Source organism: Falco cherrug, chromosome 7 (genome assembly GCF_023634085.1).
Source record: "Falco cherrug isolate bFalChe1 chromosome 7, bFalChe1.pri, whole genome shotgun sequence".
NCBI lineage: Eukaryota > Metazoa > Chordata > Aves > Falconiformes > Falconidae > Falco > Falco cherrug.
This window is the reverse complement of record NC_073703.1, coordinates 11,932,754-11,995,026: the sequence shown is the minus strand read 5'-3', so window position 1 is coordinate 11,995,026 and position 62,273 is coordinate 11,932,754. Positions and strand designations below refer to the sequence as shown.

General features: G+C 46.9%; 2 protein-coding genes across 2 annotated transcripts; one reads left to right on the top strand and one right to left on the bottom strand.

The window, feature by feature from the left end:
* Positions 1-1,651: 1,651 nt before the first annotated feature.
* RLBP1 (retinaldehyde binding protein 1) lies at positions 1,652-10,461 on the top strand. Its single transcript, XM_055715518.1, has 8 exons — positions 1,652-1,951; positions 2,810-2,853; positions 3,129-3,257; positions 3,546-3,747; positions 4,849-5,027; positions 5,728-5,886; positions 6,515-6,625; positions 6,734-10,461. The coding sequence occupies exons 2-8, from the start codon at positions 2,842-2,844 to the stop codon at positions 6,890-6,892; spliced, it is 951 nt and encodes a 316-aa protein (XP_055571493.1). The 5' UTR covers positions 1,652-1,951; positions 2,810-2,841; the 3' UTR covers positions 6,893-10,461.
* A 122-nt stretch (positions 10,462-10,583) lies between these two features.
* ABHD2 (abhydrolase domain containing 2, acylglycerol lipase) lies at positions 10,584-51,820 on the bottom strand. Its single transcript, XM_055715517.1, has 11 exons — positions 51,721-51,820; positions 41,553-41,639; positions 40,535-40,735; positions 30,635-30,810; positions 28,912-29,079; positions 25,964-26,147; positions 22,217-22,309; positions 20,404-20,514; positions 19,106-19,175; positions 18,115-18,199; positions 10,584-17,056 (listed from the first exon to the last, which is right to left on the bottom strand). The coding sequence occupies exons 3-11, from the start codon at positions 40,726-40,728 to the stop codon at positions 16,860-16,862; spliced, it is 1,278 nt and encodes a 425-aa protein (XP_055571492.1). The 5' UTR covers positions 40,729-40,735; positions 41,553-41,639; positions 51,721-51,820; the 3' UTR covers positions 10,584-16,859.
* Between the last annotated feature and the right edge of the window lie 10,453 nt (positions 51,821-62,273).

The following is a 62,273-nucleotide window of genomic DNA, read 5'->3' as shown; positions in this document are numbered from 1 at the left end:
AAAGTGCCCATTCAGGGCCACCCTACAGCAGCAGCACCCGGCCCCCGCGCGTGCCACCCACGTGGGGTGCAGATACCTTCGAGTAAACCCCTTACGTCCGGGGGCAGGAGGGGTGGCCCGGGGTGCACCAGGCGGTTTAGCCCGCCGTAAGCACCCGGATTTAGCCGGAGGAGCCGGTGCCAGCGCGGCCTGGGGGCTTTCGCAAGCCCCGTGCTCCCAGGGAGCTGGAGCTGATGCTGCGGGGCTGGGGGGAGCGGGTTCGCCCAGGGCCAGGGGCCGGGGAGGGGGGGATCACCTGACCTGGCCACGAGATCCCTGAGGGCTCTGGCCACAGCTCCTGGGGGTGGGTCCCCCTTTGGGGTGGGTTCCCCCTTGAGGTGGGTCCCCCTTGGGACTGCCACCCCTCCCAGGGCTAATTTTCCCAGGAAAAACCACCCACTTGGTGATGCCATGGGTTGTGCATGAGTCTGCAAAACTTTCATCTGCAATAGGCACGACGCCCAGGTGGTCTGGGGAGCACAGGTCCCTTCTGCCATCCCCATACGGGGCTCTTGGGGCTGTTTGGGAACCCCCATGCTGACGGTGTCCCCCCGTCACACACTGTCTTGCTCACTGGGCTGCAGGCAAAGGTCCAATGAGCTCTAGTAAGAAGCTGAGCCTGGCACCAGGGCTGGTGTGGGAAGAGGAGGAGGAGGTGGCACGGGGTCTCCCATGAAAACCAGCATGCAGTGCCCCTGGACATGATGGCATCACTTGGGGTCTTGGCACAGGACCGAGCTTTCCCTCCTGGCTCCTCCCTGCCCTTCATCTGGAATCTCGTGCCTCCCTCCTCCTCCCTCCCTCACAGCGGGGTCTCAGCTCCATTTGCAGGGCAGCCCTGTGGAAACCAAATCCGTAAATCCCGATGGCATTACAAAACATGCCTTGTGTAAGCCCCTTCAGTCCTGCGCTGGTACTTAGCCCAGCCCCACCACCTCCCCAAAATCCCTGTTGTGGTATGAGCCTGCCTGAGCTCTTCTCCTGGGCTTGGGGAAAGAGCCGTGCACAGCCTTATCCTCACCGCGTTCTCACCTGGCTCCCACTACTCTGGGCTCAAAAAAGGTTAAGGCTGCAGGGGCTCCCCTGCCCCATGTGGCCTCAGCATGCTGGAATGTTCCAAAAACCCCATTTTTCCATCCCAGTGCACCCACACGCAGGCTTAGTGCAGTCCTTGCTGCAACCCGGGGCTCCCCTCCCTCACGGGTCCAGGGCATCGCCCCAGGGGTGGACTGGTGCCCAGTTCCAAAAGCTCCCAAGCAGGCAATCATCACTTGGGGGCACTGTAAAATAAATAATCTGCCCGTGGTTTTTTTATTTTAAAAGCTGAAAGGGGCCCCATAGGGATGCTGGTTCGGGTGGCCTCATTGGGGAAGCGTTGGAGAAATCAGCTGTGGGAGCATCCTCTGCTGTGGACCCATCCCTGCAACCATGCGGCCAAGTCAAAGTAGGACCTTGCCAGGCTTTTGGGGGCAGAAGCTGGGGAAGAGACCTGGCCCGCTCACCCTGGGGGAGCAGGCCAGGATGGCAGGCTGCCCACCCCCTGCCTCTGCCCCTGCCCCGTGCTAATGAGCAAGTTACACAACTAGAAGCTTTTATACTTCATTAATCGGGTCCGGCATCCCAGCCTGCCCCTCCACGCACGCTCCGGCTGGCTGGCGGAGCCCTGACTCCCTCCTTCCCTCTCCTCAGCTGCCTTTTGTAATGTTTTAATGGGGTTTCTTGCCTGGGTTTTGCTGACTTAATTACAAAGCTGCAGTGAGTTGATGCCTTGTGACGGTCTAATCCCAACCCGGTGACTCTACAAAGCTTTTGCACGGTGATCGTGCTGCTCCACTCCGGCCTCGCCGTTCGTGCATCCATCTCAGCCCCAGGCACTGACCCTCTGTGGACGGTTCAGCTTTTCCTCTCCCTGGTGAGTATCCAGGACTTTTTCCACCTGAAATAACTGTGTTGGAGACCATCATCCAGTCTTCCCTTAACCTGGCACCTCCGGGACTGGGACTGGTTTTAGTGCCTGGAAAAGGGGGATGCCCATCCCTTCCCCTGGAGCTGTTGGGGAAGAGGATGCCCCTGGGAAGTGGCTGAGCTGGAGCCAAGCATCCCTCGCACAGCCTGGGCTTGGAGCCAGTGCTACAGCTGGGTAGGGTCAGGTGCTGGAGGTAGGATGAAGGCAGCCCTCTTCCTCCTTCCCATGCATAGGAACAAGGTGTTTCACCCAAACCGCGTTGGAAGGATGCCGAGAAGCTCACGGTGCAGCCCTGCAGCCATCAATGGGCTCTGGGCTGGAGCAGCAGGGCTTGATGGTTCCGGAAAAACTTTGGGAATAACAGGGCAGTGGAAATTAAAGGCAATAAAAGCACAAGCTGGCTGGCTGCCTGGCCGAGGCTGGGTGCTTAGCCTCTGCCTGTATGAAGGTGGTCTGAGACAAAACAGCACTGGATGAGCTCATGGGGTCAGGGGTCCCCAGGAGATGCTCCCAACCTCCAGCGGAAAGGCAGAGCCAGCAAAAAAGGACGAAGGGGTCAGACGATCAATACGTAGATTTTTAAGCTGCTTTTGTGAACACCCCTAGTGTTTCTCAAGGCTGCTCAGCCTCCGGCAGGTAGGCAGAGATGCAGGCATTGCATGATGGCACTGAGGAGGGTTGGGGGTGTCCTCTGGGCACCCACCTCCACCCCTGCCTGAGCAAGAGGGGCAGGTGATGGGGCATAGGAGTCCTGCAGAAGCCACCAGGATCCCACTGCTGCTGATCCCTCTTTCCCTCTCCCAGTGTCCTGCAGCCAACGGAGGACAGAGGACAACATGTCTGCGGTTGTGAGTACTGCCCCCATGCCACCCTTCCCCTGCGCTCTGAGCATCCTGTCCCTGCAGTGTCGGGATGGGGTGCACCCCGCACACTCCTTGCCTCTCCGGCTGCTCTCAGCCTGTTGCGGGGAGCCTGGGCAGCACACAGCCCACCCCCATCCCATTGCACCCCCTTGGGTGCATGCGTGGAGGCTCTGCCCTTCCCCACAGTCCCCTATCCCAGGAGACCTGCAGGGGGTGGGGGGGCTGCCTGGGGAGATCCCACATCCTCTCCTCACCCCCAGACGGGCACCTTCCGCATCGTTTCGGAGGAGGAGCAGGCCCTGCGCACCAAGCTGGAGCGCCTCACCACCAAGGACCACGGCCCCGTCTTCGGGAAGTGTGAGAAGATCCCCCCGCACACCCTGCAGAAGGTGAGGGCGGCCATGGGGAGTGGTGGGGCAGGCACAGCCCAGGGATTCTGCTCCTTCCCAGGGGCCAGAGGAGACCATCACTGAGCTCCTGTGTTGGAGGCATGTACTTTACCGCAAAGGGTCTCCAAGCAGGGGACGTGGGTGACACTCCCCTCCCTGTGCTGGGATGCTGCAAGGAGCATCACTGCACTCCCCCAGCACCCAGGGTGCCTAAATGAACCCCGGGGGGTTTTGGGGTGTGTGTGCGGCATCACTGAGCTGGGTCCCCTCTCTGCTTGCCCCCCCCAGGCGAAGGATGAGCTGAACGAGACAGAGGAGCAGAGGGAGGTGGCGGTGAAGGCGCTGCGGGAGCTGGTGCAGGAGCGGGCGGGCGGCGAGGAGGTGTGCAAGGCGGTGGCTGAGAAGGTGCAGGGGAAGGACGACTCTTTCTTCCTCCGCTTCATTCGTGCCCGCAAGTTTGACGTCCACAGGGCATATGACCTGCTGAAAGGTGGGGAGGGGTCCCAGGCTGTGACGCTGGGTGAGGACAGGGGTACACATCCACCAGCAGCTCCCAGTCCTGTGCTGGGGCCTCCTCATCCCCTAATCCGCGTGGTGCTGGCACAGCAGGACCCTGGCATGGGAAGGGGATGAGGAGAGAAGATAAATAGAAACAGGCAGGGCTGGGGGGCTTGGGATGTAGGGGAAAGAGTTGGGATGGGGAAGGAAATGAATGAGGGTGATGCCAGGCATCCTGCAACACCAGGACAATCCCATTCCTTGCTAATTTACTGGGAAAAATGGGAAAAAAGTGCATTTAATGGTGGCAGGCTGTTTCATTTGTACAGCAAACCCAGCTGGTTTGGGCTGCACTCCCTCAAGAGCCCCATGTCCTATACATGCCCCTTTGTAATCCTGTAAAGAGCCAGCCCTGCACCCACCCTGATGCTTCTGTGCATGATGCCTGGTGGGCTCAGCGCTCCTGGGACCCCTTGAGGGCTGGGGGCTAGGTTGGGGGGTTTGTGGCACCCCCTCCCCACACGGAGAGTGATCCTTAGGGGTGGAGGGGGAGTGGGAGGGCAGCCTGGGGGGCGGCCGCTGGTGAGGACCTGCCTGGCTCCTGCTCCACTCTTCTTTGTGTCAGCTTCGGGCATAATGAGTTGTAATTATCAGTGCTGGCTCCCAGGCGAGCTGTTTTGTTTGCCTGCATTTTCCCAGGACAAGGTTCCTTATTTCATGCCTGCAGGGTGCCAAGGCAGGGGAGCTAGAGGATGTCACCCAAACAGGGAGGAAGAGGAGAAGGGAAATGAGGGGGAAAATTACTTTATCTGCTTGTTGGGGTTTTGGAAAGGCGGCAGGCACGGGAAGCCCCCAGCATGGGGTGGGTAACACAACATGCTGGGGCTGGGGCTGGAGCTGATCTGGTGCCGAGCTCCTTTCTCCCTGCTTTGCTGGAGGAGACCTGACCCATGTTGAGCTCAGGCACAGCTGGTCCGTAGCTCTTGGGCTCAGGACCCTCTCACCGTTGCCAGTCCATCCTGGCTCTGGTGGCTCGCGCAGCTTCCCGAGGCCAGGCAAGCAGCCATTGCCCTCGATTTCTGCCTCCCTCCAGGCTACGTGAACTTCCGCCAGCAGTACCCCGAGCTCTTCGACAACCTGACCCCCGAGGCTGTGCGCAGCACCATCGAAGCTGGCTACCCTGGCATCCTGGCCAGCAGGGACAAGTACGGCCGGGTGGTGATGCTCTTCAACATCGAGAACTGGGATTATGAAGAGATCACCTTTGATGAGGTCAGCCCAGCTCAGCTGTTGCTCCCGGAGCAGAGCGGTCCTGCTCCTGGGCTTGTCCTGCTCAGCACGTCTGAGCGCAGCATCCCTTAACACATCAACATATGTCCACACACAGCCTCCAGCCATCCAGGCTGAAGCAAAACTGCAGCCCTTTGAGTTTATCTTTCGAGGGAGTGTGGGAGAGTGTGGTCCATCCCAAAGGGTCCCCCCCTTCCTTCCCCCTGATGTGGTGCAAAGTGCAGGCCGAATCTGGGGTGTGCAATCCCCCTGCCCAGGTAAGACAGGGTGAAAAAAGGCACCACGCCATTAAAGGAAGGCACTTCAGAAAGGAGGGATGTGCAGGGCAGAGGAGGAAACTGAGGCACAGGGCACAGAAAGGGCTTCTTGGCAATGAAGTTTCCAGGCATGTAACTCACAGCTTCTCCTAGCCCCATTTTCTGCTCAGCTCTGAATTTGGTCGCAACATAACACTGATCCAGATCTGAGATGTACCTGACTTGAAAGGGGAATGTGGTGGTTGTTGAGCATCCCCAGAAATGCCCTCCCTGCTCTGAAGTCCTGGGGTTGCCTGTGACAAGCAGGCTGAAGTCAAGCAGACCCTGCCCTGTCTAATGGTCCATGGGACTCTTCCTGGGACCCTCCTGGGGTCTACGGAAAGTAAGACCTAATACCAAACCCTGCTGTCTCTCCTCTCCATCAGATCCTTCGTGCCTATTGCATTATCTTGGAGAAGCTGCTGGAAAATGAAGAGACCCAGATCAATGGGTTCTGCATCATTGAGAACTTCAAGGGCTTCACCATGCAGCAGGCATCAGGGATCAAACCCTCCGAGCTCAAGAAGATGGTGGACATGCTGCAGGTGAGGTAGCAGAGAGGGCCCTGGGGGAGCCGAGAGCCCAGGGAAGGAAGGCAGCAGGACTAGCAGGGTTTGGGATTGCCACCACACTGATACAGTGAGAAAGCATTGTGGAGAGGCTGTTCCCCATCACATGCTCCTTGCCTTGCTTGTGAATCGGCTTCATCCTGCAAAATGGATCCTATTTTCCCCGCCCCATCTCCCTGCCCTCTCAAAAGCTGGACCAGAAGCAGTAGCACCACTCCTCGCAGCATCCTATGGCATGGCATGGCGGCCTTTCCTCACTAACATCTCAGCCCAGCTTGGTCCATGCTGGACAGACACCCACAGGCACTCCAGGATTTCTGCTCTTGGACCAGAGGCCAAAGGCTCTCGGCTCCCCTCAGGGAAGGACAGCAGAGATGTGGTCCTTCTCATGGAGTGGGAGCAATGAGCCATCTGGGAGGCTCTGCAGCTTCCCTGGTGCTAGGACATCCAATTCTCTGGGTCAGGACAGAAAGGGGCAATCAAAGAAATAAGGGGAGATTGGGTGAGGAGAGCTGAGGCAGCGCTGGGGTGTTCATTGCTGCTTGCCCAGCTCCACACGGACAGCAACATCTGTAATCATCTATGTCTGGCTTTGGGATCCTAGGACTCCTTCCCAGCACGTTTCAAGGCTGTCCACTTCATCCACCAGCCTTGGTACTTCACCACCACCTACAACGTGGTCAAACCGTTCCTGAAGAGCAAACTGCTGGAGAGGGTGAGTTTGGGAAAGGGACCCGGAGGCAAAGGCACTTCCCTGGGTGAAAGAGCAGCTGGGAAGAGTCGCCTCAGGCCACTGCTGAGGGTTGCTCCCATGTCCCTCCAGGTCTTTGTGCATGGGGAGGAGCTGGAGTCTTTCTACCAGGAGATTGATGCTGACATCTTGCCAGCAGACTTTGGTGGCAACCTGCCCAAGTATGATGGCAAAGCAACAGCAGAGAAACTCTTTGGGCCCCGCATCGAGGCTGAAGACACGGCTCTCTAAACCAGGGTCTGATCCCCCTCTCCCCTGTACAATAGGATCAGAGGTGGCCTTCTAACCCCAGCCACCTCCTTACTGTAGCACTGGTTTAATGACTGCTTGTGATGAGGCATTCTGGCCGTATTGCTCCATGCCTGTCCCTCCTCTCCCCAAATGAGGCAGCGGGCTGCCCAGCAGCTCTGCCCCTCCCAGGCAGAGCATCCTTCCCTTGGGAGCCAGCAGAGGAAGGAGGCCACCAGCCCTCTCCCACAGCATGCCCTGGCACTGCGGGGGGGAGGACAGGAGAGTGTCTGCTCTGGGAAGGGAGGGCTACAGCAAGGGAGAAATAAAGCATTTAACAGCAGAGCTCCAGGGTCCCTTGTGGCATGTGGCAAGGAACAGGGATGCAGCTTTTTGGTCACAGGCACTGGTTGCACTGCTGGTTCTAAGGAGTGTCAGTGCTTGGTGGGAGATCCCTGTCCCCCCGTTACAGACTGCCCTTTGGCACAGGGGCCAAGGAACCAGCTGTCTCCATCCTCCCTGCATCCCAGAAGGAGCGCCACCCCTGCCCAAGCAGAGACCCTATCCTCAGCCAACTGCTCTAACCAGGAAAAATAGCCCAAAAAGATGCAAACAAGAACCCGACCAGGGGCCCGGGGGGAGCTGGCTCTGCCTAATTCCTGCTCAGCCAGGCAGGCAGGGAGGAGGAACGGAGGCTGTAGCAACCCCTAAGACCAGGAAAAAGATTTTAACCACAGGACAGTGAAAGACAAGCAAAATATACTCTCCTAAATCCTTCACAAGTGTCAGCAGTGCAGCTGTTTCCCCCAGCACTGCACTGGGAGAGGGAGCTCAGTCAGGGAAGTCCCACCAAAAGCCACTGTGGAGGGCAGAGAAGGGTCCTTGCCCAGCAAACCGTGCCCGATGATAATGCTAATTAGCCCTTGCTGATGTGGAGTCAGCAAGACCTGGGTGGGGAGGAGGAGGCAGAAGTAGCTGTGTCCCAGGCGAGGCACTCCGTTCTGGCCCATGAACCAGGCATCTCCAAAGAGCTGATCGGATACCCATTTCCAGACCATCTTCTCCTCCCTTGGCCAGCAGTAAGGCTTGGAGAAGAGCAAGTTGCTGGTCTCTGCCCAAAGTTACCTTCTTCTCTGTCAAGCTGGTCCTGCAGCGTGCCCTGCCCCCCCCCCCCCCCCCCCCCCCTTCCCTCTCAGCTCCACACGGGTGCCCTTCATCAGCCAGAAGACCAGACTCCCACCCGAAGCCGGCCGAGGTGGAGGGCACTGACAAGAGCCACATTCATCAGGGCGCTGGCTCAGGCTCAAACCAAACAGGACATCGGCTCCAAAGCTGCGGGAAGGATGGGGCCTGTCTGGGCAGAGGCGACTGGGGTTAGATCTGTTTTCTCCAGCCTCAGCCGCACAGCTAGCCCACGTATGGCCAGTCCCAGCCCACGCCTGCGCCAGCCTTGCGTGACAGCCCAGAGGGAGAGCGAAAGGCACCTCTCTGCTGCGTTTGGCTCCTTACTGTGCAGTACTCTCCAAGGGCCTGGGAAGCATCTGGAGCTGTCCCAGGGAAACCACATACAACAGCCCTACAACCAGTGCACACAACAGCACAGCTTGCTTGGGAGACAGAGCAATTGCAGCTCTCTTGTAAACAAAAAAAAAAACAAACAAAAAAAAGACAAACACCCCCCACCCCCCATACAGACACGGGAGCCCCACACTGCTGCCCTCTGGGATTTGGACTGGGACAGTCACAGCTCTCAGGATGTCCCTGTGGCTGATCAGCACTGCTGGGACAAATTGTCAGCCAGTAGCTTGTTTTGATGGGGAGGCATAGAACAGCACAGCAAATGGAGCAAGGAGCATGGTCCATGCTGGCCTGTTTCCCCCCCCGGAGTGACTCTGACCAAGCCAGGAAGGAGTTCTGAAGTAGATAAAACAGCAAATTGCAATGGCCAATAAACTAGAAATGGAGCCCAAAACACTGCCTCCCACAGTGCAATTCTTATTACAGGGGAAAAGCAGCAACAGTCCTGGTCCAGCCCAGTCACCCTGATGGCTCACCAGTCCCAGTTACCGTCTGCATGCCTCACTTGGTCTGTAGTTAAACCCCCCACACACACACTAGTGAGCTCTTAGCATCAGTCAGGTAGTGCTCTTCTGTGCCCTAGGCTCAAAGATGTCAGTGTCCTGGCCAGAGATGCTGTTATGTGGTTTTTTCTGCCAGCAGCTGAAAGATTAAGAAACCCACTCACTCTTAAATAGGGAAGAATAACACATGATGATTCTGCAGAAACACAGCCAAAAGCTTTGCGCACCCTCCAGGGAAGCTCTTGTCCCAGAGGAGAGTTCTGTCATGCTGCAGGAAGGGCCACAGTTAAACCCTGTCTGTATCCTGCTTCAGCTTAGTCCTGGCACAGCTGCAGGTCTGCCTCTGGAGGATTCCTCCAGCTAGCAACCTCATAATCCCAGGAGAACCCAGCAGCTGACACAGGACTGTCACAACCTGCTCTCTCATCCAATAGCAAAAATAGCCCTTCTTCAGTATCTTCAGGGCAGGCATTAAGCTTTTTAAGCTGATACCAACTCCACTCTCCAACAGAGCAGTACTGAATACCTTTTGGCCAGAAACAAAGCAACTACAAAAGGCTCAAGCATCACTCATGCTGCAAGGGAAAAAGGGGAGAAGATAAAGTCAGCCCCCAGCTAGCTCCCAAAGTTGGGCCTCAGGGAAGGCCTCTGCCAACTGCCAAGAAAGCCATGCGCTCCTCCACTCAAGAACCTGCTAGACACCCCATGCTTAGCCACCAAGCCCAGCCCCATCAGATTCAAGAGCCAGGGCAACTATTGGATGCTCCTACATATCGCAGGAATTGCTAAGACTGCCTTCTCTCTAGAGCCTTTCTGTAGCAGCTCTGTCCTTGTTCTGCTCTCTGAAACACAACAGAGGCAAAGGAAGGCTCCAGCTGAAGATGACAGCGGTGGCAGGGGCTGGCACACCACCCATGTGTTGCTGCATAAGGCCCCTGTGCAGTCTTCCCATTTATCTACTTGACACTTGCTTCAGCTTTCAGTGGGCAGCAGAGCCAGGTCTTTGAGAGGTGGGCACAGAAGCTGCAACAAGCGAAAGGTGAAGATACTCCCAACTGTCACTCTTCCCATCCTCCCCACCTCGGCAGTGCAGAAGGAGTACAAACTTGAGCCTTCTCCCTCGAAGGAGAGGTTCATTCACATTTCCTAGAACAATCCGAGTTCTTGCATTTACCGCTAGAACAGCAAACTAGTGCATCAAAGTGTAAAGGCAACACCAGAAACAGGAGTTACTTGCAAAAGTTGTCTTGTCAACAAGCTAACTGCTGCCTTGGTGTAATACTGCAGAGATGTAGGGATAGCCTTCCCCTAAGGCAGTCCTGCTTTAGGCAGCACTAGTGAACAGAAACTAAAATCTTTCGCATGTGTAAAGGCTGGGTCTAAATGATTCCTTGTGTTCCCCTTAGCTAATCCGAATCTTGCAACCGAGGGAACATGTTCAGATACCCAGTTGCATTTTAATCAATATTACCTTGTTGGCCCAATATATTCCCATATCAAATTATCCTCTCCCTGCTGCAGAGGAACTGAATAAGAAGGCATGGCTGCTGTGCCTGTCAAGTGACAGCTGGCCTTCACCACCCAACAACATTGCACACACTACACATTATCACTGACTTCAATAAGTCCTTTATTTTTAAATAAAGAAATCTCACTGAATCAAAGATAACAAAATTACATTTTGTTTTGCAATGACCTCCATTTTACACCACACAAACAAAAATTAAAGAAAAAATCAGACATTGTTTTATATATATAATTTCAAAGGTAAACATCAGCAGATATAGAAAAATTGCATTGCTAGTTGCAAATCATCTTCCCTGCAGCTCTCAGCTCCAGAGAATCTGACTCAGAACATGGCAGCGGGGAGAGTGTCTCAGTATACAAGCTTTTTGCAGGGCAGCATTTAGAGATGGTTGCAAAGTATAATTTTGCCAATTTGAAAACATTTTCATAGTTAACTACTCACCAAGATCACTAGAAGTCACTCAGCCTGTTCTAGCACAGCTGCATGGGCAAAACAAGGGCACAGGTCTGTTCTTCCTAGGCTCCCTGCACACCACCTCAGCTTGGGATTGTCAGAGAAAGAGGTTACGTTTTCTCAAGAAGAATATTTAGTGATCTGTCACTAGACATTACGATCAAGCTGTCAAGTAACACAATGAGAAATCATACTTCTTTGGAAAGCTGCTGACTTGGGCAGTAGACTTTGGTTATATTAACTACAACTGGGTTTTGTTTGGCTTTTTTTTAAAAAAAGACTTCCCAGTTAGCAGGAGCCATGAGGGTCAACATCCCAACAGAACTATAGTATAGATCCTAGAAGGAAGTTCTGTACCTAATCAAAGCTCTTGCATGACCAGAGAGACAATGCAAGCTTGTCATTCAGACAGAAGCAAAAAGGCTTTGTGTAGAGCCACTCTGCAGGATCAGGCTCCTTACTGCATTTCAACTACCTGGGTTAGGCAAGGCCATTGGGTGGGAAAGAAAGAAAAGCCTTTACCCACAAATGATGGGTTGGAGCTTTTAGTGTGTTATCAGATAGATGTGAAAAAGGCTGTTCAATACTAGCAGAGCCAACCTGATAAATGCTGCCCTGGACTGCAGTGTTTGTGTTCATTGATTAACCAGCAAAACCAAGAATACAGATATTCAGAATGCAACGGTTCAGGATAACCCTAGAAACCCTTCTACCACAGTGTGGAAAGCTGGCAACTGCTTTAACTCATTGATGGCACTTACACCTAAGCTACCCCAGCAGCTGAAAAGGTCCAGGTGATAAAAGGGGTACAATTACAAGGCACCCTCCCCTTGGGCTGGTGTTGCTCTGAGGCATTCTAAGCTTGGAGAAAACTCAGGAAGTCCTCATGCCAAGAAGGGCTGTTTGCTTTTCAGCTAGAAGCCATGAAGGAGACACTGCTTTGAGTCACTGTGGCTCCACGACCTACTCAACCAACAGACCTACCTAAAGAGTAAGGACATATGGAGCATGACAAGCCAGAAACAAGATGCTCTTCACAAAAGTGACTTATACATGCAGCACAAGGCTAGGGTCTTTTCTGATCTCCTGGAAGAAGACTGAAGAATTTCAATGAGTTCCAGACTGGCATAGTATTTCTAGAAAAACCTGGAAGCAATCCAGGTCACTAAACTGTTTGGCAATTAAATCCTGAAGTTGCTACTCTCTGCACTGTCTTTTAAGATGTAGGCAGTTAGGCAATCCACCTCCAGCTATGCTGCTGGAGCATTAACAGACACAAGAGCCTTGGGATTCTAAGTTAACAAGTCACATATTAAGCAAAGCAAACCCTCCTTCTATGACTCAATCCCTGCTAGAGGAGCAGAGAGCTGAAAGTGATCTCCACTGCTTATGTACATTGTTATTTTAAGCCTCAAAATAGACTGTAGCTAGTTGTAGGCTGCCCACAGAGGTCCTTTAAGTCAGCACACGCTTCTACAGTATGCATTGCCAGAACTGTCTCACTACCTAGCGTCTGAAAATTAATTTACTAAAAAGCAAAGCCTCAAAAGCTCTGGCAGAGCTGTTAACTGAAATCTCTAGATATGCTGATGTCAAGGGAGGAGAAGGGCAAGGCACCACGTGTCAAAGGGCTGTGGTCTAGGAAATTGTGACAGACCCAGAACAGATGACACACAGATAACTTGGCTAAGTTCAGTACTGGAGCTAACAGTTCCCAACATTCTTTGATTAATGCCCTGTCTTTGTAACCTATCTTTTCATATACAGCAACTGCAGAAAAACACTCAGGAAAGACTGCAGGGAAGTTCAAACTTCAGTCTTCATAGTGCAACTACAACACTGCCAGACCCATCTGAAAGCACCTCCAATTTAGAAGCTAACCAAGGGACATTACAAATGCTGGCAGATCTGATGTAGCAGAACCCACAAGTTCCTTTTATTCAGTAAGAGCAATTCCCAGCTGCCCACCTTCAATCTTCAGGTCTCTCCAGACACTAGCAAAGGTGATGGTTGGACCAGCCTAACCAAAGAGTAATAGCTTTGTAACTTGCTATCCGATTGAGAGTCCTTGGGGTTTATGTTCAAGTGCAGTGACAGGAAAGAGGGGTGTATACCACATGAGACTACCTGTGGAAGAGCTCTGCTAATGCTTTTTCTAAGCCCAGTTTGAAACTAAACAGAGCATGACAGATTCATCATGCTGTAATCTTGACCTCCACTATCAGACTATACTGTAATGATCTACAAGTGTACACTTCAGCCTCACGTGTCTTGACAAAAGATGAAAAAAGACAGCTTGACCTCTGAGACTTAAAAATTCAGAATCCACTTAAGGTTGAGTTCGCTGGGCAGATGAAAGCCACTTGCCCATGTCACAAGACTAGTATTTTTTGAGAGAAGAGTATTTCTGATTGGACAAAGTCCCACACATCTTGGGGTTGCCCATCACTCTTAGCAGCAAGATTTAATATAGAATTCTCTTATTTGAAGGTCTTTAGAGCACTGCAGCTTAACTTTCTCCTCTCCCTCATCCTTAAGATCTCTTTAAGTTACTGCTGTGAGTCTGACACCACTAGTCTTGCTTTGAAAGCAGCATCACATTGGGTGAGATGGAATGTTTTTCCTCCTAACTGCTTCCATCTACAAGAAGCTTGGTTAAGATGAACCTCAGGCTCCAGAAACCTTGCACAAATAAGCTATAAACAAAAGCTTCTCTTCCCCAAACAGGCTAGAATTGGTTTGTCAAGCCACAAGTGGTCTGAACAGCTGTAGATGCAAGTGCAGAAACAGTTCAAATGAGCAAGAAACCCCTATTACTTCTGTAGTTAAGAGTTTCAGAAAGTCCACAGCATCAGCACTTCCGAAGTATGAAGGCTTGGGTTGTGGGGCAGGAAGGAGATTCTTTAAAGTCTTTTCAAGGGAGGGGAAAAAAAAAATATCTCTATTTGATCAGACAAAGCTACAGCTCCTGCTGCTTTGAGAACTGCCTAGTTGCTCACCTCATTTTAGAAGACTTGCTTAAAAACCAGTCATTGACTGGCCACCTGCTGTGGTGAAATTTGTTTGAAACAAGGGTACATTGGACAAGGTGGCAGCTTCCTCATATCTCAGAAATGGAAAAAAACATTTGAAAGTCTGGTCCGCCAAGAATAGTTTTCTTCATTCCATTTTGTAAAGAAGATTTTTTTCCCAAGGAAAAGCTTCCCAGGACAAAGCTGTGCATTCAGGAGCAACTGGCATGATGCGGTCAAAAAGCAGAGCTAAAACACTTGCTTAGCCTCAGCACTAACCTCCCCAGGCAGCACCCAGCCAGTTCTCACCCTCCTGACTCATGTTCTGGGCCAGTCAACCACTGAACTGCTCTGCCAGCCTGGAGTCCTGGGGAAGATGACAGAGCTTCAGCCACCTGGGGAGCTGGCCAGAGTGCCTCTGCTTTTGATAAGGCTCTCCAGTTGAGGAAGGCAGACACTTTACTCTCAAAAGGAGGTCAGACGCACGCTGACCTTTCATTCATAGGTAACCACATGTTGGGTCATATGGCTGGCTCTTCACCTCAACAGCAGTATTGGTACCAAGGACAACCTCTGCTCCCCTAGAGCCATCTGAAGTTGATGCTCACCTCAGCATAGTAAAGGTCGATTGAGGAATGACACACGAAGCACACGAAGGGCAGTTTTGTTTCCTCAAGGCAGACAGCCATGACCTGTGTAAGCTACAGCTGTAGTATACTGTGAAATCTGAAACACTTCGAAAGTTGTAACCCATTGGAGATAAAAACCATATACCTCTACATGTCTAAATTTATCCTGTATCTATTTGATGCTTACAAGTGTTGTTTACACTCCACTTCTGTTAAAGTGAGAAGGTATTTAAGTCATATCCAATGATTATTACATGAACATCTACTTAAGCAAAAATCTGAAGTGTCTTTTATGACAGATTTTAGTGATATACAGATGCAGTATGAATAAGACCATAACAACATAGAGACAAGATATCCATCAGCCAAGAATATCCTTGCTAACTGATGCCCTAAAATAGTTCTAAAGGAACAGCCACAACCATGGCCAAGTCTTGCTATAGCTTTACTTGGTCACATCTTTTCTTCGAAGAAAAAAGGAAACCTGTATTTACTAATAAGGAGAATGTGTAGATACCCACAGTTTGTTGTAACAGGCCAAGGTGTCTGGCCTAAGGCAAATGAAAGGAGTTTCCTGATACGATAATGCACCTTTGCTACAATAGTTAATTATTGCTTTATTAAAACAAAAACCCACCTCTCCAACCTACTGAAGGTTTCGGGACAGGACAGTCCAGAAGGCTTGTTCCCCTGTATTACCAGACTGAAGTCTTGCTGCTTGTTTCACCCTTAAGCTATAAACTGAAGTGCCTGGAACACAGACCAAGGCTGAAGCAGTAAAGTGCTAATAGAGTGGGAAGTGTGACAGGAAAAGAACTTCACTGACACTGATAAAGAAGTCCTAAGGATGAATTAGTGAGACAACACCACTGACAGAACAAACTAAAAGATTTTGACCTCAAAGTTTCAGTCTCCAGATTGCCATGGGACTGCTTTCCTTCCAGGGGGTAGACTATGGTCTTTAATAACCATCTCTGCACAGACCATAACAGCCACTTGAGGGAAAAGCACAAGTGAGTAGGCATCTTTCCTGCAAACAGCTTTCAGACTTCACTTTGCACATTAAAACTAGAAGAGGATGTCTGGGTGTGGAAAAGCAATTCAGGTGAGGAAGAGCCCAGTGTCTTACTGGAGCCAGTAATCCTACGACATTTACATCGATATGGGAGTAGTTAGCCATGCAAAGATATCACTGTAGTTGCACAGGGCTAGAGACATCCAGTTCCCCACCAAATATAAGGCAACTCATGTGTCTGAAAACCATTTGATGCTTTGAAAGCTAAGGGGAAGAATTCTTGTATTATTTACCCTAATATTAGGGGAATAAATCTAAATACCCTACCCCACCACCAAAACCAAATTAACCCTTAACAGAGTACCTAATTCTTTACAAAATATTCTTTAAAGCAGATCAATGTCACAAAGATCCTGCAGATTCCGAATCCCTGGTTTCCATTTGGAAGCCACAGCCAGCTTTAAAAAGCCCTGGGTCAAACAAAAAAAAAAATCTAGTACTAAGAAGATGACTACATTTAAAAAGAGGCAAAGATCATGAGAAGGTGACTGATCTGGTCTTGGTGCAAGAACATGTTCAGACAGAAACTTTAACTGTTATTACCAGCCTGCAGCTTTTCTCTACTTGGACTCCCAGCATAAAGACACCTCAATCCACAGACAGCTGAAGCATGGAAAAGTATTTTAAAACTGATTCAATTATGTAAGTGCATTCCTAGGAACTAAAAGGCTTCCCTTGAGATGGTGCAAGGCTGGAACTCCATTTGTAGTCAAGCATCTGTTTTTCCAGCCCACATTTCAGTGGCCTGGACTGAACTGCTCACTGGCTTGTGGCTTGGTACAGGATTTTTCCAGCACCAGGTCAGCTGAAAACAGTCAACTGTTACCCTGTCATCTACACCTAAACAAACACTGCAAATCAAGTTTTTGACCCACAGGTGAAGAGATTGTGACATTTGAAACTTCTGCTATATTAAAGCAAGCAGTCTTTAGCTCAGTAATCCTGTAGCAAGTCACAGTCAGCAACCTAACTCTTCAAGCAGAGCAGTAAATTACAAACCCAAGTGACTATATATGCAAAGATGCTCTGACCAGATACTAATCTCTGCTTTAACTCCACTTTGGAAGAAAACATTGTGATCAGACCCCAGCCATAGGATACCAAAGAGAATGGAAACCTGAAGCAGCAGGTGAGGGAACAATGTGTTCCCAAAGGGGGAGATACACTAAAGTGATCCAGAGTCTTTGGGTCAATTACTCCTGGCCAGATACAGCCTGCTCTGTGTCCGAGCACTGAGACTTTGTCTTTTCCCACTGGCAGATGGCATTGGCATACTGTACCACAAGCTTATCCATCCAGGTAAGAGGTTCTGGGAATAGTACAGACCCTTCAAAAAATCCCAGATGGCCTCCATGAAGGGGCAGCACATGCATGACATTCTCCTTTTTCTCTGTAAAACAAAAGGAGGCAGAAAGTTCCAGAAGGTTAACATCTTCAAGCTGAGAATGAAACCATCTTAAGTTGTGATAATTAAACTCAACCTCTGGCATAGCATCTGAACCAAAGGAGCAGTCATGTGTAGGAAGCAGAAGTGCACTGACAAAAGGTCACAGCTACTTTGAAGTCCAAAGCACAAACCTGTTGCTTCACAGATCAGGACAGTCCATGAGAACCAGCCCCAGCCAGTACGAGAAGGCTGCTGAAAGAAATGCTGCTGGCTGAGCCCTTACAGCAATATCTGTATCGCCACAAGAACACTCATTCGTGAAGGAGTGAACATCTTTAACACACATACACTGGAATTAGAACTGTTAAGCATCATGTTGAGTTGTCCTAAGCTCTGACAGTAGATCAGCCACCTTGTTCCACATATAGTGAGAACGCCCCCATGCTTGCTTCTGTCTGTAAGCAGCTGTAGACAAATAGTCTGCTCACAGCTTTGAACTAGGAAAAGAACGAACCCTGCTTTCCCGCCCTATGCACCTGCTATCTGTGTGATGAAGCAGCAGCCAGCTCTCTCTTCTGAGCTTCTAGAGGTCATCTGCCCTTTTTCTTAGCTCAAGATAGACAGCTCGCAGGACTTCTTTCAAGGGAGAGATCCTAGTTCAGTGCCAAATGACACAGCTATGCATGTGCTCCCTGCCTTCATCAGCAAAGGGGGCCACTCAGGTGTACTTGATGAAGACCATCAATATAACAACCCACTTTTCTACTAAATCCCAATGAGGAATGAAGACACAAGGAAGCATTTTTTCATCCAAGAACGTAATCTGCTGGCTATCAACGCAAGCCAAAACAGCAAAACGTGCCTGAAAGGACTCAAGTTCTCCCTGCTCAAGGTTAGCCTTGCTAGTTCTAGTAACTGATGATTTAAAGAGGCCTAGTACACATCCCACAGGTTTACAGGTGTAAGGAAGCAAGTCAACCTGCTCTGAAATCAGATCATGATGTGATAAGGAAGCTGCAGGTATACAAGCATACACAGCTGAGGAGACTGCTTCAACATACCTGAAAGAGCTCTTGGAATTGATAGAAGACTCTCATGCACAAGAGGATCATCAGCAGCATTAACCAACAGAAGAGGAACATAGATCTGCATCAAGAAACATGGCAGAAAAGGAAAAAAAAATCACTAGTAAGAGGCATTTGAATTTCAGTCTACAAATGGTAAAAGCATCTTAGCTTCACTCAATTATGGTATCTTTTTTCAGAGTTTCTCCAGGTACATGGCAGCATGAAAAGCATCAGAAAAGCAGAGTCAGAAATTAAGACTGGTGGTTTTCCTACCAATGGGCTACTCTGCAGTACTTTATTTTTTTGTGTTACACACACTGCCCCCCCCCCCCCCCCCCAACTCAATTGTATGAAAGGGCCAGAGGTGCATGACAGCAAATACAGACTGAGTCACAGATCTTACCCATTCTCAGAATTCAGATAGCTACACCCTTTTTTGCTCTGCATTGCTTTGCACATCAGGCAGTTAGTGCCAGCTCTGTTATGGACACCTTGGGTAAAGTCCAGGAAACTCCCTTGGAACGTCTCCATCCTCTGGCTCGGTACATCAAGAAGGAATTAGTCTTCCAGTTCCATTTCTGCAAAACTTTGGTCTGCTAAGCATCTTGCCTGCCAGATAACATCCTAAGTCTCTTTCACAGTATCTAGCAAACCTTTCTTCCTTAAAACTGCAGGCTCTACGTCACCATACCTTTCTCACCTTATCTTCATACACTCAAGCGCAGTTCAGCTGAATGCACGGCTTTATCTAGATCACTTGCATGTTACTACTTGTCAGTTGTAAGCTCTTTATAGTCTAGAGCATTTAGCCCCAGTATTAGAGGTAGCAGGAATTGAAATCCCACTCCAATATACTGCGCTCAATTATATCTGAAAATCCCAGCTAAGACAGCTATGTCAAGGTATCAACAAAAGAAACCACAGAGTGTTTTCCCTCCAGTAGGAAAATGAAGGTAGAAGAGCAATCGCTATCGCAATAGCTTACCCTGTGCAAGTAATGCAGGCAGCTTTCTTCTTCATAGTATTCCTTCAAGGAACTGTAGCCATGGAACTTCCTGAAATAGAGAAGACCCTCATTGCAATAGTCTGCTTCTAGTACCCATGAGGACACATACGCAGCGACAGGAATGATGCCTCAATTTTCACTGGCAATTTTTTTTCTACCCAGTGTCTCTGCAAACTCACCTTCGGCAGCACATGCCTTTATGCTTTCTGCGCTTAAACCCATGACAGCATGGGCAAGTTAAATATGCAAGCTGAAGTCTACAGCAGCCTTCAGGGCATTTTCTTAAGTATTCCACTCCAGTTAATTGTACATATGAAACAGTTATAGTGTTGTTCATCTTTACCTGAAAGCCTTTTCAAATACAAGACCACCACAGTTTACGAATGTCAAACATACTAGTAACAGGGTCTGCCTACAAGCCACCTAGAATTCACTGTCATTTCAGTGCCTTGCTAAAGCATTTGTACTCCATCCCAAACTAAGAATTCAGTAAACCCATACTCAAGTGCCTTGTTTGTAAAAAAAAAAACCAAAAAACATAAGAGATGACATAGCTGTTGGCCCAAATTAGGAAAGCCTCAGGGATGAGGGACAAGTAGGAAGGTTTCTCTTCCATGGCTTTTAAAAAAAAAAACAAAGCAGCTAGCAATACTCCCAGTCTGCCAGAAGCGTTACAGGTATATAACTGACAGTTTACAGGTTCATCTTGGGAAGGTGTCAATGCCTGATACAGAACATGCCATGGTATGAACACTGCCACTGAAAAAAGTGCTATGTGTTTTCAAGGGCACAGGCAGTAATAGGCTTAGTAAAGCAGAAAGCTTAATTTAGGTGTTAGCACGACAAGTAAAAAAGGTTATGTTGTCAGCCAACCCTAATGTTTATTGAGAACAGTGTTTTTTGGGGAGAAGGTTTTTTTGAAAATTCAAGCAGGGCTAAGGACATCCATGAGCAGTTCTGAGCTGTTTTCCACATTCCTCACTTTTTTTGCTAGAGCTTGCAGGCAGAGTTGGCCTCTTCCCACATTATTGAGGGCTGCAGGTTCAGATGTTACTGATAAAATCACCCAGGAGGCATTTACGTACAGAAGCTGTGACTGTCAATAGCAAGTTTTTTTCCTGGTACATTTTGTTCAATGTGAAGGCAAGGAAGAATTTGAGGTTGTCAGCACTGTATTTCAGATTCCTACAGGCACAGCAAGGGGCACGCAAGAGCAACACTTGAAAGAGAAGGTACTTTCAGACTTCTGCAAAGGATCAGAGAATTGCCCTTCATACCTCATAACGTTGTCATCAATCTGCATAAGGGATGTTGCTGTATAGAGTTTGCTCAGATCAGCATCTGACAGGCTTTGTGGCTTCTTCACGTTATCTCCAAAAAGAACTTGCCTGAAAGAGTAACATCAAGAAAAACATCCAAATAACAGGGGCAGCAAAGCCATGACCTATTCAAGGATAACCGAGTTCACCAGGTCTGTCAAGATAAGACCAGAAGTGGCCTACAATATACACGAGGCTTTCTTGGGAACAAGCACAGTTTATTAATCCACTTCCCTCTGCAGCAAGGCATAACAGAAACCCTAGCAGCCCCTTTACAGAAAAAAAGATGTTTTCCTGTTGTACTAGAAACTGCATGAGGGGCCTCTGAAGAATCTTCCCAGAACAGACAGCAGTAAAATTATTTAGAACAGAGGCTGCATGTTAGAGGGAGGGTCCTTTGGCTTCAGACCAAACTTGTGGGTGGCTTGGGTGAGAGTACTAGCAGTCCTGGGCATAGCATCTCCTTTACCATCTGGTCCTAAAGTCTCCCCAGCACAGATACGAGGTTGGCTCACACAGCAGAAGTTACTTGGGGCATTACCTTAGCAGAAAGCTATTTACCACGGACACTTGTCATAATTAGTTATTGCCCTCAGGAGAAGATGTGTTTCTTTACCAGAACAAACTGCTCCCCTAACAAACATAACAAAAGCCACAAGTTGGAAAGGGGTCTTTATTCCCTTTCAGAGGCAGCTGCAGGAGAGAGTAGGAGGGAGGCTAGATTTGATTTGGGGGAGTTACCTTAGAGCACAAGTGATTATGGAAAAAAGTTTACTTAACAGACTTGCCTTCGAGCCAGCACTGGCTTTTTCTGGGTTATGAATTTAAGTACCTTTTAATGGGGGCCTACCTAACTTCACATTAAATTTTGTCAAGTTGTCTAAATATTTGTCAATCTGGAATGAATTATGTGGATCACCCTACATGTCAGCTGCCCTAATTCCTTCTACAAGTGTTTCGTACTGCACAGGAATGTAAACAATGAACCAGAAGTTTGCAAGTGACATATGCTCTTAATCGGAACAGGTCGTAGATACTCCCCTCCTTTTCCCTTGAGTCAGACAGCTTCAAATATACACAGATGAGGTACTTACATGTTTACTGCCCTAGAAAAAAGCACCCTGAAAACTTTGATGAAGGAAGCAACACTGAGTATGTCACCCGTTTAACACACACATTCCTTTATTTTGCAAGAACTATGGACCACAACAGCAGCACAGGGATCCTACAAGTACACTTGCACTCCAGGAACAGCAACATTAAGTATTTTGCTGGCTACAGGCTCTTTCTAGAGGAACAGCTAGAAGCCAGAGCTACAGCTTGACTATTTGCTTATTTGATAAGCAGCAGCCCCGTACAGCAGATCTTGAAGATTAGTCCTACCTCAGATAGACGGCAGAACAAGAGGCTTCTTGAGTATGGAATTCTTTGGCTAGAAGTGAAACAGATGCAGAATACTCCACTTTGAAGTCTAATTGCAATGTTTTCCTGTGAACATCTAGTTTATTTGTTAAGCAAGTTTTCTCAAAAGGCAAAAAGAAAACAAAGCCTGCTTTCTTCTAACAAGATCACCAAAGCTTATTTGTATATCTTACAGTACACGAATGAGATTGACATGTGCTCCCCTTCTCTGTTGGTTCACCTAAAGACCACCAAGCAAGGAACTGGCGCATCATCTTTCAGGAGTGCTATTTTAAAGGACCATGATGACATATCCAATATAGCAATTGACTGAATCAGTACTATCAGTGTAAGTGATGTACTGCAGTACCTGTGAGAAAGGATGATCTTCTTCATGTTGTCTGCCATGAGGAAGTTATAAAATCTTCTACATTGATCCCACTGCATAAAGGTTTCCTGTGCCCTAGAAAAACCACAGTGCAGAACAATCAAAGCTGTTAATGGAGATCTTGAAAGATCAGATTTAATACAGTGTAACACCTTATGGCAGCCTAGAGGCTACGAAAACAAATCTCCAGGCCCTCCTTGCCACAGCTTAACCTTTTCCAGGAAATTACTTCCCCTTTGATGAAGTTTGTTAGTATCAGAAAACAGATCTGCAGTCTCATTTTGCACAATGCAATTAGCAGTTTTGATCAGAGCATTTAAGAGCTATCAATCAAGATCTGCAACACTGACAAGAGTTTTAGTATCCCTTTGTGTAAGTTGAGTGCAATTTACCTAAATGGGACTACCAAGGAAAGGAATAAAACCTGTTGCTGAACAAACTGTTGTCTATTGTGTATATAGCTCTGCAGAGGAGATAATTTGTGCAGATGTTTCCAATATGTACAGATACCATTACTGTTTCAGCTTCATTGGCAGGAGCTATAGGAATAAATACTAGCTGCAGCTGCAAGTGGCATCTGAGTTGAAGTCTTTACCTATTCTCAAAGCAGAACAGCACTTTAGAGCTTATCTGTTGTTAAAACAGAATTAAAGTCATCCAGACTTCCGTGAGCTCTGCCAGATACCAGCGCTCCTTTGCTATGCAAGGGTCATGGGCAGGTTATAGCTTTACTCTTTGCAGGGTTTGCTGTTACTGAGGAAACAAACTATCATTTACTGAGCAACTTAAGAATGCTGGGAGCAGTTTCAGCTACTGAAGTACTCCTACCGTTTAAACATTAACATACCGTAAGAACTGCAGCAGATTTAGATTTAGCATGACCTCCCAGGCCACAACCTGCAAGTCCCCTATCAGAGCAGATGCAAGCTATGTTTTCTCATAGTAAGCAATGCTGGAGTACAGAATTAAAAACAAAAAAGCATGAAAGTCTTTCCGTATCTTCTTGCCTAGCTGGCTACTACACCTACCATGTTTATGTCAGGGCAGGGGAATGAAGACAGGAAAATGTGTATTTCTTTCCTCACAAAATATTTTCTAAGCAAACCTACTAAGTTACTACAAGACATGTGAAGTTAAAACTACTATATTTCCCTGCAGTTTCTGTGGTGTACAGTAGTACTCCTAAAATGAAGGGGTGCAACACTAGAAGAGGCTGCTTCCATTGAGGACTGCAGAGGTTTCAAAGCTGAGGCCTCTCCACAAAGCCTGTAGCTATGGTGTAGATGCATTCCACAAGATCAAGCAGCAGAATCAAGCCTGTGCAGGCAGAGATTAAGGAATACAGAAACATGTCCCCATCTAGCCTCAGGGAACACATTCCCCAGACTCCGTGTTAATTCATTAAATTAAGAGTCTCATTTTCTTCTGGCAGATCCTAGTATTACTGCTACTTTATTATGCCCATCTATGGGATTCATGCTTAATGCTCTGGAAACGCTTTCATATTTCAGCTCCCTGCTTCACCTTGCTCACCACCACTTTTTTCCCCCCACATCTCCTAAAGTTATTTGGGGTATAAAGGCTGTACAAGCTAATATAAAAATAAAATGGAATTGTAAACTAACTGGTCATGCCTACCAAGGTAATCCACTTTCATGTAGCCCAGAGGGATGAGGCCAGTTATTTTACCCTACCAGACCAAGCCCAGGAAGGCTAAGGCTTAACCATTCTACCTGGAGGGGCTTTGTACCCCATCCCTCCTCCTTTTAAAATGAGGGCACAATGCTCTCCTTACCTTCTCTTTTGCTTAGAAGATATTTACTGATGTTGCTTTCCCCTAGCTCTTCAGCTAATTAGCATTTAAAGCAGAAGTAGATATTAGGTAGGGAGACAAGCTCTGAAAAGCCTTCCTGCTGATTGCCCAGTAAGGCATAGCAGATGTTTTGTGACTGAAGAGACCGAAGATTTGCTAGTAGATGTTTACCCAGCAGGTGGAGTCAAGAGCTCAGTAATCTACATAACCCACGGAAGACTTGAATTAACTCAGACAAGCAGCTGTTATTTTTCCGCACGGATATTCAACTGTGGTATTGTTAAACAGGTTGTCTGTTCCCTGCTGTTCTGCATCATGACATACTACTACAGAAATCAGCTTAGAGAACAGCATTACTTGCACCATCACTTTGGAGACCAGAAAAACAATATTGCGTAACTGCAGATGAACCAAGTGCACCACAGCCAGATGTGATCCTTGCAAACCTTGTCTGACAGCTGCAATTGAGGAGCTGGCTTCAAAAGGATGCTCTGTGCTCCATGCCAGAACCTTAATACAACTAAGAACATTTTACTTGAAACAAAACAGGAAAAAACCTGCTCCTGAAAGCATCTGTTCAGATTTTAAGGGTGTGAACTCATGGGGACCTAGCAGTAGATTACTGCTAAAAGTGTGTGTAGTCACATCTGATCTCAGAAGGGGTTAGGTATGACAATATTATTGACATGCACATCAAACTTTTAGTCACATCCTAATGCTTCCAGAAAAGCTTTTCTTCCACCTGTAAGAGTTAACTCATTAAATGTGTCTTTAGACTGCTAAATATCAAACTGGTCCCTATACAGGCAGAGCATCAGCAGCATCAAGAGAGTTCCTCCTACCCTGACCACACTGGGAAGCCAAATTCCATCGCAAACCCCTCACAGGGCTGTCAATTTCACCATTTTTATCTGCCCAAAGGATCTTAACCCAAATTACTCTCGTCTCAACAGCTTCTTTCGCCTTGCAGATAGTCTCAGGGCTCAAAAGTGCCGTTATGTTACCGTAAAGTCATGGACAGCTACTGAGATGTAGCTATGTACCAACAGTAAAAACTGAAAGCAGTAGCTTAGCCAGTTACACTGTCTTAAACTTCATTACCTATGTACTCATGGAAAGTTACTGCACATTAGTTAAGCCACCAGTACTGTACCTAGATCCTCCATCAGTGAAGTGGAAGTGTTAGCACTAGGTGGAGCCGTTACAGCTCTTGACAGCCTTGGCTTTTAGGTGGGGAACCACAGGTTAACATTTTAGACTTCAGGGCTGTAAGCCTCCTCACCCTCCAAATTGTGTAACATAGTTGCAAGTCCCTCTCCATCTTCTCATCAGCCCACAACACTGTTTCAGTGACATGCACCAAGAGGGGAGCATGGACTGACAGCGTATGAGCTGTGTCTCTTTCTGGTCTCCCCAGGTAAGAGCTGCCAGATGAAACTGCACACTGAAGGCAGACAAGCTATTAGCAACCAAGGGATACTTCTCAGACTGAAGAGACAGCATAAACTATTGCTTGCAAACCTGGCATCATCTCAGCCATCTGTCATGCTGCCCAGCCTGCCTGGTTAATTAGACCAGCACGGTATGAGGAATGCCTCCTCTTAGGATGCTGTAGCAACAACACAGGCCAGCTCACATGCACAGACCAGAAGCTGCCAACATGCACCTGGCCAGGTACAGAAAACTTATTTGTATTACTGACAGAAAGCTTATTTGTACTTCCAAATCAACATAGCTTTGGCTGCTCCTTCAGGAAGGTGGCATCCCACACTGCAGTCTGACTGAGCAGTCAGACCAGTTCAATGCAAGAAAAACATTGCACCCTTCACCTTGCCCTTCCACGCACGTACCCTGCCAAAGATCTGCCCCCTCCTGCACTCCCAGAAGAGACCAGCACAGAGAAGTTTTAGACCTACCTCAGTGCACTGTACCCCTGGCACACGCTGACGCAGCACAGGACTCGCTCCTGGTTGGCCTGGCTCTCTCCCAGGTATTTGCACACTATGTTTCCACCCAGGCTGAAGCCCACAACAACGAGCTGGGTCTGAGGGTAGGTCTTCTTGATGTAATTAACCATGGCACCAAATTCCCAGGTGCAACCTAAAATAAAGGCAAGAGTCAAAAGTCATCTTCTAACATACCTAGATTACCACTTCACACTTCAGTTGCGTGCCTAAAGTCCAGCTTCTTACCCTTTCTGGCTTTCCAATAACCTTACGGTTTTAAGAGCTGATTCACACGTATTCGTGTATCTGTTTTACAAGTCCTGTGGACCTTAGCTCATGCTTAGTTCTGACAGAGTGCCAAAGTAAGATGAAATTAACTTGCTTAAAAAGCATGGCAACAGCTACTCTGACAATCTGAACTCCTCCTTTCTAAAGCAGCTTAAGAAAAGTCCAACAACTCTGGGCTTGACATTACTATCTAAGAACAGCACACATCACTACATTCCTGAGGCAGTCTGCCACTTCTAAACTCCAGTGGGGTGTCTGGAAAGCAGCTTGCTCCTTCGCTTTTAGCAAGACTGTTATGGATCCTTAAGTCCATGCTGATGTAGGGAAGGGATGGAAATGCAGAGCTGGCTTGTCAGGACAGAGCTCTCGGTGGACTGTTGCAGAGCCTGACTAAGCAGGTGCTCTCTGGAATCAGAGGGAAGCATTTAAGCAGAGGCAGCTAGCCCTTTTTAACCACCAGAGAGGTAAAGGTACTGCAGCTTCCTAGAAGACATATAGGTATCCCCTCTTCAAGAGAGAAGTGCCTCTATACAGATCTGTTCTGCTCTCAGCTAACCCCAACTTGCACCCACAGGCTGCAGGCACCAAGGGGTCCAGTTTCTGGCAGTACTGGAGTCCTCAGAACATTTGACAGACTTGAAGGCCTCCACACACGCAGTATCTGAGTACCTACAGCTATTTCTCCTGCCTCTGACTTTGGGAAAAGGAAACATCAAGAGAAGCAGCTGCAAAACTGATGGCATTAGTACACTGCTATTGACTGTCTATGCACTTTGTTAACCCTCCCATTGAATTTAAGACTGCAAACCACACAGGAGGCATCCCATGAACAAAAGAAATAAATCTCCAGCTATTCCTGCCTAAAGTCAGAAACTCAGCTCTATCCTGTGGAACTTGTCCAGGGAGATAAGCCCTAAGAGTTAGGTTGGCACAGGGTAGAACCCCAGCACTGCTCCAGTGTGCCCCCCCCCCCCCAACTGTATCATCCTTGCTAGACAGACTGTGGTTTTAGCAACCCTGGTGCTCAGTCTGCTCCAGAGGTAGCTATTTACTTCAGTGAAACAGCAAGCTTCTGGCTGAGCATTTCAGCACAGTTGGGCACTAACTTGTGAGCATTCTTAATGAGCAACTCTCCTCAAGATAGCCAGTACTGCATTGCTCTAGTTCCCTCTAGAAAAACCCAGCAGTCAGAATATTTTAGTGTTTGACCCTAATGATTTGAGGTCAGCTGGTACTTATTTCAGAAATCTGAAACTAGAGTAGCTACAGGTCAAGCCTGATTTAAAGGCAGGAGGATTTGGCAAATCCCACATTTAGGCTACTTGCTCCTCAACAAATATGTCAGGAATCCAGCAAAAGCTGAAAGGACACTGGGATATTTGGGTTGGAGGCAGAGTAAAGTCTGCTCATGGTTTGCTGGCACTCCACTTAATAAGCAACTCTGCCAAGTGATTTACTGTCTTACTCAAAGTGCTAGGCATTCCTTGCCCTTTCCAAGGCTATAAAAGACTCAGAAAGGTATGTCTCAAGAGATGCACTACAGGCTAACTCCCTAAGGTCTAAAGTAAAACTCCATGGAAGAAAGCCTTCAACTTTTATAAAAAACCCAAATCCTTTAAGGAGGACAAGCTTAATTCCCAAGACACAGAGGCCTAAATCCATTAACAGCCTAGGGCCTTAATACAAACTGAGGTACTTGGTATTGCTGAAATGTTTTCCACCAAGGAGTGGATTTAATAACTATAAAACAAGCAACATAACATTACAACCCATTTGCCTGCCAGACTCAGAATCTCAAAGCACAATGTTTTGGCAATTCAGCTGTTCAAGATAAACATTCAAACTGTTAATCCAAACTTTTAGCAGTATCTTAGTCATCTTTTTAAAAGAAACCTAATACCAGTCTGCTAAACCCACAATCGACTCCCAACATGATGTACCTATAGACATTTGCAGTGATGAGGGACATGAAGGCTCAAGAAGCAGATCAGGTCACAGGCAAGGCAGCCACATTCTACAAATATCATGTTACTCACTAGCAGGGCAGTTCAGAATAGCTGGAGTCACCCTTAACAGTTCCAAATCCTTTATTCCTTTTAATTTCTAGGTTAAGACAGACTTCCTTATACTCAAGGTGGAAGCTCAAAGTCACAACAGTTAAGCACTAGCACTTCAGAGGCCAATCTTTACCTGTCCCTCCTAGGACAGAAACGTACTTTCTGCATAGGCCGGTAAAAACTCCTCTCTCATTACATTTTACAAAGCCTCAGAAGTAGTGTTTATCCTTCAGAGCCAGGTTTGTTTCACACTCCACTAAACTGACATTTCAGCATCTCTAAAAATCATCTGAGCAGGCCTTTAGTAGCCACCAGAGATTTTTTCCCCAGTAGTTCTTTCCGGAAAACTGCCTCCTTTATTAGGATACACATGTAAGAACAGAGAAGTGAATCCCAGTATTAGGCTCCCCTCTTCCTCACATGTAAGTTCAGTTTAGTTCCCAAGAAATAGTACAAACTTGTTATCCACATTCAGATACAGCAGTTGTGTTATGCTGAAGGAGACTGATCAAGCCCTAGAAATTCCACAAGACAAGCTTGAAAATAAGTCCCCAGCTGCCATAAAGTACCTACCGTATGTGAACATTCGTGGAGAAGTGAGCTCAATATTTGGTAAAGCTCCCAAGTGATTCAGGACAGCACATCTGTACCCATTTTTTTGCGCATAGTCAACAAAAGTGCGGATATACTGCTTTTCACTGTGGTTAGCAATCCCGGGGCAGATTACCATTGTGACATCCTCTGTGCACAGAAAGAGAGGAAAGTTAAGTAAATGTCACTTTATGCAAATTAAGAGATTCAGAAGGTTTCCATTTCAGATCCGTGGGAAACCATCTACCAGAAGCAAGCTAAAAATCCTACTACTCTGCCAAAAATCCAGTATGGGACAGAAGACTAGTGGCTCTGGTGCTACAGATGTAAAAAAGTAATTCATGTTACAGGAGACTAACAGTTTTCTAACTTCAGGGAAAGCTGCCCAAACAGTTCTGCAGGCACTGCCTAGAGACCAAGAGTAAATTCTTCCCTTTGAAGGATGTTTTTGACATTACACATGTTCTGCCTTCTGACAGCCTGTTGTGACTGCTAAATGTATGTAAGCTCTGGAGCCCCCTGCTTGTTCATGCACCAAGTGTACTGGCTGCGCTATTTTTCCCTCATTTCCCATCCAGAGCTGGGTGTAATAGATTTTTGAAATGAAGCTTTGCTAAACACAGATATTCTCATCAGCTGACATTAGTGAACAGTGTCAGCAGATCAAATGTCATTAGATTAGCCACAAAGCAGATGACTGCTAGTTTAACAAGATATTTCATCAACTAAGGAAGTAATTGTTGTATTCAAGTAACCACAGTAAATTAAATTTAGGATTAGCATATGTGCTTCAAATTAGCTATCAGACTCCTACATGCAAAGCTCCAACATTAGCAGCTCTATCTACTGAGTTTTCCCTCATTAGGAAAGCACTGCTCAGATTCTCTTCAGCAATAAAGATAACAGTAACTGTTCTCATGCAGCATTATACCATGAGGACCTCACTGACAGTTCGGAAAAAACCTCTGCTTTTTCTGAGGGCCTAAGTACTAGTCATGGGCTTACCCCTGCAGTAGCTGATTTTATTGTAAGTTGTAATTGTGAAGTTAAGCCACAGTAACTCATTTTTAAGCATTGCTGATACTAGCAGTAACAGTGAGTTTGAAAGCTGACATTCACTCTGAATACATAAGGAATCACCATGGTATTCTACTTTTTCCACAGAATTCTCTTCATGTCTGGACTCCTTCATACACTGTGCACAGAGTCTGTTTTCATGCAGACCTTCAAACATCTATTGTTAGTAAAGTCTACCAAGAATCTGTTTCTAAAGGGGAGAGAAAGCTGAGTTTCTTTTCCATACGCACCAGGCCATGAAGAACATCATACAGTTAGCTTCTGGTCTATGATCTCACAGTCTTAACAGGCAAAGGACACTCCAAACAAGGCTTACCAACACGTTCTCTTTGCCAGCCTCTCACCTGAGGCACAAGTTAAGGAACAGAAGAAACATTCCATAACTCCCCGCCCCGTGCCACAAACAGTTACTTAATCCAATAGGGTCTCTCCTGCTGTCAGAGATAAGCATACAGCAAGATGGCCTCATAACTTCCACACATTGGTTAGTATTGCTTAACAGCCCCCTTCCATCATCAGATTTAACATCTAACCTTGCTGACAAATCAGGTAGCAGTGTCCTCACCCATCCCCCAGAGCAGAGAATCAAGGTTAGCAGCTAGCTGCAGCCAGCAGCTGTTTGACTGACCTCCAATGCAGTGTTCAGACTGTGGCTCAAAGAGATCAAAGGTGGCTGTTGCTCCATCTGGCATTGTGAGGTACTTGCGAAGTCCATACGGATGTGGCGATCTCACTCTCCCCATTTTTCCATAAAGGGCAGTCTGAATATGTCCACTCTTTCCCCAGATCAGGGGTGGAATGTACCTGGAAGAGGCAGTAATTTAATTGCTTACCCCTGCTGAGTTAACAAGCCTTTGCAAACAGATAAGCACTCCCACAACAAATCTTCCCTTCACTACCAACTATAGTAACAAATAAATTGTTTTTGCTTTGACTGAACTGGCAACGTTGACCTTTGCAGCCTTACCCAAGAGGAGAGACTGAAGTTCTCAAAGCTGAGAAATCAGCACTGATAACAGCAGCAGAAGTCAGAAACCAGACATTCTTCTATACTGAAGTGTTACATGCACATATGTTTAACACCAAATACACAGCAGCCTTGTGCCTCAGATTGGGACAGCATGTTGCTAGCCAACCAAACTGACCTCCAGAACCTGTAAAGCATTGTAAATCTGTTTTAATTGAAACACTGAAGCCTGCTGGGTTGAACCACAGGAACTTGTGTAAGCACTTGACTGTACAAGCCAGTGGCAGAAATCATAGGATCCATAGCAAGTTTTGGAAGACCAAAAGCCCCAAGACTTGCTAGCAAGGACACACTTACACAGAACTGTTTTTCTCAGTTAAGCAAAGGCATGGTACAGAGTGATATTGCCTCACAAGCAGAGTTAGGTAAAGCTGGGACAGTTTTAAAAGGATTTGTTGGAACTGGCTAAACTCCACTGAATAATAAATCCCTCTCAACATAAGAGGGGAGTCTAGCAATTATCTTTACCAAGGGCACATTAAAACTAAGTGACAAAGCAGACTGTCTTTTTCCCTGGCTTCCTGGCCCTCAAAAAAGGACATAGGGGAAACACAGCTATGGGCCCAAACGCATTAAAGGCTTAGCTACTGGGTTTTTTTCAGTACAAGAGCAGCTGCAAGTGGTTTAACAGGAAGCATACTGTTGCATACACAGTGGTGGCAGGGCAGTCACCTGGCCACTCCACAAAGGAGAGACTGAGCTGATGCCTTGAAAAAAGATAGTTACTTCAGCTCTCAACAGGAAAGCACAACTGACTTCTTGTCTAGAAGAACAGTCCCAGGGGGCATGTTTCCAATTAAGGAGCTGCAGTCTCTGTTGCACAGAGCAGGATACCCAGAAGAAGCCCGAGAGCTACTTACACCACCTTGGGATCCCAAGAGATTAGCAGCTCCCTCCCTATTGCAATTTTTAGGGCTTCCTGCAGTTATTCCCTTTGACTGCTTGACACCACATGAAGTAGAGATCATGTTCTTCCCTGTTCACAGAAAACTAGGCAGCTCAGGACTCAGATTTCCTACTTAAGCCCATAATCCACTAGAATGTGACAGAAACCTTGCCTTTGTGCTCTGACACTACCTACCCACACAGCTGGACCTTCTTCCCCATGCCAGCTCTCACGTGTCATGGCCACAACTTCCTTCTCCCCCCTACACTTTTGAAAGACTTCCTACAAAAATAAGAACTATCTATGCTTGTTTAGCAAGACAAAGGCAGCAGTATGCGCTTTCTCCCTGTTCTGTTCTCTCATCTATGAGGGAGACTTCTTACAATCAAAGTAACACAGCAGTTCATTGTACAGTTTCACTCAGTTTCTGCAAATGTACTTCCCAAAGACCCAAAACAGATTCCTGTAGAAGAAGATACCACTTCAATAAAGGCTGCAAAAGCTGCCAACTCATCCTTGCAGCCTTGTTAATTAGCCCTCAGTGCATCCTGGATTTGATCACTCAACTATAAAACTTTTCAAAGAATCTATGTCAGACTAATAGCACTATTTATCACCAGCCCAGCATCTGCACTGGAAGATATGCACTGCACGTGGGTCTTGCCAGATGCAAGGTGCAGCACGCCAGCTGTGCCGAGATCCCCAGCAATGATGGGGACCATACAAACTCATCCTCTGCAATTGCTGGTAGAGATGGAAAGTTGTCAGAGCAGATTATGTTCTCACAATTCAAAGTAGGTATCCATCAGGACTGTGCAGTCAATTTAAACGAGGCTGCACAAGAAGAGCTACAGATGGTCCTGCTCAAGTCACATACAGCTCACTGCAGAGGGTTTTGAACAGCAACTATTATGCCAGATGGAAGAGACACTGCTCTTCTAGCACAAGAACAAACAGCTAGGTTCACCCCAGTCATTTACTACCAGTCCAGGTCAGCAGCCATCCCCACACTAGACTATGCTTGACTGCCTCTTTGCCTTCTTTCACGCAAGTCCTTTGCCGAGGTTTTGCTAGCAGCTTTTGAGGAGAGCTGTCAAATACAACATGAAAGATCTGCAAATGCTTATTATAGAAGACACTCAAGGCATCAATATTGCTGCATTGTTTCTAATCTTAGGCTAAGCACATGCATTGGAAAGTTTTGGTGATTCTGCTTCTATACAGTGCTTTTCAAAGACATAACCAAAGTCTTACCCAAAAGGGCTAACAGGAAAGCAATTTCTCCAGCTACAGCAACCAAGTTATACAGCTGTGACTGATTACCACTACCACATTGATAAAAAAAATATCAGGAATCTCTGCAAGCACCAAGCCTCTCCTTGTATCTGGGCACTGAATTGTAGGTAAACATAAGTCACAGTCATCCAGCAGAATAGACGCAGCAGCATATACCACAGGATGTTGTTAGGAAATTAGAAGAGTCTTCAAAGCCTCACCACTACTGCTGGCATTTAAATGAAGATAAATGGCTTCAAGCATATTGCTTACCAAGTGCACTGCTACCACAGCCTACCTCCTCAGGTCACAGCTGGTTCCTCTGGGGAAAAAAACCAAACCCGGCCTGCCTTCAGATAACTCATCTGGAAGTTACCTGAAGTACTGATCTTCAGTAAGTCAAACCTTTACACTACACATAGCCAAACAGCATATACAGTTTCATTGGTATGCTCTTCATTAAAGGAAATAGTAAAACCAAGGCAGGAATCCCCTGTGATTCCATCCATACTGATGGACAAATTATACCTGTAGGATCCACATTTCCCTCAAAGTTAAAACTGTGTGAAGCCTTACAGACATGGGTGCATTCACTGCTTGCTCCCTTCAGAGTGCAGAACCTTGTGTTTCTGAGCAGCCTATAGACCAAGCAAATAAATGCTCAGTTTATTTTCTATATTAACTCCAGTAAGTTGTTTAGGCGTCACATTGCCTGCAAAGACGCATTAGCATTAGTCAGTCTACATGTAACTACACTCCTCTAGAAAAATATTCAAAGGTCATTCCAGCATGAGTAATGTGCATAGGACAGTACTCCGATGCAGAGATTTGTTACTCCCAGTTAGTCATACTTAAACATGTTATGTTTGCATTTAAAAATAGAGCAGCAGCTTGTGAACTGTTTTAACACTTGCATGTATTTCAGGGCTTTATTCTCACTTTTCTTTTACTACTGCACATCAGCCTTCAAGCAATAGGCTTGTGGTGACATATATACCCTAAAATTCTTTAAGTATCCAGACTCTGGGAGACTAAACATCACAAGACCTCAACAGGGAAGGATAAAGAAGTTGGCCAGATTGCATACATCCTGCATGATCAGTGAAAAGCTAAGACAGATAACTCACTTTACCAGACTGATGCAAAAGCAAGCAGCTATTAAAAATATTAGACCTTCATTTACCATGACAAGTTGCCAACCTAAACTACTACAAAACCCTATAAAGCCTTGACAGTAACAAAGTGATGCCTCTGCATCATTGCATTCCAGTAAAAGCTGTCCTCAGCTGAGGGCCAAGTTTGACTTTGCAAGGCATCCTTATAATCTATAGCAGAATCAGGCATATGATCTGCCTGTCAGACTATTGCTGCTGACACTATTTCAGCAATGCACAAATCTTTTTTTGAAACTCTTCCTATAAGTGACTTCTATCTACATATTTCAGTGAGACAAAGTGTATAAGACCAAGTACTGAGCATAACAGTGCAAGACTGTACAGTTTTGAAGGACAAGACACCTGGACTTTCAGCTTGCTTTTAGTAAAACTATTCAAAGAAGAGAGCACAAAGAACTCTATCATGAAGGTGCATGACACCACACTGGTGAGGGAAAAAAGCTTGCCAGGAATTGTGCAAGACTTCACTCTCTTAAAGTGCAAATCTGATAATAGGGTTAAATAAAATCTAGGTTATGTAAAAAACGTTTGAGACATTTTCATCCTCAACTCAGCTGGAAAAAACCTAACTGTCCAGTGCTGATAGTAATAGCCAGCACAGACTGTTTTGTAGCTAAGCCAACATTCCTCATGGCAAACAGCTGAAAAGAGATGCTCCTTTAAAACAATCATCCTTGTAGGCAGGAGAACGTGTACTCAGGGTATTTTTCTTATGGCTTACCTTAACAAAACAAGCTCAGCAGGGTAACACAAGCTAGATACCATACAGACTGAGCAACTAAGTATTCAGTTTAAGGAGCATTCAAGCATTGCCCTTCAGATTTCTGCTAAAACTATCACTACTGCTAAATTTAACCATGTCTGCCAAACAAGGGGCCCTCACTCCTAAAGCAGGTGGCTTCCCTCTGGCATTGATATTAAGTAGAAACAGTGAAAGTGTTCAAGGACATGACAGACTTCAGCTTCTCTATAACGCCTGCTATAAACCAAAGCGGTATACTGTAAAGACTACCCCAGCACCGCAAATGTCACTGTACTGAGATGAGTCACTACGTATTCCTCTGTGTACCCTGTTCCAGAACAGCTGTCACAGATGTATGAGCGCCCAGGCACAGACACCATGTCTATAAGCAGCATTTCCACTGTAGCAGTTTACAAATGACAGGAGCTGAGCAGTCATCAGGAAGACCTCTTACTAAAAATGTATATACATGTCCACATCAGGACAAGAATGATGTACTACAATACCACAGACAAGCAAGTACTGATAACTTAGGAGGTAAAAAAAAAGCTTCCTAGTTTGCTCCAGACCCAAAGGCTTTTAGCTGACTCACTTTCCTGTTTTGATTTGGTCAGCTGCACCACAGATACCAAGCACTTTAAGTAAAGATAAATATTTGACACAGTTAGTTATGGCTTCCAGTAGCCAGTCCTATAACTTCCAGTAACAGGATTCTGCAACAGAAGGCAGACGAGAACAGGTCTGGGGATGACAGTCACTATGGAAGCTGACTTACAATGGCACAACAAGTACAGAGCTCATCAGCCTTAACTGGCTAAATGAATTCACAGCCAGTTACATAAATCTGCTCAAAAATGCTAATGTTTTAGCTCCAAATGCTGTGTTTCAGCTGTGCAGCACAGCCCGAGATCCTGATAGGTCCACAACAGTGCCCGAGAGCAAGAGAATTCCTAAGCATTTCACAAACATCCTCCTAGCATTTTAATACTTAAAAGACTTCCAACACATGATTGTAGATTGTTTTAGTGGGTCTTAGGTAGCAGATTATAATTTTAGAACATGTACATGCCCAGTATGCAGGAATTTAGGAAAGCAGCAGCTGTATAAGCAGCTCACACAAAGCACATGAAAACTGTGCTATTTTTATTAGCAAGCATCAGCATTCAGGTCCTCAAAGAACTGCAATGGAAGTTCAGCAACAGGCTTATTTCTGGAGCATTACTTCATTTCATCTGAGGAGATTAACACTTTAAAGATTAACTCTTACATCACTTTGATGTGCACTGGATACTGATGGCAAGAAAGCAGAGCCTACAATTTGTCTGTGTCAGGGGACACCCCAAGAACAGCCACCCGTATTACAGCAGGTGACAGGTTATTTTCCCCCCTTTACAGAGCAGTTTGAAGGTATTTAAAGGATGCTTTGCAAACCAAACCTTGACCCTTGTTTGATTCTAGAGAATGCAATTTTAGTTGCAATCAAGAAAGCACCTCCAAGTCTGCAGGGTTCAGCCCCCTCCCCAAATATGTAGAAAACAGGTTTTTCTGCATCAGCTCAGACTGTTCTATGTGATGAAGACACAAATATGCAAGAGCAAAAATTTAAAGCAGCTTACAAGAGCTTCCATGTCCCATGAGTCTCTGAAAAAGAGGCTAACGTAAGCGGAGAAGTATCTGCTGCCCCTGGAAACTGTGTGAAGTCAGAATTACTTAAAAGTACAGGCTGGCCTCCTGGGTTAAACTACCTCCTTCCCAATTTAGGCAGCTTTTATTTAGTAAAGTGCCCATCACACCCTTCCTCAGCCTTCAGCGTCTACAAGAAGTCTTCTAGTCAAAACAGGGCACAAGTATTACAGCACATCTTCCCTGCTGGGAACAGCTGGAGAACAGCAGGCTGCTGCCAATGCCCCAGCAGAGCACCCAGCAAGGACTAATACCTGCCGAGGGGGCTTCTCCCCCCAGGGTCAGTGTTCCAGCTTATCAGTAGGGAGCTGCCATTCTTCTCTACCTCTCAACATGTTCACCTGCCAAAGCTTCAGGAGTAATACTGCTCTTCTAGTTTATTATTCTCCTGGAAGTGTTCCTCCCAGGGTAAAACACCAAGGAGTTGACAGGAATCAAACACTGTTTGCTATTAGGTGGAAGAAAAGGAACACTGAAAAGCTTGAAGACAGTTTTTCTGACTACTTGTCTCCTTGCATCTAGGAGAACAGCAATGACAGCGCAAAAGAGTCTTCTGGTACCAGGCAGCCTGCTTATCCAGTATAGGTCACCGTGCAAACAAAGGATAAGAAGGATCTAGGCTGGATCTTTGACAGTGTTTACTAACAGGCTTGACAGTCATTTGCCTCAGTCTTTGCAAAGCTTGCCTTTACTAATAGATAAAAGCATGCAGACAGCAAGGGTAATTATTTTCAATAAGGATGACACTTGTGCCTTGCCTCTACATAAAGATACACACGCACTCTTGATGGTAGAGGAAATTGGCATCAGCCAAAAAAATGTCCAGTCCAGTACCACAAGCACTCGCCAAAAATCTGTCCCCATGAATCAAAGAGCCAATGCTGCATTTCTACAGGAATAAGAGCAAATGGCAGACTTTCTGTACCAATCTGAAAGACAGGAAAAAGAGACAGCTGCAGCCAGGGGCTAGGCCCAAGTGCTTGAGGGCACCAACAGCTGTGCTGATCTGCAAGAACTTCTATGCAATAAGCAGTTCTTTGAATGAAAAATGGCCTGATTATGCTACTCCACTTGGTAAACCGAAGTACAGAGCTGGCCACAGGGTAGTAGAGGAAGGGAAATAGAAGTAAGACAGAAAAAGAAGACTAGGAAGACAGTCTTTTGCTTACCAGTGTTTAACAGGTACATAGAAAGCTTCTAGCAGCTTAGAGAACTGTAAAAAGCAGTACTAACATCTGCAAGCACAAGGTACCTGGCACACAGCCATCTCAGGCAATTTTATATCCAAAGTTCTTAAATAATTCGTCCACCACCACTTGGCTTACAGAATGACGCTATGGTTACAATATATTGATTAAGTCCATAGGTGAAGATGGTGCCACAAAGGGGAAAAAAATCCAAAAGTGTTTTTTCCAAGTATTTTTGAACAGCTGCACAGATAAAGTAACTTTGCTTATTTCTGCTTTCTGCCTGCCACCTCGATTTTTCCAGCAATACTCTCTCACCCCTTCCTCCCTTAAGCATAAGGGAGCTGAACAAACCAGCTCTGAAAGCCAGTTCCCAATGGTACAGAAGAGCTGGTCTTATAGCAGATCTTGCAACAAACCTAGTATTGATATAGCAGGAGGGATTGCTGGGCTACTTATTTTGCTTTCATGGTAGAATTTGAAAAGAGCTGCTTAATCAGCTTTCCTAACACTCAGAATAATTAGCAAGTAATCAAAGCCTTGCAAGATTTTTTCCAGTGGAGTATGGCACAATCTGTTTTCACATAGGTTTTTGCTAATTAATCCTACAAACTGTTTCATGCATAATTGCAGGAATTGAAATATATTTGTTCCCCTTCAGCCTCCAGGTGACTTTCATGCCTAAAGACAGGATTTATTTGATTTTTTAAAATTTCTGTATTAAAAAAGGGTCTGTGATAACATCACTAGTATAGAAAAAAATAACCACATACACATTGACTTACCTCTTTTCAGTCCCTGACAGCAATTATATTCCTGTCTTCCCTAGCATAGGTATAGAGCTAACAAGACTGAACTACCACCTATTGACACTTTTTTTTCTAGTTTGTTTCAGCTGAGTGTATTTCCTGGGGTCACACAAGCCTTTCAGACAGTGTTCTACCCAAGAACCATGTGTTGGTAATCACTGCTACAGCTCTCAGAGAAGTTGGCAAGCCTGAGCTCAGTCGATCCAGAGAAAGCAAATAACCCAAGACTGCACATAACACCACTAGGATTCCACAAGAAGCTCTTCACTCCTGCAATTAATGCACAGCAGATGTACTGCAATTTAGACAACGTTCTGTGTTTTCACTCCTTGGGGAATGCTATGTTCTCCAGCTGAGTGAAAGTCAAAAACATGGCTCTAATACAGTAGCCCTAGGAGCTTGTGCTGTAAGAACAGAGCTGAAACAGGAGCAAAACCAACTCTGAATTGACTTACAATCTATTTCAAAGACTAGCCTGATACTAATATGCCTTCAAGACTGGTAATCAGCACAGCTTCGTGCTTGCTTTTTCAGCAACTAGGGACATGTCAATCTGGAGCGCCAACACTGAGATGACAAGGCACCAAGTAACTAGAACCTCATTAGTGTATTTTTTACGGAAGCAACTGCTTTGCAGTTAAGGCACTAGACATAATCAAGAATCCAATTTCATTGCTCAGCTTTAACACACACACTTATGTTACTACCAAACTCAGAGGGCAGCAGGGAACCCTCTCGGGGCTCCAATTTTAAATGGATAATGCTTTGCTTCCTCTAGGAGTTTACAGATCCTATGGCTAAGATCTTACATCTTATGTAATCAAGGCACCTAACAGCACTGCTAAAAGCTTCACATCTCCCCTAGAATGACTATCATTAAGCCAGCTTGACTTTTGAGATCCAAAAGGAAGGTTCATGCAGCTGCACTCAGCACTTACTAGATAATTGATGTATTTAGGGCTCCTAAATAGGACTTGCAAGTTTTCAAAATGATTGCAGAAGAGAAATACCATAATCAAAGTCCTTGTCCCTCCAAAGCCTCATGAAATTGTAGCAAATGCTTCATATTATTGGTGAAAGTAAGGGCAGCTGCACTAACTCTGGAGGTCCTAGAATGGAAGGTCAAGGATCAACCCGCTCAAACACATAGTTGACATAAGGTCAATTTGAAAGTGCATTCAACAGACTTACGAGTTCTACAGTATGTCATTACTTTATTAAACTAGTTATGATGACGTGCTCTACCCAGTAATAAATTTCATTAGTCTTCAATCAAGTTAAGGCACTTCAGATAAGAGTAGGCACGCTAAAGCTGCCATCCCTGTGTTCACTGTAAGTATACAGCCACACCACGACAGTGTTTCCTTCTTGTGAGCCCAAAGAGATTTCTTCCCTAACAGAAAGGGGAGTACATGAAGAGGAACAAGTGCTGACTGCATCCACCCCCACCCCCCCATTCCCAGAAACAGCGGGCTACACAGTACAGTATCAGCATACAGCAGAGGGACACGGATGGCTTTTTCTATACGACTATGAAGAGCCCTGCACAAGGCTCGGTCCTAAACCCAGGTACCCAAGACACCAACAATAGTGAAATGCTTAATAAAATAAACCTGCTTCAAGTTAAGACAATACCCTGACATTCATTTGCACCCAGGTTTAAGAAACACACTAGGCAGAAGAATGGTTAAGTGCAGCTCTTCTCCCTGTAACACAGGTCAACAGGAAAAGACACACTACTTACTCTTTGGTCAAAAGTGGGCAGGATTTGAGTAGAAAGCGGGCCAAAGCAGAGTCCTGGTAAATGAGTTCAGGAGGGGCAGTTGGGCTTTTTAAATTCAAGCAGCGAACAATGACATACAGAACAGCAGCAACTGCAGCTAGCTTCACCCCATCAAACACTGCTGGCAGCTCAGGGGTTTCCAACATCGCACTCATTTTGAGCCTGGAGATTAAAAAAAAAAAAACAGTAAAGCTTTTGCAATATAGCATTGGATACAAATATCAACTGCCACGTTAAGACTGTGCTAACCACCTAAATTTGCCAGTTAACACTGCTACAAAAGTCCTAGCATATCAACTCAGACTAGCAACTTCTAAGATGAAAGGAAGTTTACTTTGATCAACCACCCTAACCACCACAAGAAACAGAAGCTGGATGATCAACTGAGAAGGAAATTTATTCCTGATCAGTGCTGCACTAGAACTGCAACAGTGTCTCAGGTGTCAAACCCTACAGTCTGCAGCCAGTCAATACCTACAGGATCTTGGCAAGGACTACCCAGCTCAAATGGAAGCTGAATGAAGAGCCAGGCTATAAAGGCACATCAGCAGCTTTGGGTGGGTGTTTCTGAAAGAACTACTGGGTTAGTTCCTTAGCCTGAATTTTGCAACTCCATGAGAATACTAGTACTAACTCCAGGTATTCAAGGTGGTCACTATGTACCAGTGACTTCAGCATTTCTTTTAATTCACTGTAGTTCTGCAGCTGAAGGAGCACTAGATTAACATCTAGTCTTTCAAGGGCTTCACAGTAAAGGAAATGGGGGAGAGAATTAAAAATCTCAAGATATAACAGTATCCTTCATTCTTGAAATCAGATTCTTAAAAGAAGCTGGGTCAGTTTGAAGATACATTTCTAACAGCTGGCTGCAGTTATTACAGGGACATATCATTCATGCTGAAGGGGCAGATTTTTCCCTGCATTTTTCCTCAGTCACATGGTTAACCCCAGTAAGTTAACCCCGACTAACAAGTCTTACCAATTTCACTTTTTATCCAAGCCAGAAATAATTGCCAGTCCACAGCAGAATTGTCACCACCTGGATCCACGTGCTACCCGAGTTACCCTATGAGGAGAGGAAAAGCAAATTGATTATTACTTGATAAGGCTGCATCTCCCAGCTGCCAGGGAAGAGCACAAACTATGCAAAGGTCCCATCACAGATATTGCAGTTTTGTGTATTCAGTCACAACCGCTTCAACTGTGATCCATTTGCATCAGAAATCTTTTGCTTGTGGACAGTTTCCAGACTAGATCAGTTGCCTAGAGCATATTAATTCATCTGCAGTATGGAAATACACCTTCATGAGCAGAGAGACACAGAAGCAATAATGAGAACTAGCACAACTTCAGAGGAAAGCCAAGCTATGAACTTCCAGAAGATCACAGTCACTATCTTTGCAAGACATTGACATTGCCCCCAGTTACAAAAGCTACCCAAACCCCTTCATGTTTAAAAGGCTAGAGGGAACACTGTTACTGAAGTGTGAAGCCAGTCTGAAAGAAGTTTCCTGCTACTTCTACAAGGCTTAGCAAGGCAGCTCACTCCTACAGATGGAAGCTTGTAAACAAGTCTCTGCTCATTCCCACACTTGCTTTTTGAGACATTACAACACATCACACTTCAACAAGACTGAGAGCCACCAGGAGGCTTAGATACAGCCACCTAATTAACACTAGTGCACATGCACAAGGCTTGTTGCAAGAATTTGATGATGGCACTAGAAGAGAGATAGCTTTCAGTCTGTAACCATAAAAACATTAAATGGCATTTACAATTAGAACTGGATTCCCTACAGACACAGCAAACCACTGGGGAATTGGAGCTTCCAGGAAAAAGCCCCAGAACAGTCTACTCTCTACCATGGCTGTTGCTTCTACCTTTGAAAACACCCCAACAGGACAGGCCATACTAAAGCCTTACCCTTCTTCCTAGCAGGAAGGCAAAACTGCAGAAGTACTTTCTGTACTCAATGCAGTTGCACCAAAACCCCTTGGAAGAAAACAAGTCTGACAGCTACTGATCAACAGCTGGAAAGCTGCAAGTTTTTGCCACCATAATCATGTGCATTGCAGGAGAGCAGACTTAATACTGGACTACTTTGAAGCTTCTATTTTCCAGTTCTGAGCTTCACAGTAGAAGGGAAAGGAGTGGGTTACAAAAAGCCATTTATTCTTCTAATCAGAAGATTACATTGGTATTATGTGTCTCAGTGAAGAGTTTGAGTACAGTGCCAAGTTGTAATATGTTACCTCACTTCCATACTTAGTAGACTTTCACCAACACTACTGCCAGCTGTGTAGGAGACAACAGGCAAGCTACAGCAATTGCTTCTTCAGGGAAGGTACAACTGGCAGAAGAGTAGACCAAATTCCTGAACTCCAAGACAACCAAGTGCTTGCTTGAGCAAATCTTCCCCAGCTGGAAATCCCAGAAATTATGCTGGCATCTCTGTTTCATTGTTTTGTTTAGAAAATACAGATACTAGTAGAAAAGTTACCCAAGGCCTTCCTGCCACTGGGATTTGAAGCTAGTTTGTTTACAGCTTTCACATTATTAGTGAATTAGTAAAAGAAAACTGGGCACAGTTAGTCATTAGCATTTTGTACTCATGACTCAATATAACTGATCCAACTAAGCTTTATCTCCAAGAGAGAGCTTCTCTCCTCTCCTACATAATCTTCAGATTACAGACACACCACATCTTTTCTGATACTTCTACATCTCATTTTAGCCTGTCACTACCTTAAAAGAAAGTACACTAACTTGGAGTTACTTTCAGAAAAGCAAGCTGTTGGTAGGCAGGATTATGCTTTAACAACTGTGAACTAGTATTTTTCCATTTTACACAGTCTAAATACACATTCAATGAATTTACACACTTCAGATGTGCTAGAGGTTCATGGTTTTGTCAGAATCTTTATGTAAAAGCTCAGATCAGTCTGTGCATAGCTAACAAAGTTGGCACTGTTGCTGCAGTTGCACAGCTGTCTGGTCTGCAGTGATTAACTAAGTAATGATCAAGTACATGAAGACTAGATTGATAAACTCCATGCCCTGTGGATCCAGCTGTGGCACTTCAGGTACTTCCTCTAGAATATGTTATTTCTGAAGACCTAAGCAGACCTGATCTCAGCCAAAGCAGATTTGCAGGGGCTGAGCCAAAGCACTGTGCTCTAAGATTTTAAGGGTTTAGTTTACTGAAATGTATTTGAGAGCTCTGCCTCTAATCACATAGGACAAATGCCTCCCTATTTAAAAGCAGGGATGAGGTCACCTTGCTTCTGTTTTGTTAAACCCTTTTTGTAATGACCCAATAAACTTGACGAAAAAGGACAGACAACCACAGTGTTGAGCCAGTCAAATTTTAATCTAGTATCTCCTCTAAATGGGTCAGCATTAATATAAACAGACAAACATTTGGCCTTTTCTGCACACAGAACACAAGATTAACTTTTAGCAGGCTAGACAAAATTAGCAAAAGGCAGTAAGTATATCAGTGGAAGCAGTCAGGGCTGCCTTTTCATCCATCACAGGGTTTGAGAACCACATTGAGGAACACAAAGAAGCTGAAGCTCTTAGAGCCAAGGATGTTATTTGAAGCACCTTAAGTGTACAATTCTTTTTTAAAATAAAGCCATGACAACCCCAAAGATTGAGTCTTTTCAAGCAATATTCTTGCATCCCATTTGTGACTGAAGACTAACTAAAATCAACCACTAGAAAGCAAGTGCTGGATTTGTAAAGCCTTTTTATTTGCCCTTTCATCACAGAATAAAAAGATGAAAATCCTGTTACAGGAAACACTTCAGCATTACTGTTAAGAGCGTACCTCACCTGTGCAAGTATGAGACACACACACATACCCCCCATGTTTCCCCTTTCCAGACAGGAATAAAAGATACAACCAACACCAGTAGAGTTACAGCAAATTTCTTATGTACCCTTTCAAAGGCACTGGGTTTTGGGAAAGCTATCATCAAGATATTGACTTGTATAGTAAATGATTTCACAATTGACAACAAATCTGAGACCTGTATACATTTCTGTTCCAGGTTTCCCAGGGAGAGGAGACTTCCAGGGACAGAAGTCACTTCACCCTGTGACTCAATGGGGCACACACAGGATTTGCTAAGTACCAGGTATTACAGCTCCCCACCCATGCCGAGGCTGGGCCTGACTCAGCATACTGGAAAGCCAACATTAAAAAAAGCAAAGACATTAAAGGAAGCCACTCCCATAGGACCCTTCCCTCAGGCCTTCTAATGAGCAACTGAAAGCCTGGCAGACTCATTTCACTGAGGTATTATGAAATGCTTTGGGCTAAAGCAAAGATGCAGCTGTGTGCAACTGCCCAGACATCAGTAAAAGCAGCCTCTTTAATAGCAGCTCCACTAGCAAGAGATTTTATGCCCCATTACATTCACTGAAGAATCTTGAAGGAATCACATTTCCAGAAACGTTAAGTTCGATAGAAAATCCTCCTAGATGCCCTCCCACCAGTCAGCTTTTGGCACACTAGTGCTGTGAGAGCTCAGCCGGACACCACAACACTGGAGCATGCCTGACCAGCACTGAAAGCCTTTAAAAGTCCCCTTTCCTGTCCTTTTACAGCTTCTACCAAGTTGCATAGCACTCTTCCCCACTAAGATTCAGAAGAGCCACAGGCTGTTTCTAGACACATTAAGCAGACAGACTTTGTTAAATAAAACCAGTCCAAGAAACATCTGATAAGTTATCTGTGGTGCCTGCTTGAGGAACAAAACTGACGCAATTCTGCTAGACAAGAGGAAAGCAAGACATCCTACTTTAAAGAGTTGTGCCCAGGCAGATTCAGATCAGAAATAAGTTCCTCCCACACACACACCTCTTTGAAGGGGGAAGAAAGAAGGCTATTCCACTGAAATTAGTTCTTTAGGGAATGTTTCCAGGAAATTAAGCACTTTTAATATCAACCAAAGCTAATGCCTCTTCTGAAAGTTACACCGCAAAACCAGAAGTTACAGGCCTGTCACTACCAGGTAAGATACTTAGAACCACATCGTGGAGAAGGGAACTTTATTAAGAAAAGGGCAGAAAGTCAGAGCACTACAAAGGTTTTTAAACAAAGCCAAGTTTTATGCCAGCATATTATTCAAATCTCACTCCAAGAAATGTACAGAAATGTGTCACACTGCTGAGCTTCCAATGGTTTAAATGCAGAGAAAGATTGTTTAGACACCATCCAGATGAAAATGTACATAGGGAACATATACACCTGGGAAAGGCTCTGAAGCAAGGTGTGTGAATGGGAAAGGCTGCCAGATCAAGTTTTTGTAAAGCGCTGAAGGACAGTCTGAGGTCACACAAGCTACACGAGTACAGGAACCTGTGCAAAAGGAATCAAGAAGAAAACCACAAGATTTATTGCACAGTCCTGTATCCTGCCTTTTACCAGGCACTTTCATAAAAGGAGATTTTATTTTTACAGAAAAGCGTTAAGCTTAAACTGGTACTTTAAGATCTCCAAAAAATTATAGTTATATTTTAGGGCCACACCAGTACTATGCCTCAGCTTAACACACAAAGCAAGGCATTACACCACTTATCTTGAGACTGGCATCTAACCAGCCCAAGCTTACCCCATGCAGAACCTCCTATTATCTTTAGCGGTAGCTCAGAAGAGAACATGTCAGAAGCAAATGCTGAGATCATCTTGATGTATCACTCAGTACTTCTGGCCGTTTAAGAGCCAACTAAGTCTCAGACCTCAAAGCGTAGAGGGTATAATTAAGAATTAGCTGAGCACTTCAAGCTCTTAAGGTTCAGTTTAGATGTGGCCATGAGAAGTGCAGTCCTCCACCAGAGTCATCAGGAGTCTGGCAAAGCCCATCACAGTTTTGTTGTCAGACATCTGACATTTTATCTCCAAATAGAGGGCACACTGACACATCCAATCACAAGGATGTTTAAAAGAACATTACTTGGACAGCACATGGAAGTCCTTGATGCAAATCCCTCCACCTTGTGCGAGAACCAGCACCCAGGCCAGGGTTCGGCTGGCTGGCGAGTATACAAAGCAGCACGTACTGTTTACACCATGTTCTAACAAGAATTTGACTGCTGCCTTTAATGGAATTTGACCTTTTCATCAGATACAATACTTGGCTCATACACTAAATTTAGAGGTACTGTGAGGTTACAGGGACAAAGTTCACAGCACAAGGCACCATCAGTACAGCCAGAAAGACAGGTGCCTTTAACTAGAGCTTTTTTCTTTTTTTTGTCTTTGAGAAAGTCCTACACCTCCAGAGCACAAGCCAAGCACCTAGGAGGGCTGGGTATACACACCAAGGCAGCTTGCTTAAGAAAGCACCCAAGAATAAGTCTATAGCCAACAGGGCCAAAGACTCACAAGTCTTTCACTTCCCCGAGAAGGTTAATTGACAGTCAGTCAAATGAGCCTTGAATTTCACTTCCTTCCAACTACATGAACTGCTTTTGTTTCTTCATAGTATCATTTTAACTGATCAAAATGGTTCCACTGCATGACAGGCAGCTTTTGTATATTATCTAATAAGGCTGCTACATAGACTCTCTGTATGTCACCTTATCTGGTTCCTGCTTGTCTCTGATGGAAAAAACACTGCACTAGCTTTTATCACACACACCTGATGTACAAGATTAAACTAAGACATGGCTCTGATGACTCCACAGAGATCAACTAATCACATCTTATCTTAAATGAAAGGCTCATGTTATTTAAACAAGCAATTATTCAATTACTGCAGAGACAGGACTTTGTCACACCCTAACCTCTGCCCTAAGGAACTACAGGGCAGAGCTTCAGCTACTCCTAGAAGAGGTCAAGTGTACTTTTAGGCACTGAGAGAGAAGAAATACGGGCTGACACCTTTCCAGTCTTAAAGCATTAGCAGATGTCACTTGCTTACTGTCAGCAGGCAGCATTAAGCTCAAGGGAAGAAGCAGGATAAACATATTGCAGAAAACTCCACAATCCATGATCAGCAGCTGAGGGAATGCTACTAACATGAAGCCACACATAGCAAAATGAGGTAATAAAAACTGCATTACAGACTAACCCCCCCAAAGGAGTCTGCTCTATTCCTTTACTGTATTTTGAAATGTACCATCATATTGTTAAAGCCTCATTTACCTTTAGACTCCAACCCCTCTGTCCCCACAGTATCACGAAGTCCGAAGTCCAAGCACCTCAGAGCTGTTTGCTCAGCTACAGGGTGCACACCCTAATACATGGGAAGCATGCTCCACACCAACTAGCTGCACAGCAGGGAAAGACTATCACCAAAGCCCAAGTTAAGAAAGCTAAGTGAACTTTGTTCAAGACTGGTCCAGTTCAAGCAGTCTGAAAACACCTATATCTGAACATGATCAAAAGCTGAGGTGCCACTTCACTCTTAGGTCTTTAAAGACCTTGTTTATTCCTGCTCCCACTGCCCCCCTGATGGGCAGCTCTGTTCCACAGCAGTACAGAAGATTTGCAGAGTCATTCCCTTAGAGTATGTCCATTAAGATAAAAGGCTCATGCTAGAGAAGTTTAATTCACAAAATTATATTGAAATGAAGCAGCAACACTTCAGGACAAAAGAACAAAATACAAAGAGACAGGACGTGACCAACACACAGCTACCACTACTGCAGAATACTCAAGTTTTACCAGAATGACAATTAAAACAAACAGAGGTTTTGGAGCACTAGAGCAGTCACCAGCAACTCAAAGTCCAAGGAGCTACACTGCCCACTCTCCTGCTGAATCTGAGTGGGAGGTTAGGGATATTACAGGCACATGTGTCAGAATCTTTTCTCCTTCTTTCAAGGGTGTCCCCTGTAAGTGACTGTGCGTCTGTTTATCTCACTTTGTACAATCTTTCATATTCACATATGCACAAGCAACACTCCACAGAACTGGGTGTTCCAGTTAAGAGACAGCCAGCTTGAACACCCTCAGCACAACATTTCTGGAACCTGCATCTCTACACAAAAGCATCTTCAAAGAGATATAAATAAGTTTAGAAGCAGGACACACTGTGGAACAGTGAACTCCCCACTACTAGGCAGTCACTTGTCCTAGCTGACCCTTTCCATCAGGAGCCCATATTATGCTATTGGAGTACTCTATACCCTGAACAGGGCTGTAGCTCAAAGGTTAGTAACTAGTACATCAGAAGTCTCAGAAGGATTTTGTGTCTGCAGAAGCTCAGTCCATATTAGAGGAAGTTGCCATTGCCATTTATTTTAGCCAGACAACCCATGATGATGGGAAACTCAAGTATTTTTCAACAGTAGAGTAAGTGCTAGGCAACTACACTTCTTGGTCGACCTACAAATACAGATGAAAGTCTGTACATTGCCAAGTATGATGCTTCCTTCCACTGCCATTACCTCTAACAGAGCACAAGCAAAAAGATGTTTCAAGGACCTGGTTTGTACAGAACTGCTCTGCAAAGCATTTTGAACTACTGCTGGCTGATGCTGGCAGTATGAAACAATCTTTATTATCAAGTCAACTGATGTAGCTGGAGAAAAGACAAACCCTCAGGCACACAAGCCTTCCCAGAGCTAGGAGAGGCTAAGATAGCTGCCTGAGTATTAGCATCACCGCCACCCACATGTTGGGCAAGTGGAATTTTGCTTCTCCATAAGGACAGACTGCCCTAGCACACTAAAGTTAAATCAATTGTTTGGTACTGAACTCAATCAACTGAGTTTGATCAGATTTTTTTAATTGTATCTAAGCTTAATCTTTGCAAGCTATTTAGGGTGAAGGGCAAATACTTGCCCAGAAGTTCAGTTGATCTATAGTGCACATTAAGAATAGCAATTCAGAGGTTTAACACCTCATGAAATAAGGTCTGCCAGAGAAACTCGAAAGTGTAGATGAAGTCTCCAATACACTAGCAGAACTATGATGATTTAGGCTTTAGCTGAGAAGTCAAAAACACCAGTTTCAGGCTGATGCCTGCACCTTTCAACAGGAATTAGCAGCACAGACCCTGGCATGTACACCCCTACTACAGACTTTACTAAATCCTCTTTGTTAACCTAAGTTCTGGCACTGCCAGAGCTGGTGGCATTAAAGTGAGGATGAAGAGGCCAGAGATACAGAGCAAGAAAGGGGAGTAACAGAGCAATGTGAATCCAGCAGCGCCCACAACATTTCCATTATCAAGCGAGGTCAAACTACAACTACAGACTGTTTGAATCACTGCCCTAAAGCCACCATTTTCTATAGTACATCAAGTTACATCTAGATGTACAGTTGGAACTGAGTAGATTTGGATAACCTCTCCATATGTCTTTGTCAAGGACAAATGATGGTATTTTGTCATCTTTCCTTCCTAGTACCACATCTCAGAACAGTGACTATTTCAGCATGTTAATCTCTGGGCTTTCACATGACAAGTTTAATAATGCAGCTTTATGAAACACTAAGAGCCTAAGCTGCTATTCATTCCCTGAATAGAAAAAAGGCTTTTACAAGAAGAACAAATTATTTTTTAAGTTTAACTTCTTCAGAAACAGTTTTGCAAGATGGTAGGTTTTATCCCAAACCTCCACATCTCTTCCACCCCTAGAGAAGATAGTCTGGCACAATCTTAGGTGAGCCTCATCCTCTATGCAAGTAAATCACTCAGTAACACAGAGAACCTCCCACGAAAAAGCTGAAATAAAAGCATTCTTAAAAAATAAGACAGAAGAATAGAACCCCCCAAACATTAAAGTTCTTTAAGATCTTTCCTGTTTACTCTTGGCTTTGAGACTGAAATAAATGATGGCTAGGATAATAAGAAACACTGCATACCCACTAATCCAAGAAGAGACAAGAGAATTTATGCAAACTTCTTTGATATGGGAACTAAGCAAGCATCTAGGAAAGAAGGTGAAACAGACACACCAACAGAACAACCGGAGACTAGCTGTCAATAACAAGACTCCCTGCACAGGAAATGCACATTATCAAAGGTCTGGAAATGAGATATGACAAACACAAATGGCTGAACGGTGTTCTACAAACACCGTATCAGTGGAAGACTACAACTTGTCAACCCAAGCATTACGAACATGGCTGAGCATGATCATCATTGACAAGGCATGTTAAGATGAACACACTGTACCAGTTCGCTGTTTAATAAGCCACAAACATTTGTTACAGAAGGAGGCACCAGCGTTGCAGAAGCCAAACAGCAATCTATAAGAGGCAGACAGGAATTTTTATTACTTGCCACACCAGTGACAACGGTACATCAACAGTAAGAGGAAACTGTTATGAATTCTCTGAAAAGACCTGTGTAAGAATGCAACCCCTCCAGCCGTAACTGTAAAAATAAAGCTGCTGCTAACATACCTCCTTAAAGAAGTTAAGCATCAGGTAAGGGATTTACCAGCTGTAAAACATCAACTGCAATACTGTTATATATGAATCTGCAGAACGGAGCAGAGTCCTGTCACACAGGCTGACAAGCAGGTGTATATAGCACTCACCAACCAAAGGAAGTCTAAAATTGTTATAAAACGTTAGCAGCAGTGTCAGGACCTTGGAGCAGGAGTAACAGAGGAGAAAAGCATCATTTAGGGGGAGCAGTGTGACCTGATGGACATCTCAGCTAGAACCCACCCGGCTCTAACTCACACAGCTATCGCCCTCAGGACCGCTGCTCCGCGCTCAGCTCCCGATTGCTTCCCACCTCAGCCGTCTCGCCCTGCGCCGGCACCACCGCTTTCCTTGCCCTGCACAACCTCACACCGCCACAAAGCGACGGTGAGGCCGTCACCACACCGCCCGGCCCCGGCGGGAGAGGCACCGCACCCAGACCACCACAACCAGGCCAAACCCCACCGCAGGGCCACCCCCACCCCAGGGAATACACACATCGGACATGCCTGCCGCAGAAAATAAACAGAAAGGAGGCGGCGGGGCAGGCACGGAGGAGCCTAAGACCGGAGAGAGAGGAGCAGCTCAGACCGCCCAGCGCCTGACAGAGCCGGCCGCGGGGGAACGGCCAGCGGACGCCCCACGCCCCCTCGGGCCCCGTACCGCTGAGAGGCTGAGAGGCAGGGAGGGAGGGAGGCCTGGCCGTCGCTCCCTCAGCCATGCGGGGAAGGGGCTCCCGAGCCACCGCCTCACCTGCAGGCCCGGCTCAGCCGCGGGGCCACCAACAGCTCCGACCACCGCTCCGAACCGTCTGCACCAGCCCCGCTACCTGCGGCCGCCTAGTAACCGCCCTCGCCCTCCCATTGGCAGCCCGCCGTGCCGCTTCCGCCAGAGCCTGCGCGCCGATTGGCTGAAAGACGAGCTGAGGGTGGAAGGGAGCTCCAGCCGGCCTTCACTGGTGCCATTGGCTGGTGGAGACGCAGCGGGGCTGGACTCTGGGGTTCTGTTGGCCTGGACACCTGTCAGTCAGGTGGGGGGCGGTGATTGGCGTCCGCGGGCGGGGCGGGGCTCCCGGCGCCTGTGGGGAGCCGCGGTTGCCGCCGCCATGAGAGAGCGCGGCCGGGGCAGGGCGGAGGGGTGAGGTGACGCGAGGGTGAAGCATCAGCCTCGCCGCTGCCCCCTCCTGCTGCGGGAGCCGACACCCCTGCCGCGGGGTGGGGGGGGGCAGCCTGGGGATCTGCTCCCGCTGAGGTGCGCCTCGGTGCCCTGGAGCTTGGTGATCGTGAGGGACAGATGGGCTAAAACCCCTCCAGTGCGGCACAGGCTGCTGCTGATCCATCTGAGCGTTCCCAGGTGCTGCATGCTGGTCACACAGCGTTACACTGCGGTACCAGATTGCATAGGAACGGTGTCTTAAGTGGTGGCTGGGCCTTCAGCATGCTGGTTTTGCTTCCCGTGGCCCCCAGGCCACCTCCGTGTGGCAGACCTGGCGCTGGGGTGGCCTCCTGGCCTTGGCCCGCAGCAGCAAAGGGCCCTTCCCCAGCCCCGCAGGGGTACAGCAGGGCCCCCCAGGTGTTTTCCCACCAAGTGGGTTGTGTGACAGGGACAGCAAAATCTGGAGGTCGATGGAGCCTGCCACATCTGGAAGGCACTGGAGGAAAATGAATAATCAAATAAAAAATGTCTGCAATGCGATGTTTATAAACTTGCTTTTCTTGTAGCCTCCCAGAAGAGCCACGTGTTGCATTGCTGGTGACATCAACTGTTCCTAGCTATGTTAATGGCTGCTTTATATAACTGGATGGAAAAATCCTTTCCCTGATTTCAGACATTTTGTTTCCTCTGTTTACTGGGAGCTGGAGCTTCCTACGTAGAGAAAGCTCTCAAGGAGCAAGTCACATTTTCCAGAGAGTTATGTATCTGGAGAGATGACTAACTGCTATAGACTAAGTCACGATGCAGAAGAGAGCTCTGAGGAAGGGCAGAGAGGGAGCTGCTGGAATGATGCTGGTGGAACAGAAACAGCAGCAGCCCCACAGTGAGCGGTCCTCCTCACTTGCTACAGATGTGATCCCACACCACTCAAACATGAGAGCCGTATTCCTTATCTTCAGCTTTTAATTAACCTTGTGAAAATACCCAGGGCTTACGGTGGTTGCTAAACTTGTCAGTGACTCAGATGGGCTGAGGTTTGGTATGTCTGAAGGCAGCTGAGTTATGCCTGTGATCAAGCTACGAGATAGGCTTAGTAGATAAACTTCCGGTATCAACCTCTTAACTAACTATTTGAAGAATGTGTTTGAATTTGATTACAGAAAATTGCAGTCCAGTTGATTCCAGGTATACCTTGGTTCCTTACCATCGATCCAGGCAGGAAAACAGATCCAGGCAAGAAAACACACCACGAACTGGAGCTGAGCCTCCAGGCAAGGCTTTTATTTTAAATCCCGAGGCTGTTGGATACTTCCCAGACCTGAGAGAAGCTCAGCTATTAGAAGAGAGCTTTTTTAAGCACACCATCACAAAACAAAGCAAAGCAAACCAAACTCTTAGCTGCCCCCTTCTTGCTGAGGAGAAGTGAAACACAGGGTGCTCTTTCACACCAGGGGTGCTCAGATACATCCATGAGGAATGAGAGCCGAGGACCAGAGGGGACTAATACTGAAGAGGTGGTGGCACAAATTCACAGGTGGCTGTGGCAACGGGAGCCAAACTCCTGAGCTGTGCTTATTGCAAGAAGAAAGGATGTGATGGAAAAGGTGATGTGTCTCCAGAAAGGGCAGGAGGAACCAGTGCAAGTTAGTTTCAGTTGGCATTTTACTCTGGACAATGTTGGGGGGTTTCAGCCACACCTACGGGTGTGGGAGCAAAGATGGCCGGAGGAAGCAAGAGTGTTTTGTGAATCCAAACCCAGCTTTGGGCTATCAAAACAGCTTGCGCGCTGTGGCTTGTAAAGGAAGTTGCCCTCCCTCTGAGTGTGTGTGAAGCTGACGCTTCTACCGGTGTGACGATGAGCACCACAGGGTTGGTTGGTGTTGGGAGCGGTGGTGTGTGCAGTAGGTGGAGTGCTCTGGCCCAGAGCCAGAAGCGACACTGTACCGCTCGCAGCAAACAGCTCACGCTCAGGAAATGTCATCTGAGCAGTAGCCCAAACCATCCCATAAAGGAAGGGTGCTGGGAAGAACTAAGCTTCATTCCCAGCCTTGTAGGGAGGGATTTGGCAACTCGAGCCCAGTGGATGTTTTGGTCTGAGGTTACTGCAGAGAAGTGGGATGGGGGTGTCCAGGAACACCCTAATGCCTTGGAGACAGGAGGATCCCTCTTTGAGTAGCATGACTACTGCAAAAGAAGTCAAATATATGTGCTGGAAACTGTAGGCACAGGAAAAACACAGCTTTGCCTTGTGCTTTGGGCAGGCACTTACCTCTGTACAATGAAGCCAAAAAAAGGCTGATGATAATTTTACCTTTTTAAACCCAGCAACTGGAAAGGTAGCAGGCAGAGAGAACTCGATACGGTGCTGAGCCAGCCTGAGACACCCCCATGCAACACCATGGTGATAGTCACCTTTTCTTCACATCCCTGTCTCTTCTGGCTGTTGCTGCCACAAAAAACTGAAACTCTTTTTCTGCTTCATTTCCCCTGGCCCAGCTTTCCTCATGCTCAGCAAACTCACCGTGCCCTGAAGGACTGGTGGGGACTTTGAACCTCTGAGGAAACCTTTTTGCTGCAGGAAGCATCAGGGTGTTGATCTCTGCTAGTGTAGCAGGACCAAAAAGGAAAACATCTTTTATGACAGGGTCTGATTGCCAGCTGAAAACAAGTGAAGTGCCTGTCAGGGACATGTGAGCACAAAAAAGCTTTGCAGATGGAAATAAAGGCAATGCTTTTTCCTCTTTGCCTGCTCTGCCTTCCCTGCAGTGCCAGTAGGCACTGGCTTGCAGGCTGCAGAGCCGTGCTCTTTGGGAGCCTGTTGGATCTGGATGCACAGTGCTCTTTGGACTCTTACGTATTTTCTGAAAATGGTGTCTAAAAGCATAATGAGCACTTTGCAGATCTCTAAATAGACCAGCCTCTGTCCTGAGGAGCTTACGATGAAGGAGACAAGTGCCAGGGATGGGAGAACGGCTGCATCATACAAACCAGCCGGGGAGGTGGCACGTGGCCCACCTGCTCAGTATTTTTCCATCTCATTCAGCTGTTCCTTGCCAACTTCCAGCTCTGTCACCCTCCTTAAAAGCTTCTGCTCTGGGTTTATTTAGTATGCTATTTATTTCCTAATTATAGAACTTAACTGACTAACCTCAGCCCTGCTGAGTTACTGCTGTTCACCTTTTTCTGCCCTGTAGACGAGAGGCCCTGGTCTCATTGCTGAAGGCAATTGCTAGAGACTTCCTGACTCTTGTTTTTCTACCAAACCCGAGGGCTCTGACTGCTAATATAGGGAGCTTCACTGATTATTTCAGAGCAGATGGGCTATTGCATTCCCAAATTCTTTAGGTTAGAAGAGAAATGCCACTGAGCTGAGCACTTTACCAGGCTGTGCTCCTCCACCTCTGTCCATGGATTCCCAACAGCCAGCTCACTCCTTTTACCACATGTCCAGCCACAGCTGCTGGCTAGAGGAAGAGGCTTTGAAAACTACTCCCTGGCATCATCAGTGCTGCTGGTCCTGCCTCTGGATGCTCCATGGCACTTGGACACTGCCTTGCTCCACAAGCAGGCTCAGTACTCTAGGGGAAGGATCCGTCTGTATCTCCCTGAGATGAATCTGTGCCGCCACACTCCTGAATTTTTCAGGGAGTTGAGTTATGTGAAATTCCTACCTCCTGCACCAAAAGCTGTCAGGCTGAGCAGACCTGTTGCCTGAAGCTACCTCAAATCCCACCTCTTGTTTACTCACAGTCATTTCTGCCCCTTTATCACACATTTTGGTAAATCAAGACACAGCTGCAGGAGCCAAGTGGTGCTTTGATGTGGCACCTGTCCCTAAAGCCATCTGCACTAGCAGGGCAGTTATGTGCAGGGGAGGCTGCACGAGAGCAGCAGGTATCTGGCAGGCAGCAAGAGTAGGGAGAGGAGGTACCTCTGGTGGAAAGCAGGATGGATTGGAACAATGAATGTAGTAAAGCCAGAAGGATGTATGAGCTTCTGGAGCATTTCCAAGGTCATATGGAATAAAGGAAACTGTTTGTCTTGTGTTTAATTCTGAGTGGTATGTCTGACATTTGCCATTATACTGTGTTCCTGAGGCTGTAGTTTGGAAAGACTATGATTATCCAGCCCCAGAAAGCCAGCCAGGGAGACTGCTAAAGCCACGTTTTTTTCAGTAGCTGCTTGTGAAATACTTTCTCTGGAAAATTTGCCATAGAAGTAGTGATGCATGAGGAGAACGAACGGTTGCAATCCTGCAAACTGAAATGCTTAGTGAACTGAACAGTGGGATTATCACCTAAGGAATGGGGAGGAGAGTCTTCCTAGAGAGCAATATTTATGGAAATTAAGTGAATGGAGGTGAAAGCTATGACCTTGTGCCAAAATAGTGGGAATTGGGGTGGGTCTGGGAGGTAGGGAGCACACAACTGTGTTTGGATGAGAGTGAGTACAAAGGAGATGGTTATGTTGTGCTTTGGGGGAAAGGGTGATGGTGTTAGGGTGCAGACAGCCAGAGCTCTGTTTCCTGAAGGTGTAGAAGGAAAGCAGGGGTGTAACAGGCTTGATGCTGGTGTGGGGAGGTGGGTGGGTTGTGATGAGGCTGGTGGGGACCACAGGAGTGTGGTCAGGGGGTAGGCAGGCGGGGAGGAGGCAGCAAGGAGCAGTGGATGGCCAGGATGAAAGGCTAATCCAGAGTATCCCCATCTGCCAGATGCTTTCCTGGAGATGCACTGGCAATCACAGCCAAGCAGGGAAGGTCTGCTGCCACGTCCAGAGGTGAGCCGGAGGTGATCACCCTCTTCCACGCACAAGGACCTGGCAGGCTGCAGATCAGCCTCCCAGGAGAACACAGCAACTGCAGATCTATTGCCGTCACTGACCCCATGCCACTCCTCCAGCTGACCTAACTGGGCTTTGCAGCACTACCCCTTTGAAAACTCTGCCTGTACCACCACCGAGGCAAATTATTGCATGGGCTGGAGGAAATAAACAGGGCTGCTGACGTGTCTAATGATCGCTTCTCCAGGCTGACGCTACCTTGGCTCACCGCAGGCTCCACCTTGCAAAGCTGGTGTCTCAGCCTTTTGGAAATGCCACCTGATTTATCTCATCTGCTCAGAACAGACTAGCTTTACGATCCTGGTCCCCGAAGTTCCCATGAAATCCATCCTTGGGTTTGGCAGTAATGCTGCAGGAGGATTCTGCTGGAGTTACTCAGGGCTGGACATGTATGGAGTGTTGCAGGACTGGGAGGATGCAGGGCTGAATGATGGTGGTGAAGGTCCTCCTTCCAGATCAGCAAAGAGCTGCTGCCCCGGCGGAGGCTAGAGGGTGCTGTGCTGCAGGGAATGGGTGTCCTCCTCCCTCCCTGCTCAGCGTCCCTTCAAAGGCAGGTAAAAAAATTCAGGAAACGCTGCCTTTGAGCTGAAGACTAAGGTGCTGGCTGTAGTTGCTAACAACCTCCAAGGCTTTTTCAGACTAAAATAGCAGCCCCGTCTAGCTCATTAGTTAGCACCCAGAAAGTGACATGCAGAAAGGATGGTTTTTCTCAGATGGGTGAGAAAGCAAAAAGGAGGGGACAGAGACAGGAGTGGGGAAAAGGAATGAGAAAATGAGGAACAGATCAGAAGATAAGGAAGCTGAGTGGAATAAAAGCAGAGAAGAATAAAGAAAAAAACCAGAAGATGAAACCAGTGCAGAGGATCACATCAGCTGCTGTGTCCAGTTAAGGGCTTCAGACCTGCTGAATGATGAAAAGGGAGATTTGCTTTGGGGAAAATCAAGGAGCACTTCTTGCTTACAGTGGCTGAGGCTGAAAAGCCCTTGGCTAATGGGGCAAGATCAGCTCCTGTTTACCCAGCTGAGGTGTGGCTAATCCTGAGCCCAGCAGGAGCAGAGCTGAGGAGAGGCAGAACAGGCAAGCTGGGAGACAGGACTGTGTTTGTACAGTAGCTGACAGGCAGCTGCAAGACCAGGCAAAAACACAACATGCTCCCAAACAAGCAGCTCTCTGAGCAGATCACTATTCCCTGGAAAGCTTGCCAGCTAACCACAGGCAGCCAGAGCGAACGTGCCTCCCGGGTGGGGCTGCACGTGCTCTGCAAAACACAGCCCTGCCACCCCAAAGCTGCGGTGGTGGGGCCACTGTCCTCACTGCTGGCAAATCTGCTCTGTCTGGCTTCGAGCAGCAGGTGAGGCAAATGTGCAGGCATAGCTAGAAGAGGAGGAGCATAGGCAGAAGTTTTCTTACATTCCTAGGTCTTGCAGAAGACAACCTACCAAAAATGAGAAGATACAGACATGACAAAGGAGGAGGAAGACTACAAAGGAGCCCCATTTCACATCTGCCCTAAAGGGACTGTACCTATCTCTGGGTCATGGGGAGGTTCTGGTGTTCTTTTGGGTGAGCAGCATCCATACAGCATGCTGTGCCTGTGAAGCCAACCCTGCTCACAGAAATGACCCACGGTCCTGATGTAGGTGACCTCCTACTTTCCACCTCGAGCCTGAGATGGTATAGCAAGGACTGGAAGGGAGCATCCTAAACTGGACACAGGTTACCACACAAGCCCACAGTAACTGCCCTGGACCCACCATGTGTGCCAAAGGGGGTTGCTGGGGGCTGCGTCCGTAGGTCCCTGAGGAACATGTCCAGGAGGCACAAACAAGTCTGGACTAGAACATGGACCAAAGGAAATGCTCTGGGAGGATGCAAAGCCCACGTGTTCTCACTCACTGTATCTACTCTGCATGTCTCCGGCAAGGGCCACTGGTTTTACTGCTACTGGATCCTACAGGGCAGGGGCTGTCAGGGCAGCAGCTCATTGTCCCCTGGGGACAACTGGGGGCTCAGCACTGGAGCTGAGGCTGTTTAACTCTCCAGGAGCCACTGGGAAGATGCAGAATAGGTGGGATTTGCATCCAGTATCGACAGGGCTGTGGGGCAGGGCAAGGAGGTGAGAGGGAACAGTGAATCATGAAATGCCTGGTGGGGGTTTGGTGGCAGAAGACAAATTGGCTCATGCTGTAATAAAGGCTCTGGCAGAGGCTGGACAAGGTAATTGGCGTGATGGGAGATCCCACTGAGAAGGAGGAGTGAATGCAGAGGACATATGGGGTATGACTAACAGAATGGATGTCTTAAAAACCCATTAGTGTAAACTTCCTGGCAGGGAGGGAAAAACACTTGGGAGACTTTACAAGGGTTTGATACAAAACTAAGCTGTAGGAAATTTCCTTTGGAGGAAATTTGTGAAGCAGCCAGGGGACGGGTGGATACCCCTGTCCCTCAGGACACTCCTGTTCCTGCTAAGGAGGTCTTCACCACTCCAAATGGTGTGTATGGAAACTGCATGGAGACGTCAGTGGGTGTGCAGAGCTATCAGCTGGCTTCTTGCCTGGGAGTTGTTGCTGCTGAGACAGGAGGTAGTGCAGCCCCAGGCAGAGTGCTCGGGGAGGACACAGCCACGCTGGCAGTCCCACGGCATCCCCTGCTCCAGCCTTGTGGCCCCTTAGGTGCATGCTGCCTATGGGGCTGGCTACGTGCACACCTCCGTGGTGGGTCTGGACACCTGACCAGGCAACAGCCCCGGTTGTGCTGTGTCAATGGCTCTCACAGATGGCGACACATCTGGTTGGGAGCTTGTTTTCGTTTCCTTTTGAGGAAAGGAGGAGTCATGGGGAGAGGAGTAACTGAGCAGCTGAGCCTCTCTCCTGGACACGGACTGTGGTGCCCAACAAGCTCCTGCTGTGGTTTCTGCTGCAGCTCTGGAGGCTGCAGCCCAAGGGGCAGGAAGCGGTGGAGGAGCTTCAACCAGTGTGCCAGCGGTGCAGGATCTGCCCAGGATGAGAGAGAAACTGAATCACTAGGGGGGAGGCTCTGACGGGTCTCAGGGTGGGCGGGATGTGTGGCTCTGCCAGCAGAGGAGCTCCTGCAGCAGCTGCCCCTGAAGGCACTGGGCACCAGGACCTTTCTCCCAGAGCAGAGGTCCCTCAGGAGCCAATGTCCTGCATCGGTGGTCCCCAGCCACCCCACACAGTGGTACAACTGGCTCCAGGTGGCCTCCAAGAGCCACTTTAGGCTGCAGGAACCAAGGGAATAAGGAACTGTCTCTGAGGTGTGATCACCCTGGATGCCCCCACGGGATCACCCTGGATGCCCCCACGGGATCACGCGAGAGAGAGGGAGGTGTGCAGGGACCTGTGCCTTCCTGCTACAACCAGCCATAGATGTGGCTACTGACGTGTGCCTTAAAAGGCCCCAAATATGCTTCTCTTCAGGAAGAAACAAATCCCAGAGCTGTGTGCAGATCTCCCCTTGCTTGCCAGGCTCTGGGGGATCAGAGCATGTGGGAGGCACAGAGGGGGAGGGACAGGAAGAGTTCAAATCTTCTCATTATGCTTTGAGATACAGAGATCAAAAGGCAACTTCACAAATTAATAGGGCCCCCACCTGGGCAGAGCCTCTCCCTGGCACGGATGGGCGGGAGGGGAGCCTGCCGTAATGAGCAAACTGCCTCTTCTTCACCAGCCGGTAAGACAGGTTCTGGGCTCCTTGCAAAGCCCCGTAGCCCAGCTCGTTAGAGTTCATTAGTGTTGTTACATATTCATATAGCATTAGTGCCATCAGGCCCCTGATGTTTAATCAGGCTGCAAGCTTGCCTTTGAGCCCTACAGGTCGTGGAGGACCTTCCACCAAGCGTATGCCAGAAACACACACGCCAAATTGATGGCTTGAGTAAGGAGGGGTCTTGTGAGCTTGATAACATGACAAGGGTCTGTCCTTTGCCACAGAAACCTGGGTTATCAGAGGAACCTCGACGATAAAGTTATCAAGTACACAATTTAGTGCTTTGTGTCAAGGCAGGAGCTTGCCAAGAGCTTCCTGAAAAAGAACAAAAGAGCCACAGCTTATCTGCCTACAGCATCTGCTCAGTGCTGGGGCATGGTCAGGCTGCTCTCTGCTGCTAATCCGTGAGCGGTTTCGATTCTGCATCACAGTGTACGACGGGGTGTCAGCTCCTGTCACCGGATGGGTGCTTCCAACCCACAGGCTAGAGAGGGGCAAAGGCAAGCCTGGGATGGGGGCTCTGCTCCATCCGTCCTGGGCAGCCCTTGGAGATGGGCACTGCGGGGAACCACCACAAGGCAGCGGTTTAGTCCTGGCCAGTGGTCAGTGCTGATCCACTGTCAGTGGGGAGACAGCTATTTCCCAGGGTGATTCCTCCTGTAGTAGATGTGAATGACCTTTGGAAATCTTGCTGTTACTGCTGGCTGCTGAGGAGGTGTGTGTAAGAGGCCAGGCCTGCGTGTCTACCTTTTAGATGGACAAAATAAAGGGACACATGTCCTTCCCTCAAGCCCCTCCAGCCCTTGGTTTCCCATCTGTCAAATGAAGATGAAGGCAACACCTTTTCTGTTGGAGATATGCATAGATAAATTCCTAAAGACTGCAAAGCATTCCAGTTCAGAGAAGGGGGTTATATAAAGGTGCTTACATTAAGCACCTTACACAGACACAACAGCTTTAAGCTGGATATAATCTTGTTTATTGAGGTTAGAGCAAAGGACTTGAAGTTAAACTGAATGGAATCTCATCTGAGCTCTTGACATGATCAGCAGTGGGAATGGAGCAAAACTGGGGGCTGGTGCTGCCCTTTGCAGCCTTCTTTTAAATTACAAAGTTTTACATACCCTGAAGGGCACTCGGTAGCTGTATGAGGTTTCCATGCCCAGAGGATATTCAATATCTAGGTTTCTTCAGATAGTCCTAAAGTTCCTGGTACCTAAACATTAGCATCCCTAAACGTAAAGCCTGAGTTTAAAGAAACTGTTGCCCTTTTGGTGGAACGGGCAGAGAGTGTGGAAAGCTTTTTTTTTCTCTAGAAAATAAACAGAGAAGCCCAGCTGCGTGCAAGGATTGTCCTGGCCAGTGGATGTGTTCTGCAGCCGTTAGAAACCACGAGCTGGCACACAGCAGGCAGTGACGCTGGCCAGGGCTGCAGGAGGTTAGAGATGCTGGCACTGAGCACTTGGTTATCCTGTTAGAGGGATTAGGAGCAGACTGGGGCTTAATCTGTGGCTGTGCTGCAGATTGCTTCTCCTTCCCACTCAGAGTGGTTGGCACGTGTGGCAGGATGGGAGGCTTGATC

Excerpts from the sequence above, each read along its gene's own strand:
- RLBP1 (XM_055715518.1), top strand. Across the intron at positions 5,028-5,727 it reads AAGAGATCACCTTTGATGAG|ATCCTTCGTGCCTATTGCAT; the intron begins GTCAGCCCAGCT and ends CCTCTCCATCAG. Across the intron at positions 5,887-6,514 it reads AGATGGTGGACATGCTGCAG|GACTCCTTCCCAGCACGTTT; the intron begins GTGAGGTAGCAG and ends TTGGGATCCTAG.
- ABHD2 (XM_055715517.1), bottom strand. The coding sequence starts at position 40,728 with ATGAGTGCGATGTTGGAAACCCCTGAGCTGCCAGCAGTGTTTGATGGG. Across the intron at positions 29,080-30,634 it reads GTCTGAACACTGCATTGGAG|AGGATGTCACAATGGTAATC; the intron begins GTCAGTCAAACA and ends TTCTGTGCACAG. Across the intron at positions 22,310-25,963 it reads CAGGGGTACAGTGCACTGAG|GGCACAGGAAACCTTTATGC; the intron begins GTAGGTCTAAAA and ends TGGTTTTTCTAG.